This window comes from Solanum stenotomum, chromosome 5 (assembly GCF_019186545.1).
Source record: "Solanum stenotomum isolate F172 chromosome 5, ASM1918654v1, whole genome shotgun sequence".
NCBI lineage: Eukaryota > Viridiplantae > Streptophyta > Magnoliopsida > Solanales > Solanaceae > Solanum > Solanum stenotomum.
In genome coordinates, this window is record NC_064286.1 from 49,711,878 (window position 1) to 49,782,144 (window position 70,267).

The 70,267-nt window shown below is 32.7% G+C and overlaps 10 protein-coding genes and 1 pseudogene across 12 annotated transcripts in view; 3 read left to right on the top strand and 8 right to left on the bottom strand.

Annotated features, from left to right (window-relative positions):
- The first annotated feature begins 513 nt into the window (after positions 1–513).
- Positions 514–7,768, top strand: LOC125865598 (oxysterol-binding protein-related protein 3A-like). The gene is made up of 10 exons (XM_049545800.1): positions 514–841; positions 2,007–2,100; positions 2,854–2,970; positions 3,068–3,140; positions 3,234–3,352; positions 3,475–3,596; positions 4,439–4,615; positions 5,669–5,813; positions 6,339–6,517; positions 7,329–7,768. The coding sequence occupies exons 1-10, from the start codon at positions 738–740 to the stop codon at positions 7,576–7,578; spliced, it is 1,380 nt and encodes a 459-aa protein (XP_049401757.1). The 5' UTR covers positions 514–737; the 3' UTR covers positions 7,579–7,768.
- A 442-nt stretch (positions 7,769–8,210) lies between these two features.
- Positions 8,211–10,842, bottom strand: LOC125865603 (UPF0161 protein At3g09310). Its single transcript, XM_049545805.1, has 6 exons — positions 10,659–10,842; positions 10,500–10,569; positions 9,465–9,524; positions 9,194–9,334; positions 8,933–9,021; positions 8,211–8,791 (listed from the first exon to the last, which is right to left on the bottom strand). The coding sequence occupies exons 1-5, from the start codon at positions 10,800–10,802 to the stop codon at positions 8,963–8,965; spliced, it is 474 nt and encodes a 157-aa protein (XP_049401762.1). The 5' UTR covers positions 10,803–10,842; the 3' UTR covers positions 8,211–8,791; positions 8,933–8,962.
- A 1,228-nt stretch (positions 10,843–12,070) lies between these two features.
- LOC125865601 (probable protein S-acyltransferase 16) lies at positions 12,071–16,250 on the bottom strand. 2 transcript variants are annotated; one of them, XR_007446365.1, is made up of 8 exons: positions 15,826–16,199; positions 13,709–13,801; positions 13,526–13,627; positions 13,204–13,281; positions 13,028–13,126; positions 12,844–12,939; positions 12,400–12,621; positions 12,071–12,369 (listed from the first exon to the last, which is right to left on the bottom strand). XR_007446365.1 is itself a non-coding variant. In XM_049545802.1 (7 exons), the coding sequence occupies exons 1-7, from the start codon at positions 16,096–16,098 to the stop codon at positions 12,508–12,510; spliced, it is 855 nt and encodes a 284-aa protein (XP_049401759.1). In that variant the 5' UTR covers positions 16,099–16,250; the 3' UTR covers positions 12,071–12,507. The 2 variants fall into 2 exon arrangements, 1 of the variants encoding a protein (XP_049401759.1); XM_049545802.1 differs by having other exon boundaries at positions 12,071–12,621; positions 15,826–16,250.
- Positions 16,251–17,788: 1,538 nt separating this feature from the next.
- LOC125865597 (laccase-4-like) lies at positions 17,789–21,680 on the bottom strand (annotated as a pseudogene).
- Positions 21,681–25,161: 3,481 nt separating this feature from the next.
- LOC125865596 (amino acid transporter AVT1D-like) lies at positions 25,162–29,507 on the bottom strand. Its single transcript, XM_049545799.1, has 11 exons — positions 29,175–29,507; positions 27,657–27,925; positions 26,994–27,208; positions 26,868–26,891; positions 26,608–26,788; positions 26,297–26,516; positions 26,060–26,195; positions 25,772–25,937; positions 25,607–25,650; positions 25,442–25,504; positions 25,162–25,348 (listed from the first exon to the last, which is right to left on the bottom strand). The coding sequence occupies exons 1-11, from the start codon at positions 29,360–29,362 to the stop codon at positions 25,265–25,267; spliced, it is 1,590 nt and encodes a 529-aa protein (XP_049401756.1). The 5' UTR covers positions 29,363–29,507; the 3' UTR covers positions 25,162–25,264.
- A 6,945-nt stretch (positions 29,508–36,452) lies between these two features.
- LOC125865108 (thaumatin-like protein) lies at positions 36,453–37,766 on the bottom strand. The gene is made up of 2 exons (XM_049545277.1): positions 37,635–37,766; positions 36,453–37,430 (listed from the first exon to the last, which is right to left on the bottom strand). The coding sequence occupies exons 1-2, from the start codon at positions 37,696–37,698 to the stop codon at positions 36,757–36,759; spliced, it is 738 nt and encodes a 245-aa protein (XP_049401234.1). The 5' UTR covers positions 37,699–37,766; the 3' UTR covers positions 36,453–36,756.
- Positions 37,767–39,115: 1,349 nt separating this feature from the next.
- LOC125866019 (uncharacterized) lies at positions 39,116–45,267 on the bottom strand. Its single transcript, XM_049546302.1, has 8 exons — positions 45,123–45,267; positions 44,051–44,106; positions 43,221–43,364; positions 40,871–40,944; positions 40,711–40,765; positions 39,850–39,912; positions 39,634–39,761; positions 39,116–39,490 (listed from the first exon to the last, which is right to left on the bottom strand). Exons 1-8 carry the CDS (start codon positions 45,169–45,171, stop codon positions 39,412–39,414), a joined length of 648 nt encoding a protein of 215 aa, XP_049402259.1. The 5' UTR covers positions 45,172–45,267; the 3' UTR covers positions 39,116–39,411.
- A 3,796-nt stretch (positions 45,268–49,063) lies between these two features.
- LOC125865974 (L-type lectin-domain containing receptor kinase S.4-like) lies at positions 49,064–51,339 on the bottom strand. The gene has a single exon (XM_049546250.1). It carries the CDS (start codon positions 51,195–51,197, stop codon positions 49,140–49,142), a length of 2,058 nt encoding a protein of 685 aa, XP_049402207.1. The 5' UTR covers positions 51,198–51,339; the 3' UTR covers positions 49,064–49,139.
- A 4,414-nt stretch (positions 51,340–55,753) lies between these two features.
- On the top strand, positions 55,754–56,461 carry LOC125864112 (probable E3 ubiquitin-protein ligase ZFP1). The gene has a single exon (XM_049544042.1). The coding sequence runs from the start codon at positions 55,754–55,756 to the stop codon at positions 56,459–56,461; it is 708 nt and encodes a 235-aa protein (XP_049399999.1).
- An 8,390-nt stretch (positions 56,462–64,851) lies between these two features.
- LOC125864113 (probable E3 ubiquitin-protein ligase ZFP1) lies at positions 64,852–65,295 on the top strand. Its single transcript, XM_049544043.1, has one exon. The coding sequence runs from the start codon at positions 64,852–64,854 to the stop codon at positions 65,293–65,295; it is 444 nt and encodes a 147-aa protein (XP_049400000.1).
- Positions 65,296–66,062: 767 nt separating this feature from the next.
- The window catches only part of LOC125864692 (ribulose bisphosphate carboxylase/oxygenase activase 1, chloroplastic-like), a 4,315-nt gene continuing 110 nt past the window's right edge, over positions 66,063–70,267 (bottom strand). The window contains exons 1-6 of one of the 2 annotated variants that reach the window (XM_049544723.1): positions 70,238–70,267; positions 67,545–67,870; positions 67,332–67,437; positions 67,166–67,251; positions 66,609–67,081; positions 66,063–66,526 (exon numbers count right to left, since the gene is read on the bottom strand). The exon at positions 70,238–70,267 is cut by the window's right edge and continues 110 nt beyond it. In XM_049544723.1, coding sequence (XP_049400680.1) covers positions 66,246–66,526; positions 66,609–67,081; positions 67,166–67,251; positions 67,332–67,437; positions 67,545–67,870; positions 70,238–70,267 — 1,302 coding nt within the window. In that variant the 3' untranslated portion in view covers positions 66,063–66,245. Of the gene's footprint in view, positions 66,527–66,608; positions 67,082–67,165; positions 67,252–67,331; positions 67,438–67,544; positions 67,871–70,231 lie in introns of both variants that reach the window. The other variant, XM_049544722.1, reaches the window with a different exon arrangement.

Genomic DNA, 70,267 nt, shown 5'->3' on the forward strand with positions numbered 1-70,267 from the left:
TTAATTTTTTTTTTTTACCATATCTTCAAAATTATTTAATAAAATAAAGAAAAAAGTATTGAAAACACTTACGAATTTAGTGTATATTATTAGTTTAGTCTCTAAATTATTGACAATCTTAAAAACACATATCTATTTGATTAACTAAACTTAAATATATACCCCCGATCAGTCATATAACATAGCAACTGGTCTCAAACTCCTGTAGGAACATGAAACTCTTAATAAAAAGCCAAAGAGAAATGTTGACAACACCCTTAAACTTAATGAGACTTTATGAGTCTATTCCACTCATATTGCTAGTTTGAGGATGTATGTAAATTCAATTAATTAAGTAAACTGATATTTTTAAGATTCTCAACGATTCAAAAATAAAATTAATAATTCGCACTAAGTTTAAAATAATTTTAAAAAATAAATGATAGTTATGATTGCTTAGAGGCGTAAATGTCTCTAGAGGCGGAGGAAACAAATTCAATTAATCGCTAAAAATATCATTTTTTTGAGTTGAAAAATAAAAGAAAAAGAGGACCCGCCACTGACCTTCCTTCTTCCTTTCTTCTCTCTATAGTCTGCAAATCTTCATACAAATACCCCTAAAATTCCACTTTAATTCTCTCTATTTTCTTTTTTCTAAATTCTGGGTTCATCAGATCTTGCTTCAAATTCTTATTAATCCCTAAAAAAAACCAAAAGAAAAAAGTTTTTTTTTTTTTTTTATATATATTTTCTTATCGATGGCATCCAACAAAGATGGGAACCAAAGCGGTAGTGGTGGTGGCGGCGGATTTTTCTCCTTTTTAGGTTCGAGTTTGACTAATATTGCCAAATCGGTTAATGGGTAAACCCTAGTTTCATCCCTTTTTCTTTCTAATTTCAAAGAATTGAAGAAAACCCAGATGGGATTTTTAATTTTTGCTTAGAAGTTGACTGTTAATTGAAATTTGCTTGCAGATCAGGGACTTTGATTTAGCTTTTTTGCTACTTTTTACCCATAATGTTTTCAAGTTTTGGTATTTGCTATTGTGTTTACCTTAAATTTGGTGTCTTTTACTGATTAGGTGCTTTGCTGATGTGGGAAGTTGTAAATTGTTATTCTTTGTTTTAGGATTTTTTCCCCTAATGTTCCCAAGTTTGATGTTTGCTATTGTGTTTACCTTAAGTTTGTTGTCTTTTACTGATTAGGTGCTTTGCTGATGTGGGAAGTTGTAAATTGTCATTCTTTGTTTTAAGATCTTTTCTCCCTAATGTTCCCAAGTTTGATGTTTGCTATTGTGTTTACATCTCAAATATGGTGTCTTTTACTGATTAGGTGCTTTGCTGATGTGGGAAGTTGTAAATTGTCATTCTTTGTGTTAGGATTTTTTGCCCTTAATGTTCCCAAGTTTGATTTTTGCTATTGTGTTTACCTCAAATTTGGTGTTTTGCTGGTGTGAGAAGCTGTAAATTGTCATTCTTTGTTTTAGGATCTTTTCTCCCTAATGTTCCCAAGTTTGCTATTTGCTATTGTGTTTACAACTCAAATATGGTGTCTTTTACTGATTAGGTGCTTTGCTGATGTGGGGAGTTCTACAATGTAATTCTTTGTAATAGGATCTTTTCATCCTAATGTTCCCAAGTTTGATATTTGCTATTGTGTTTACATTATATGTGGTGTCTTTTACTGTTAGGTTCTTTGCTGATGTGGGAAGTTGTAAATTGTCATTCTTTGTTTTAGGATGTGTGGTTGCTCCATTATCTTGTCACTCATATTTTTGCTTGCCGATAATAAAAGTGTGAAGTTTTATTGATGTGTGGTTTTCGTTTTTTCTCTTTGCTCTTCTTGGGATTTAGTGAATGAATATATCATCAGTTTCCGTTGTCATGCTTGATCAATCTCCATCAAATCTGCAACGCTATGTTATTCAGACAACTTGAGACTTTATGATATACCATATCTTTTCCTTTGTTTAAGTAACTTTTGATTTTTATGGGCTTTTTTAGTCACAAAGCTGTTATTGTTCCAGCATGCTTGGTTATGAAGGGCTGGAAGTCGTAAATCCTGAAGGAGGCAATGAGGATGCTGGTGCTGAAGCCCAGCGAGGAAGATGGAAGCAGGAGGTATGAACCCTCTTCTCATCTAATCCTGAAGGATTGTATGTGTTCTAGGTGTTTAGTAGTGCTCTCATTATTTGTCTGGTTTTCTATAATCTGTAAAGAGAATGGGGTTTTGCAGTTCCCCTACTCCTCTTTTGGCTCAATAAATTGTTTATACCTCCAGTATATTTGGGGAAGAATGTTGCCTTGGCTAATTCCCATGAACAAGACAAAAGCTCAATATCTGCACTCTTCCTTTGTTCCTTGTACTTATCCAAAACTCTAGGAGACACACCACGCTTTGCTTAATCTCCTTTTTGCAGTCACTTCCAAATAAAACTTTCTGCTCAGCAGATACAGATGTATGCTGTTGGCTTTGGGATTGATAATTACCACAAATTCCTTCGAAAGCTATTTACTCGTGTAAATGCTAATTTCTGGGTGGTTAGTAGAGAGATGGAGCTTCTATCAAGGATAAGAAAATTTTATGCTAGACCTTCCTTCACGGGAGAACCAAGTGATTGGATGAGTGCTAGCGCTAAAGCCGGTTTCTCCCTCCTTTGCCTCATTTGACTCCTATGGCGATTATATTGAACTTAGTTATAAATTCAAAATGAATAGTTTCTGATTCATAATGATTAACCAACTTTTGTCAATGGACAACTAAGTAGGAGCAGAAAAGTTGGACAACTAAATAGGAGTAGCAGCACCAATTATTTTTTTGGGGCAAGTGTAGATTTTTTGTTGAGTGCATTCACACTTCTGAGGTTTTTGCAGGATCGTGATAATTATTGGAAAATGATGCAAAAGTACATAGGCGCTGATATTACCTCGCTGGTGACGTTGCCAGTTATTATTTGTGAGCCTATGACCAACCTTCAAAAAATGGCAGAGGTGTGTTTTCAATTAATGGCAGGGTTGCAGCGTCCTGCTGTATTTTTTTTTTAATTTTTAGGTGAGGATTATACTGATGTAGCAATTCTATTGACAGTTGATGGAATACTCCTATCTACTGGAATTGGCAGATGAGTGCGAGGACCCACACATGAGATTAGTATATGCCGGTAAGCAATCTACTACCATAGTGCTTAGCATCACTCCTATTTTGAATTCACTATCTCATTAAGTATGATACAACGAACAATTTGATTTTCCAGCAACATGGTTCATATCTGTATACCATGCCTTACAACGCACATGGAAGCCCTTCAACCCCATTCTTGGTGAAACTTATGAATTTGTTAACCATGCTGGAATCACATTTATTGCTGAGCAGGTGAGTTGTAGAGTGAATTCTTTCCCCGGATCACATTTCAGCTTGTCCATGGTTTCCTTTTCAGACTTCAATGATTATTATTTCTTTTTGTGCTCATGATATTAAGTCTTGTACTGTATCAGGTTTGTCATCACCCCCCAATTGGTGCAGCACATGCAGAAAACGAACATTTCAAATATGATATCACCTCAAAGGTGAAATCCAAATTCTTGGGGAACTCAGTAGAAGTCTATCCACTTGGCAGGTAGGACCTATTATATTGAATAATTTCTTATTTATCAGGATGTTGATTTCCTGTTTAAGAGAGCATATGTAGTTTTTTTTTTCTGTCATAAAAAAAGAGAGCATACGTAGTTGTTTTGTTGATAAGACCTTAAGAGAACCTTAAAACACCCAAAATTCTGGAGAGGAAGAAGTTAATAGCTCTTCAATAAATCACACAAGTAGTTCTGCTGTTTCTTTTGGGGGACCTTAAAAGAGAAGCATCTTTATTTAGCCTCTAGGGTCTGTTTGAAACATGTCCATGTTTGTGTAACAGGTATTTTTACTTCTGGCTGGATGATGGTTCCTTCTGTTTTTGCCAAGTCTGAGTGCTGCTTTAGTGTAGAATTAGAACTATTTATTGAACTTCAGGATGTAGCGGAAATGTTGACTAGAGCATGCAGGATAATGTTTCAGATATATTAGTTGACAGCTAACTATCTACAAGGTGATTGACTTTTTAGCGACCTGTTCCTGAAGTATAGCTGAAAAGACAGCATGCACAAACTTTATACATTGGGAGATCATCAGTTTTCTACCACTATTTTTTTATCCACTCTATGATTAATTAGGATCGGAAACAGCCTCTCTACCTCAACGAGGTAGTGGCAAGGTCTGCGTACACTCTACCCTCCCCAGACCCCACCTAGTGGGATTTCACTGGGTATGTTGTTGTTGTTGTTGTTGTATGATTAATTAGGAGATAACTTTAACAGTTGCATGGCCCCTATTTCTGGTTCCAGCTAAAAAAATGCTTACTTATGTCACAAATTGCAGACCAAGTCCTTCTGTATCTTGATTTTTGGTTCATTCTATTGTGTGCAGGTCAAGGCTCACACTGAAGAAGTCTGGTGTTGTCCTAGATTTGGTGCCGCCTCCAACAAAAGTTCACAATCTTATATTTGGGCGAACATGGATCGATTCTCCTGGGGAGATGATATTGATGAACTTGACGACAGGGGATAAAGTCTTGCTGTATTTTCAACCTTGTGGCTGGTTTGGGTATGATTGATGATATTGTTGCTCTTCTCTTCACCTGTTCAATGTTTTATTACAACAAAGTGCCAGAATACTTCCCCTTCCATGGATCTTTGGGAAAATACACCCTTTAGATCAATTAAGAACCAAACAGTACATAGTGTAAAAGAACGATTTTTATTTCCTTCAAATTTCTTTCACATATTCTGGTCTTTTCTTAGCAAAGGAAGTACTGATTGCTCTCGTTCTTCACCGCTAAGAAGTTCTTGGCGGAAGCTGCGGACCTTGCTCAAATTAGCGCATAGTGGAAGAGAGAGTTCAAGGGATAATTGCCCTACATAAAATTTGAAATACCAGAGGATGTGATAAAGATTATAGGTACTCTGTCCACTGCCAATTAGGTCTCGGTTGGAAGCTCATTTTTCCATTAGTATGCTGTTTCATTATAGAATGAAATCCTGTCCTTGTTTCCTTGTGAAGGTTTGATTTAGAGATCCAGGTTCTTGAATCTTGGAGGGTTTGTGATTGATCCCTAGTTGCTTATAGCGATTATGACTTGTTGCCTGCCCTCTGCGCTATCAAAGGAACTGTCAATTTAGTACCCCGGCTTTATTAAATGATGTCAACTAATGTTAACGTTTTCTCTATTTCTTCGAGTAATAATGTTGATGTTCCTAGCTTTCCTTCTATAGGGTTATAGATTAGCTTTGAATGAAAATACTTTTACTTGATAAAACAAAAATGGTTATCAGACTAGCTTTAAGCTTAAGTCTAAAGCATACTATTTCTTTATTGTACTTCAATATTAGCATCTATCAAGCTAACCTGTACAGAGCTCTGTCCCCGGGTGAATGGTTCATTGCCTACCGGAAAAGTGAATGTTACTGTTTTCTATATCTGGGTCTTGAGACAACTTAATTCCATATTCCTTGCCAATAAGAGGTTGTAGAGAAGATGTTCTGACGTAAATTTTCCTTGTTTCTTATTTTTTCTTTTATAAACCTGATTGTCTATCAACTATTTTCCTTCTTTTCCTTTTTGCCTTCTAATTTTTCTTAACTATCATGTTTTTGGCAGTGCTGGTCGCTATGAAGTTGATGGATATGTTTACAACAGTGAGGAAGAACCCAAAATTTTGATGACTGGAAAATGGAACGAATCTATAAGTTATCAACCCTGTGATTTGGAAGGGGAGCCCTTGCCAGGCAGCACTATGAAAGAGGTGAATTTCAGCTTTCTTTCTTCAATAGTAACGCCTTTGGTCCAATGCAACTTCACTTTTTCCTTATTTTTCTAAGCTGAAATTGTGTTTGCTTTGTTTAATTGGAACCCCTGGTCAGATCTTTCTGTTGTTTTGGCTTCTTTTTCGTAAGTCCTCGTCATGACTTGAAGTATGTTGATTCCTGAGCTTGCAATAGTATTTGAATTTTCTCAGACAAACATTAGTTAGGTTAAAATATGCGTCATATGTTTGCATTTTCCAAATTTTTGCTAGGATAGATGACAAATTACTCTAGGCCATGTTCACATGTATGCATATCATTGAAGTTCGGGTAATTTTTAATTTTACATTGAGCTCTTGAGTTTCTTTAATCTGAAACCTGACATGGTGCAATTATTCTGGTTCATAAGATTGCATGAAGCTTGATGGCATCTTTTATCTAAAATGGTGATAATTGTGGTCAAGTGAAAATTGCAGACTATTAATTTAATCAAATTTGCACTTGCAAATTCTTGCTTGTTTCAGATCTGGAAAGCTGCCGAAGCTCCTAAAAATGACAAATTTCAGTATACATATTTTGCACACAAGATTAATAGCTTTGATACTGCACCTAAGAAATTATTAGCATCTGATTCTCGCTTGCGCCCTGATCGTTACGCACTTGAGATAGGTGATGTGTCCAAAGCTAGTTCAGAAAAGAGCCGGTATGCATCTCTCTCTCTCTCTCTAAGTTGTCCTTTTGTCAATCTGCATGTTACTCTCTTTGCTTTTGTGTGCATCGTGAACTTTTAAATATCAAATTTAGAGCATTGGACCTTTCTGTGGCATGAAGTTGTTGTTTTAATAATAGTACTCCACTAGTCCACTTCTCCTCGATTATACCCTTGCTTTGCAGTCAGGGCGAAGCTTAGCTTGAAGGTAGTTCAATTGAATCCTCTTCATCTAAATAGAAAAGTAAAACCTAGTTTTTTCTTATTATTGTGTATATAAGCTATTGAATCCCCTTGACACAAGGAAAGTTCTAATTATGTGCAAAGGGGGGGGGGGGGGGCATAAATTGGTTTAGGTCATAGACTCAAATCCAAGTGTGATATCTTTGAACCCCCCTGGTATAAATTCCTGGGTCTATTGTTTGTAGTGAGCCACAATCGGTGCACATGGTCTTGTTGTTAAAAGATGACGATCCAGTTTGTTACCGTCGGATTTTCAAAAAAATTAAAATTAAAAATAATTTGATCTTTCTAGCTTCATTAATGCACTTGGACAGGAAAGAGAGGACAGAGAAAAGAAAATACCAGGCTGTTATAGTTGTTGCTACACAACTAAACAAATAGTTCAACTTGCATCATGAAGTTCTTTATTTCCATAGGAAAAATAGTTTTTGGTTGAACAATAAAATAACAAGTCCCCTCCTGCCTCACATCTTCCTTAAGTGCATAGTTAAGTTTTTCCTATTCGGCCACAATTGTCTGAATCTCTTACCTTTTGCTGGTGTATTTGGTTTTATTTAAACAGTTTGGAGGAGAGGCAGAGAGCTGACAGGAGAACAAGAGAGGGCAAGGGTGACGAATTCAAACCAAAATGGTTCAACTTATCTAATGAAATTTGTCCTACACCTTGGGGTGAGTTGGAGGTGTATGAGTACAATGGCAAATATCATGAACATCGTGCTGCTATTGATAGTTCTGACCATGTTGAAGAGGCTGACGCTAAAACGACTGAATTCAATCCTTGGCAATATGAAGATTCAGTAGTTTCTGCATAATTAGTTGTTCCTCTTATCTGTATCTTGTGTTTTTTTTTTGCAGAGTACCTTTTTTCTCTTTTACTGTATTAGGCCTATATTAGGTCTGCATTCTTTTTCAGGGAGTTAATTCCTACATTTTATCTATCTTGAGATTGATTAGTGTTTTGTACATATGGTTGCACTTAAAGTATGGTTTTTGAGGTTTTCTTATACTCGCAATACGTAGAGCATTAAACCTATAAATGAAATGTTGTGATGGGTCAAAGTTGTGCTGTTAATTGATCGTTGTGTATCATCCCCCACTCTGTTAATTGAGTTTGTTTAGGTAAATCATTCAGCAAGGCGTTACATAAGGTTTTGTGAGATGAGACAATAATACATTTTCAACACTTTCTCGTGTTAGCTTGTAACTTGGGCAGCAAACAGAAACTTCATGGCAAAGTTCATTCCATTTAGCTATAGAATACTGGTTATACACAAGATCAATCACTGTAGTTTGTGGTCCAATTCAACGTAAAATTAACTGAAAATGACCTCCCTCCAAATTTGAGATTACACGAAAGAAGTAAAAGAATTAGGGAAACAATTCTGGAAGCAACTCAATCAAGTCTTGATATTAGCTTGTGAAGCTTCACAATGACTCTTTAAGTTACCTCATATTGCCTCAAGCTTATATGCAGCCAAAAGAAATGAGTTTTGTACTTCTGGTCCTTGTGAAATAGGATCAAATGTGCCACTTCAAAATACATTGTAGGGCAAAAAGTGCAACGATAGTATCACAGGGTAAGGGGGGACAGATGCAATATCGCGTAGATGATACAGTCTTGAGCATAACTTGAACTCCAATTGAATAAGAGAACAAAAACTTTAAGACATTATGCTGCAAGTAGAAGTATGATGTTTGCTAAACAATACTGAAGTAAATTAGGAATAATTCTGAATATGCAGTTTCACTTCACTTATGGATCTGGAATTCTACTACAATAGTGAATTTAAACTGTGTATGAATATCTAACAAGGTAGATAAGTAACTTCCAAATGTGGTCTACTGCAGGTTTGGTGTAGATTGTTTACTGTCAAATGTGGTCTGCTGTGGGTTTGGTTTAGTTTTGCTGCCCTAATGCTTGCCACTGTGCTCCTCCAAGAACACCGAAGACTCGCATTCTATGCGAATCTTCATCATTAACAGTCTTTTTGCTCACATGATTGTCCAGAACCTATTAGAAGATAACTGCATCGAGAAAACAAGAAATATATCTATTTTATATCAGCTAGAGAAGGACGCTACTTTGACCTGCATTACAGAATACAATAAACAATCCTTATATACTTTTTACAGTAACAAGGTTTTGCATTATCAAAAGCCAGATACCTGTATTTCTGTTTAATGGAGTATTAAGTGTTATTCCTGCGGTGGACTTCCCTCATCGAACCATCTCGGGGGATCAAAACCAGATCCTCCTGGCATGTTTGAAAATATAGTATGAGCGACATACTAAGATCTTACTCCAAGACTTATCAACAAAGGTAGAAGTATCTCGCTCGAAGCTAATAGTAGAACATGCCAAATTTCACTTCACTAAGCTTCAGAGTGACCTCAAGAGTTATGAAGCCAACGATGGAACAACATTACCTAGAGGGTTACAGCGACAAAGACGCCAGGCAGTCAAAACTGTCCCTTTAACAACTCCATATTTCTTGTAAGCGATCATGGAGTATTCACTGCATGTTGGTATATAGCGGCAACTTTTTGGCATTATTGGTGAGATTTCCCCTGCTTAACAGTCAACCGTTACACAGTCCTGCTGGTCTTTGTAGCATAAAAGTGAGAAATTCGAAACAGCTCAACAGAATCAGGAGAGTAAAAGTGTCAAAATTTTAGCTAAAACATATCCACAACTTACTTTTATAGAACTTGAGCATTGATAATGCAGCTTTGACCCCCAAATTATCTACATCATCATCTGAATTCAAAAAGCAAGCATCAAATTTCAGCAAAATGCCATCCCAACATCTTAAAAAACTACTTAAACCCAAAATCTGTTGGAAATTGTGGGTAACTCATAAGGAAGTGTCCCTATTTCTCTCTACTTATCATTCATTATTTTGTCTCCTCTTGAAATAATCTAACTATCCGTTACAAACTAGCCGCTATCAAGTCGTTGGAGCAACACCTATATATAGATGGCACATAGTGCAAAATGACATAGATTTCAAGCTCTGCTTTCTATTTCTTCACCTTCTTCTAAGCTGGGATTTTTTCTTCTCTTGTGGTTTGTAACTGAAAGAGCTTGTTCAATCCTGGGATATGCTTAATTATGCTATTCAGTGTGTGGGCGAGTGGGCGCAAGATCCTTAACGCTAGTGTCATTGACATGCCTGAAGCTAAATTCTATTCTCCAAAGTACTACTCCATCTTTTATAACAGAATCTCCCTTCCAGGCGAATAAATTGAAGATCCAACTCATAGCAGTGTGTGCACTTGTTCAGTTTTACCAAAGAAAAAAACGTACCTGCATCCGATGTTTGTACTGAACCAATAAATACTTAACATGTGCCATTTACATAAACTTTTGATCACTTACAACAACAACATACTCAATATAATCGCACAAGTTCAAGTAAATCATATCCAAAAACAAGAATTGTGTTTTACTTTTAAAATGGGATCTTTACACAAATAGCTGGGCAGATTTACTGTTTATTTTTCGAGTCGATATGTATAGACTATGCACTGTCATACACATATTATACATATATTACACATTGCTAACTATTTTTAGTTTAATCCGTGTTGGATGGCTATTTAGGTTAATTTTTCTTTTTCCTCCTTTTCCTCTTTTTTTAAATTGATAAACAAGTATAAATAATTTATCAATTATTTTCAAAATTCAGAACTTATAAACTCAAAATCTTAGCTCCGCAATGGAGTCACATACCTTGAGAGTTGCTCTCATCGGAACCCGACCCGCTAACGATACATAAGCTCCGACTCTGCTGCCTGAATTTCTACAAGAAAAAAGAAGAGGAAAGTTTATTAATTATGGTTAATTGAGAACTGAAAAGGTAAGAGGTGTAGTTGTGGAAAATGGAAGTACTTTTCTCAGAGGAAAGAGAAGATTTGACTGCTGCTTCGTGTGAGATGACGAACTAAGGAAACTGGAATTTGTTGAAGAAGAGGGTTTACAGGGGGAGTAGCTGTAGAAAGCTAGCGCCATTGATGGATGAGAGGAAGATGACATCTGCTGTGAATTTCTTGATAACTACTTGGGTTCAGGTCTACTACGGAACTTATGGGGAGAATGATTGGTGATCGAGCAATAATTTGTTAAAAGATTGGAAAAATACATTTTTTTTTTTTTGGTTTTTATCCGCGTGGGAGTTCGACTAAATCTGAATCTCAATGCAAGGCCTATTTAGGGGTGACACTTCCAACACGAAATCTGAATGCGGTCTATTTAGGGGTGACGCTCCCAACACAAATGACACACCAATATCCATTCAGGAGTGGATTCATTCATGAGTGACGCTCAACATAATTTTTTCCATAACCAAGAAAATATACATAAGTTGCCTATAAGCTCGTTATAAAAAAAATTAGAAATAAAATTGAAGAAGAGAAGACTATATTGTGACACTACAATTCCTGATCACAGATTTTGAAATTGAAATTTGAAAATTTGTGCATCCACAAAACTATGATAAATAATACTCCCTCCGTCCCATTTTATGTAACACTTTTCGAATTTCAAGATTCAACCAAGTCTATTTTTGACCATAAATTTTTCATAGATCTTTCAAACATTTTGAGTTTTCAATTATTGTGACTTAATACTTACAGTACTTTTTACATATTTACAAATATATAAATTTCATTTCAAAAAATTTGACAATTTCATTCATAAATTACCAGTCAAACTTAAACCGCTTGACTTTCAAAAAATGAAAAGTGCCACATAAATTGAAACAAAAAGAGTACAACATTATAGGACAGATTTTGAAGTTGAAATATGAAAATTTGTGTATCCACAAAACTTGTGGGGTCGTTTGGTAGAGTATATTGGAGAAAATAATGCTTGCATTAGCTTGATGTATTATTAGTACCTTGTTTGGTACACCTTTCTAACTATGCATAACTAATGCTTGTATTAGTAAAAATACACTCTATTGTGTATTTTGTGTATTGAAGAGTGTATTACTAATACCATCTATTTCTATGCATTAGTAATGCAATGAGTTCTAATTTAAATCGCTTGACTCTCAAAAAATGAAAAGTGTTACATAAATTGAAACAGAAGGAATACAACATTATAGGACAGATTTTGAAGTTGAAATATGAAAATTTGTGCATCGACAAAACTTATGATAAATAGTAGTATAACAAGATAGCTAGAATGAATATACTACATTTAGTCCGTGTAGCAGAACTTGTGAACAAGTACACCATTCAAGAATTTTAACAAGGTAGAATAAAGATAATACGAAATTGTATCTGTCTGACAAAACTTGTAAAAAATTAAACATTACAAGTAACATTAACTCATTTTGTAGTTGCAATTTGCATGTATTACAATTTACAACCATTTGAGCTACAGCAGAATGCTCTAAGTTAGCTTGGAAAGGCATCTTTTTGTACATCACGTAAATAACCCACAACTATGAACAATGCTAGTATCCTATGTCCAACTGCTTCAATTCTCTCGTTACCTTCGACTACAGTGCGACCGCCGATGGAGGACTGAACATCTCTTACAACTGTTAGAATACAAAAAAGTTGATGACTGCCTCCGTGTTGTATCGTTTGGCAGTCTGAAACAGGGTTCTTGTTAGCTCCTTTACACGAAGAGTGGAGCTGCTAATTTATAAGGTAAAAGCTAGACTTACACAGCTGCACCAAACTGCTTTGGTGATCAAACACCTTACATCTCTGCTGTAAGAAGAAACATTTCATTTTGATACGGGCGTCCTCGGTACGTTATCAAATGATGTCCGAAAACGAAGGCCAGAGTCTATATGTTTTGTGGAGGGCAACAGCCAGCAAAGGACATTTGGACCTAGAACCTGCATTGCAAAGGAAAACTAATTCAAACGTTGATATAAACAGGTAACAAGTGTGATAAAGCACATGCGTCTCAACAGATATCCTATAGTTAAACAAGAAAGTTACATACAGTAAAAGAAAAATAACAATGATTTTTTTTAAAAAAAGAGAAAGCTGAAGGTTATCGTTAAAGCAAGGAGAAGAAACACTGGGAGGAGTAAGCAAGAGGAATAATGTCTTACTGCTATCAAATTCTCGTATGCACCAAGATCATATGGATGTGAATAGACATAACCTCCCTTTTCAGCAACACACATCGCTCTCACACCTTCTTGGTACTGGAGAGAATGAATAACCTTCTTAGTGCTTGTACACATTATATGTCACGAAAAGAATTGAAAAAATACGATATTACAGTTAACAAACCTCAATTGTTGTTTTGTTTTGCATAATCAGGTAAAAATGCCAACACAGGAAAAAGCCCAGTGCCAAACTTAGAGGGACTAGTATAAGCCCTGAGATAATCTATCAACAGGAATAAATCTTGAGCAAATTGACAAATGAAAGTTAGTAAAGAACAAAAAATATTCATGGGAAATTACATATACAACTCTGTAAGAGCCTTCACTTTGCTGGTCATCCTTTGGAGAGTCTATGGTTATGCTACCAGCAAGCAAAACCTGAATATATGAAAATAAAACTTGTTAAAGGTTGAGGGTAGAAAACAAATTTCAATTTATGCTTGATCAGACATATATATACATAATAACAAGAATTGAATTAATAGATCTCAGCAATAAGAAGATGGAGCATACTTGAGAAAGAAAAGACAGTCATAGCATCTGAAGATTTTTTTTTTTTTTTTTTGAGAATGAGCATCCAAAGATATTATACAGTACAAAGAGTGCCAAAAGGCAAACTTACCAGGGAATATATGCAAGCAACAACAGCATACATAACAAAGATGAAGAAGATCTTGTAGTTCGCATGGCCCACACAATTATTCATCCACACGCAATGATGATCCTTATATCCAAAATGAAACACTTTTAATTTAATATACAGTACATCAAGGTAAAACAAAAATGAAATATAGACTAGACATACCATTCGTAGTATACATCTGTTACATATACGACAATGATGAGCACGTGGAGGCTTATAAAGGGAACACTTTTGGCAGTATCTCAAATCCCCACCCTGTAGAATAATTCATAGAACAAAATTACATCCACCAAGTTCGAACACAAACTTGATACTATCAAGTAAAGAATATTACTACTTTACAGCCATTAATGAGAGCTTCATTGCAACCTTTTGTTTCAAAAATGAAATTCAAGCAGAATATCAATTTCAGTTAATAGAATATGTAATTTAGTTTCATGTTATCTGGTCAATAAAATAATAATATGTAATTAGCAATACTAAATATTGCTCAAAAAAAATATTGGTTATGCATATACGTTTATATTCTGATAACATTATTGTAGGGATTCTGTAAAATATATGAGATTACTAGATGTAAGAAATGTTGATGAACTATCAGGATTCAGGTCCTTAAACTTCATTGAGAATAGTCATCAAAACTGTTATATTTAGAGCATCAATAAACTACTTTTCTTCTATTCATGATTAAAACATGATTAATTATTAGAATACAAAATATCAGTGTTAGTTTAAACTTTAAGTACTCACAGCCACATGTGCAGAATCAACTACTTTTCTAGCTATTCTCAAACAAAGCATGTGCAAAATCTAGAATCCCGTTGCTACTGTATACGGTGGACAGTTTGGAAGGAGAGAAATATGAGATGTTTTGAAGCCAAAACTAACTCAATTCCGAAGATAAAATGAAACTGTATAGTTCTGCTTGCCTTTTGGTGTAACAAGAACTTCTAATAAGGCAGAATCTATCTTAGACGTTACAGAATTCCTCCAAAAATAGATAGGGAGGTTTTAACTCTATATGTTCATGCTTGGACATTGTAAGCTCCAGAATAATACCTTAACTTCTAAAGAAAAGAGAAGTTTAAAGTCATAAGAAAAGTAACTTTTTGGTTCTGCGGATAAACAACACGATAGGTGAAATTAACACATTAAAGAAGCAATCATGCAATGAGAAATAACATTTACTGGAAATTTCACAATCCTAACATAGAGCTAAAGCAGTACTCTATAGATGGTACAACTGCTAGCTGAAGCATCAAGAAAGGACGTGCATGTGATTTTTGGACCAGCCACAATTTTCATTCAAATGTCATCCGAAAAAAGGAATTCAGTTCCATGATTTAAGAAAGATGGGAAAAGCACCAATAAATGGACTGAAAAGTATTGAGAGGACCACCAAAAGTAAGGGATGTTTAGCAGAGCAGAAACATCCTTTCTTCAGATTCATAAATAGTACTAATATTGAATTTTCATATACAGTAGGCATGTTTTGACTTTTGACACACTTCTAGAGTATGCTGCTTCTTGTAATTACCTCTAACTCCGTATCTTTTCAAGTTGAGTATCCATTCCTGACTCAATAATGAATCTCCTAATACTTGGGGATTTTCTCTCCGCAACATTAAAATTTAGCAACAAGCACAGTAAAGAGACAAACTAGTACACCAAAGCCATGTCTTTCCTTCTTTTAGCATATGCTACAGGAACGCACATGTTCAGCAAGATTTTTCGACAACATGCTTATGTTTCCCCATGTTTTCCAATTACTGAATGTAGAAGTAATTAGGTTCTTACATGTCATAACTCCATTGATATGGTGTTTCCTTAGCTCGCAACAGTTAAAAATGTTTCCTTTAAGGGCGTGCTTCGTAGGGAGGAAAACATTTTCCAATTTCAAGAAGAGGTAGTCACTAAATTCAAAATAAGTCTCTATTCAGGCAGTACCGCAGTAGTCTGGACTCTGGTATGTAAATTATCATCCTACAGTCATTTTCGTCTCCAAAAATCACAAAATATGATCTACAACACTAAAAAGATTTTCTTTAATACATGAAATTATCACTAAACAAAATCTTATACGCTATATTAGTACCATATTTATCCTACTTGTTTTCCCTAATCCAAAAAAAAAATGGAAAATAATTTCCACAGAACAGAAATACAAATTGAAGATACACACTTATATATATAGAAATAAAGCTAAAAATGGCAGAAATGGAAAACACAAGCTAATAATTCAAAATAAAAAAATAAAAAAATGAAAGAAATGCAAAAACCTTGCGTTTGATCTCATGAACAATATTATCAGGGTCTTCAACGTCGGGTACAAATGAGCTAGGAACCTGACCCGGATCGGTGTAGATGGCAAGGGCATAATTGGAAATGCACATAACAGCAACGACGGTGAAGAAGACGGCGTTAAGCATTCCAGGGGACGACCAAAGCCCAAACCACTGATCAATGAAGACGAACACCGTTGAGAAGTATATGAATGCAATGGCGGCTATGACGACGGTGACGTGGAACGAGAATCCGCTGCCACGTTTCATTTCCCGACGTCGGAAGGATCACCGCCGGCGAGAATTAACGGTGGGGTTTGGATCTAAAGGAATACAAGGGCTTGTTTGGTTTTTGGGTTCATGAAGTTTCTTTTATTATCAGAAAACGTCCGGTTGGTCTTAACTTTTTAACACTTTTGTCCACCTAAAACAATGCGAATTTGTGAAGTATTTTATTACTACCAACTAATTCCATAATTTTTAAAAATATAATTTCTTCAAACCAAAGTTTCATAAACTATATTTTTAATATATTTCAATTTTATGTATCTTATTTTATTTAATTTGATTGAAAGATGTCTGGTGAGTAATAAGAGTTAATGGTCAAAAACACATTTAAATCATCACTATTTTGTGAGTTTCATATTAATTTATCAGTTGTTTCTTTCTCCTAATCGAACAATCACTATCTATGTATTAAAAACATATAAAAACACATTTAGTTGAATAGATAATGATAGTTCAGGTTGAAAAAAGAAACAATTCATAATTGACTTAATCGACTTCGAGGTGTGTTTTAATAAATAAATAATGATAGTTCATAGAAAAAAAAATAGATAAGGATAATTTAATTTGAAAAAGAGAACAACTGATTGCTGAAACTCGTAAAATAATGATAGTTCAAATTATTTATTTATTTATTTATCATTAACTCTAATAATAACGACATATGTTACATCACAAAATTCAAAAAATACTTTAATATATTGGTACATTTTAGTTTATAAAGACCATGAAATTCAATAATTTCTCTTAATTCCATAAACTTCATATTCGGTTAACTAAAATAAACACCTAAAATCAAAGGAAATAATGAGACCATCTTGTGTCTAATTATATAATTTATATTATATTAAATTGGTAAGCTTTGGATCAAATCTACAATTTAAAGACATATATATTGGATTAATAATATTTATTGAACTTTACTTATTTTATTATATGCTTCGAATTGAGTCTAACTGATCCCAACACTTTTCTCCCACCAAAAATCATGTCACGTACTCTACTACGACCAACCAACCAACCAATTTTGCTGCCATTTTCATAAATTCTTCGAAAGTCGAAACAATATTATCATTAGCAAATAACAAATATCTTTTTTTTTGTTTATATATCTTTCATTTGGCTAACGATAAAATTTTCGTGGCAAAACAAAAGACATGTTTACAATATTTTCAATATTTCAGGCCATTTTTGCCGGCCCTTTCCATATTTATATATATTAATTAATAATAACATATGGTTACTAAAGTGTCACTTTTTATGTCGGTCTCAGTTCATGTGACACACTTTTCTTTTTAGTCTGTCCTAAAAAAGAATGCCACATTTTTTAAATTAGAAACAATGTTCACGATTTGTTCTAGATCACAAATTTCAATAATCTTTCTTTTTCTAATTTTTTTTTTATGTCAAGTCAATAATACCACATAAATTGAGACGGAGAAAGTATTAAAGGGACAAAAAAAACCATTTATTCTCACTTGCATAGAATATATCAGTCCTTAAATTACAAAAGGCAGTCAATTCTTCCCTCTCTTGTTAGACTATGACATGAAAAGGCCAGTCAGTTGCAAACAAAAATAAATGTTAAATTAAACAAACACACACCGAAAATACATAAATGAACAAAAAAAAAGATGACAAGAAATAAATAATTAAAAGTGCAAAAAAGTTTGAAAATATCAAGAAATCAACACTGAGGAAGATCAGATGGAGGAGGAATGAGTTTTTGATTGGGAAGTTTTCCATCTAAAACAAGCCATGCCATCTTCAATCCCCAACTTGTATGCACTTCTAAGTGACAATGCATGAACCAAACACCTACAATTAATTTCAAAACATTCATTAAATATATTAATCCCTTTTAAATTTCCCTCAAATTACTAATTCTTGAAGTTTTAACGACTCATATTCCCTATGTCGTATTTTATGTGACACTATTTGACTGAAAATGATGTTTAATGAAGAAAGAAAAACTTTTGTATGTTATGATCTTTAACGTGTCACGACATTTATATAAATATAAAATCATGTCATTAAAAGTAAAACGAGATATTTACTGATCGATTAAGAGAATGGATGGGTTAAAAGTGAAGTGGATGGGTCGGGTTATAACATTAAGGCGCGTCAAATTTAATTGGGATGAGTTAAAATAAGTGGAACAAATTAGGAGACGTGAATCATTTAAATGGACGACATGCGTAGATTCTGTTTTTTTTTTTTGAAATCGGTTGTTTGAGCCGTTAGTGAAGAGTGACATAAATGTGCACATTTGGTCATGGCAAGTGCACAAATACGCTCAAGTGTTAACAAATGGCACGACTGAGCCATTTCTGATAGTTCGATAATATATTTTAGTTTTTTTTTCTTATTTAATTTTCATCAAACATAGAAAGGTATTATTTTTGTTAAACAAGCTAAAAAAGTAATAGTGTCATGTAAAATGGAACAAAAAGTGTTTTAGTCAACTAACCTGGATTATCTGCTAAAAATCGAATAGCAACCCATCCGCCAGATGGCACACCTATAGTGTTCCTCTCAACAGGATCAATGAGATTGAATTTAGCAGGATCCTTATTCGAGTCAAAATTACCAAAACCTTGTTCAACAACAAAGAAATTGAAGCCATGAAGATGAAGTGGATGACTTTCAACACCAAGAATACTTCTATCTTGCATAATTAACTCAACACTTGTATTAAAAGGAAGTACCAAAACTTTAGTACCCTTATTAACCATAGTGTTACTTGGAGGATTCCCTGTATAATACCAACTCAAAGAATTAACAGGAAAATTAGGGCTATAAACACCCTTTGATTGTCCAAAAATATGAGATTGAAGCAGAGCATTTGTAAGTTGTACAAATGACACATTATTAATCGAAGCTGCGAATTTGGTCCCGTTAGGACCTTGACAAGTTTGATTTAGTCGAATGAGGTGTTGGTGATTCGTATTCGAGTATTCCAGCAACAGTAGAGTTGTCAAATGTGCCTTGGCCAATGACATAAGGTCTAGCAAACATGAGAAAAGTGGCATTTGGGTATTTTGATTTGGTTTTCAATAGTACATTTGTTGTTTGTCCTGGTGTTATAAGTACTGTTTTAGTGTCAAATGGTTTGACATATAATGCATCAGCTTCAACTACTGTGAGTGTATGATTTGCTATGCTGAAGAAAAGTTCATCATTGAGTGCAGCATTGATCATTCTTAGAAGGTATGTTTTTCCTGGCTTGACCTTTAGCTTGAATGTATCTGTTAAAAAAAACATTTATAGAGCACAAGTTAGTGTTATAGAATATAATCTTGAAAATACGATACGGTACCTATTATAACAAGTAAAAATGACATGATGGTGTAAGAAGTTCCTTATGCTAACGGTTTAAGTTATATATATAATTTTTTTTACAATATTAGGTCATTCAAAGGATATCTACATATAAGTGAGGTTTCCTCAAGTGGTTGAGCACCTCCACCATCAACCGGTAGATTTTGGGTTGAGTCATGCTGGAGTGTAAGTGAGAACACTATTGATCCAACTAGGGTGGGGTGGTAAAAGTGGAAACACTATTGATCCAACTAGGGTGGGTGGAAAAAAGAGGATATTTACAAGAAAGCTCATTAAAATGTGAGATTAGTAATCTTGAAAATGAGCCATCTGCTACAACTGATAATATAATATAATCTAGAAAATAAGATACATGACCTATTACAATTAACAGTTAAAATGACATGATGGTGTAAAAAGTTCCTTGCACTAACAGTTTAAGTTATATTTACACCGCTAGTGTATAAAAAATAATTACACTATCAACCATCTGGTCATTCAAAGGATATTTACAGTCAAGTGAGGTTTACTCAAGTGGTTGAACACCTCCACCAACATCAACCAGTAGATTGAGGATTCGAGTCATGCTGGAGGATAAGTGGAAACTCTATTGATCCTTCTGGGTGAGTGGGGTGAAAAACAAAGGATATTTACAAGAAAACCCCCAAAAATGTGAGATTATAGTCTTGAAACTAAAATATGTTATTTGCTACAACTGATAAAGATGTAAAAAATATTTATGTTTTGTAGAGCAATTGTACAAGATCCCTGGAAGACCATTGATGGTGTAGGCATCAGAGACATTGGGGCCTCCACCACTTTGTAAAGCTTGGCTAATAATATCCTCAGGATCAGTATTAAACCATTCTCCTAATTAAACATCAACAAAATTTCACAATAATTAACATAATCATAATAATTATAAATGTTGATTTTATGTATAGATTGAGTATATACCAAAAATGATAGGGACTTCTTTGTATGGTTTAACAAAAGGGTAAGATACATTTTTCTTAGGAAGAATAATTAAAGGACCATAAAGAGTAGATCTTAGCCATGAAATATGTGCATGCCACCATAAAGTCCCTCTTTGGCCAATAATTGTGTAATTGTATAAATAAGTTTGGCCACTTTGAATGGGACATTGTGTTATATAAGCTGGTCCATCTGCCCATCCATTTCGTAGTTGTCTAACTCCATGCGTGTTAAGAGGGAAAAAAGGATCACTTAAAAAAGAGTTTAACTTCTATACATTAATAACGCGTGTCTGATTACCTAATAGCTAAAGGTAATTGTTGATAACAAGTGTGATTAGTTAAATGGAAAATAAGGGAATTAACCTGTTACAATATGTTAAAATACACTAATATTGTACAAGTGTTAATATATTTAAGTTAAAAATCATATAGAAAGGATGCAAGTAAATGGATTATGAAATTTGTCCCTTTTTGAGACAGCTGATTAGTAAATGGTCTTCTTTTTATTCACTATCTTTTAACTTTATGGACCTTTTAGATAATGGTTTAAAAATTCTTTTTGATTAAATTGCAGATCTTATGAGAAAACGTCAGGTCACTTTTTTGTGTGTCCTAAGGACTATATTTACACAAATTTTAAAAATGTTTGACAAAATATGAATGACTACCCAAAAAAGGGCATAAAATAGCCTATTTAATGTAATATGGTCCAAAGAATTGTACCAATGAAGGGTAATATTGTCAGGAACATGATTGGTGACTTTTATAAGTAGACGATCACCCTCCCTTGTCACAATTGGAGGCCCTGGGAATTTTCCATTGACTGTTACTATGCTCTTTGTACGACACAATCTTGTCACATTTTGCATTGTAATCTACATAAATAAATATTCAAAAAATTGGAAAAAAATGTTAGCATTTGTAAGAAATTAAATTAAACTACAACAATAACAACAACAAACTCAGTGCAGCTCCACAAAGTGGGGTTTGGAGAGGGCAGAGTGCACACAGACCTTACCACTACCTCTTCGAGGTAGCGATGTTATTTTGAAAGACCCTCGGCTCAAGCAAAACAAAACAGTAATTAAAAGAAAAATGTGACAACTAATAGCAAATTAGTGCAGAGCATACTAAATAAACATATTTGCTAAAAGATTTTGGATATCATGGTGCATACATTGAACTCATAGTGTCTAGTGATTGCTTGTGTAGGCTGAGAGATGAGACATAATGCAAGAAAAACAATAATGAATATTGTCATGGGAGCTAATGGGGGGAAAGTAGTAGAAGAACTCATCAATTTAATTTGATGTCTTCTTAATTGTTTGGATTACATTTTATATTGTAGTTGGATGAAAGATAAGTAGTAAAGTTGATGTATATATATGGGTGCTAGCTAGGTTGGTTAGGTGATGAAAGTAGTAGTATAGTTTAAAGAAGAACAATGAGGAAGAAGTTCAAAATTTGTGTACATAAAATTGACTGACTACTATAGTTGGAAAACAACTTTAGAGTGTTGTCAAAGACAATCTAGTTCTATATGTTTTAATTTTGGACAAATTACTTAACTACACTCTTTTACTTACCTTAATATCCATTTATCCTTACTTATTTCAAAAATTTCAAAAATCTCTTATTTACCTATGTATCCCGCATGTATCCCGTGCACAATGCTATGTATCCCGCTATGTGGAATGTATCAAATGCTATGTATCCCGTGCACAACGCTATGTATCCTGCTATGTGGAATATATCAAACCTAATGTATCCCGTGCACAACGCTATGTATCCCGCAAACATCATTTTTAAGGGATTTTTGGTAAATAGAAAACTAGATGGGATAGGATGTTATTTATTACTTATAATATGTGGTTCCTATAATTTATAATTTATACTTTAATTTTTCTATTTTACTGAGGTTCTAAAACTTTCCTCAATATTCAAATTTAACTTCTATATTTCTTGGCATAATATATAAACAAATACTCAAATTTAGCCTTAGCTGAAAAGTAATCATTCCAACTTTAATAGTGCACATTTACAACTAGAAGCATCACTAGGCAACTAAGAGCATGTTTGGATTGACTTAAAAAAAATAACCTTTAAGTCAGAAATAAAGAGTCAAATAAAATGACTTTTAAGTTAAAAAATAAAAAGTAGGGGGATACCTACTTTTAGTTTCTGACTTATTTTAAGTTATATTTAGCTTATTATAAGTCATTTTTGACTTTTCCAAACGCTTCCAAACTTATTTTAAGTTATTCTTTTATATTTGCCAAACACTTTTAGAAGTCAAAAACTGACTTAAAAGTAGGTTTGACCAATTTTTAAGTCAATCCAAATGGGCTCGTAATTTCACCAGTAAAGGTTCTTGTTAAAGATATTCTTTTGACTCATTATACCAAATATTCCTTAATGGATATCCGACTAAGAAAGTATAATACAAGAATAAATATTTTTAATTTGATTTTAACGGACAATACAATAGAGGTGAATTGAGGTGTTCAAATATGCATTTTCAGAATTGGAGTGTTTGATTATCCGTTCACATATAAACTATATGTCTATCTATATTATGCCAAAAAAGAACATCAAATAGAATTAAAAGAAGATAAATACGGAATATAATATACACATTTAACGTTTTAATTTAATTAAAAAAAATTACACTGCAAATCATGCAAACGTGTCAATTGTTTATAGAAAAAACCTTGTAAAAGTTTCTCGTTAGCGTTTTCATCCAAGAAGCTGTTAAATGATCGTATTCAGTAACGTAACTTGATTATAGTATTTATTTATATTTTTAAATAATAAAATAATAATAATATTCACAATTTTTATTATTAATAATATAATATTGTGTAAAGTGTTTACATTTGTACACACCACACACCCTCTTATCAGATCTTAACACTTATCAATTGATAGGTCTAATGATAGTTACATATGCTTTTTTATCAAGTTAAATCATGAGCTTGAAATCTTTTTTTGACTTTCAACATACTTGTTCATTGATAATTAAGCAAATGTTCAATAAGATTTTCTATTCGTATTCGATATATGTTTTGGAGTCTTATTTAATTTGGATTCGCATGCGCCGCGTAAGACCCAGGCGCAATCCTTCTTATAACAAAGATTTTTTTTCATATCTAGAGCTCAAAATTAAAACTTCTAATTAAAGGTGAAAAAACTAACCATAGATATCTCGTCTATTGAATTGAAGTGAAGGAGCTAAAATTGGTGAGAAATGGGTTTTCATCCTTTTGGTATCTCACAATTCTAAGTAGTTAACTGGACACAACAACACTTGGAAAATTTGTGTATTAAGCTATTTTTATGGCAAGCAATGGACATGCCTTGCTTCATTCTACATCCCTTCATGTCAATCCAAACTGTTTGACTAATGGAGACTATTCAAACTACACCAACATTCTGCCTATATCGTATGGATTCAACAGAACTCAATAATTTTGATTTGAATCCTGTATTTATTATGAATTTCACTTGTTTATGTATATGAGTAAATTAAACTATCCAAAACCTAGTAAACACAAAGAGTTGTGATTATAAACTTAAAAATTCTTGATCCAACTTTACCCGACATTCACACGGAAGAACAAAATCTAAAAAGAGAGAGAAGGAAAGTAGCTACATTACATAAAATTATTGGTAGGATCGAGCACTTACCATCATATGCCAAAAGTCTTAGTTAATAGCAAAGATGTAACTTTATTTCTTAACTAAGTCTATCACACAAGTGTTATGTTTGATCATGACTCCGACCTGGACAACCCCAGCCCTCTCATAGACCTTGTCATAAATAGGATATTACATTACCCAACAATTACACTATTTACATCCAGGGAAAGTGAAACTAGAAAAAGGGAAAAAGATCTAAAATATAGTCAAACTTTGACTGAAATTGCTGTAACGATATCGAACTTTGGAATAACCTTTTACCTCTGCACTATTTAATAGTGTATTTTAAAGGTATATATATTCCCACGTGGACATCATAAATATTGCATCATTATAAATAGTAATGTATCCATGTGGACACATATATATCTTTAAAATACACTATTAAATAGTGCAGGGGTAATAGATCCTCCATAAAGTTTGGTATCGTAACAACAATTTCGGCCAAAGTTAGAGTATTTTTCAAACCTTTTTCCCCAAGAAAAAAGAAACTAAAAGAACACAATCACATCATGTGAACCCATGATTTTTTGTCAAATCAAGTGTTTTTGTACATATTTCCTAAATTTGATTTAATATTATGTGTTGGCTCCCATACTCCAAAAGAGTTTAATGATATACTTTATTGAATATTGAGTTATTTACTCAAAGGGTGCATCCATATTTTAAAAATATACGTATCGTTATTTCAAGAAATACCGGTTACACATACGTAAGGAGTCCAATTACCTATCAAAATTCACTTTGTTTACCCATAAGTTCGACCAAATTAGTGATTATACCATCAGTATATCAGAAACACTAGATACAAATAGATATAGATAAATCCCCAGAGTGATAACAAATTGCTGGTCTAATTAATTGCTAAATCATGAGGTATCAATGTAATTAACTACTGTTACAATAGAAAAGGTTTTAAAAAACCAACATTAAGAGTTAAAAAAATGAATCAAGATCTAATTTCTTGCTAATTACAACTTCGATTTCATAATCACTCAAGCAATTCTACAAAATTGGTGGTACTCTGGTTTTTTTCTGTATCCTTTTGACATGCATAGTGTACAAGAACCCAACTCCCGGAACTACGATTTTGAATCAGAAGAGAGATATCTATTCACTCTATCAATAACGAGACTGAACCTTCCATCTTCAAACTAGACCATGTTTGTGAGTGCAGAATATGTGCCAACTACAGCTGAAATCAGTCCCACCACTATAATGGAACTGCAAGCTGCAAGCTGAATAATACAAGAGGGAAATAAAATTATTTTTAGCATAATTAGGGGGTGAAAATATATTTTTTTTCAACTAAAAAATGGAGAGAAAAATACCTGAAATCGCGTGATTAGATCCTTGCGTAGTTGGATGTAGCATACACAAGGAAGGATTAAAGACTGAAAAAAACAAGCAAAAGAAAAAAATCATGTTATGTATGTACCTTAAGCTAATTAGCTTTTCATATTAAGAGTAAAATGAAACAATTTTGCTAAACTTACCACAAGCATTACTAGTGAAGATCCAATCAATGACATTACAGAACCTGCAGTTAAGTTTCATAAAGAAATATCTTAGTTTGTAAACTGATTACTAATTTGTAACGGTTTCCTCCTTTTGTACTCGTGTATATCAGTACAATGCAAATGTTATACGAAAATACGTACCAAAATATGGAACTGCCAATGCAATGACCAGAGTTGAAAACACCAAAAGTGTTCTGATGAGTAAGGATACAGCATAAGTTCTAAGCTGAGGCGAAGGTAAGAATTCTTCTATGCCAAAAGCTACTGGTGTAAGTGTTATCGCGTATTTTGTGAGAGGGGCTATGACCTGCAAAAAAAAAAACATTATTTATATTTAGATTTTCAATAATCATCCAATGTAAAACAGGGGAAACAAATTCAGTCTTTTATGAGAAAAGCATAGGCTAAAGCGGCTAATATTATTCTTACCACTGTCCAAGCTGCAACTTTTGAAGTAACAAGTTTTGTTGGCAAATTCAAAGTGAACTGTGGATTGGTGTTTTCACCAAACATTAAAAAGCCACAAATTGCTACTCCAAGGTACGAAAAGAAGGCAGTACTGAAGCTGCATCAGTATGAACCAATACAAGTTAAATCTTAAACCTTCAACTTCCAGATGTACATTTTGATTGATCACATCATTGTATACGTAAATGCGTAATTTACCTTATAAGAAGAACAGAAGGGAATCTTGAAGGTTCTTTCATTGATGAGTAGATATTTGGGAAAACTGAATGGCTTCCATAGCAGAAACTATAAAGACCAATCGTGACAGGTATCTTTGCAATGTTAATAGCTGTTCCACTTGGGTGAAATCCAACATCATCAACCACCCCGACCCATAGCAAGCAGATCACCACGACAATCAGTGCAATCACTCCACCGGCTGAGCGAAGAGAATCACAATTCAACACACATTAGCACAAATAGAACAATTATGAACTAATTCGAGACATTTTGAGGTAAGTATCCAATACCTGAAACGATAGAAAGCAAACTGAGATTTCTAAGCCAAACGGTTGGAAGTATGACAAGGGTAGAAATAATAGCACATATTTGATAAGAATTCAGATGAAGTCCAGCAAACTCCATGTGACTATTCGGGAATAGGGCGCCGAGGTTATCACTCATCATAATCAAATACTCTATGCAAGAGGACTGTAAAGAGGAAAAAGTAGTTCCAAGTTAAGGGCTACATACAGCAGTATGAAGCAGAGAGTGAGAATTAGACACTTACATATAGTTCCGCATACAAGGCTATCTGCATTTAATGAAAATCCAACGTTAGCAACAAAACGAAAATCTTGTTCTACAAATTGAAAAATCATTAGTATATATGTCGTCAATAATTTGTCATACTCACAGCTATGAATATTCGACCAGACAATCCAAAGGCAGCTTGTCCGATATCTGGATAGGTTTCAATACCAGGAGAACTTTCTAAACATTTTTTCAAAAGAATTCCAGTATAATAAGTAATGATTCCAAAAAGAAACAGAAGGAAAAGGCTACACCATCCCCCTTCTTTGAGTGCATAGGGAATTGAAAGGATCCCTATTCCACACAGAGCATTTATTGCTGCATTGAAAAATCAATCCACGTTAAAACAAACAAACAGGAGAATAGAGATGAGAGGTTTAAGTACTCGAAACAGATATGACAAGGAAAAACAAGCAGAACATTAATCGGGTACCAATCTACTGATATTTTAACCAAATACTGAACTTTCAGGAGAAACATAGATGTAATTTCAGAAATAAGTACCTATAGAACAACAGTACATGAACAATATAGCTCCAGGTTATATAAATACATGTCTAAAGTCTAAACCTTTTTCTGTATGCGATCAAAGACGTTCTAGCATGATTTTCAAATAGTGCACATGGTCAAAAAGTGCAACAGAAAATGGACAGTCTTTAGACATAAATGTTACGATGACAAAACTGGAGGACCAAAGTTCGGCTACCCTAGCAGTAGAACAATAAGCCATCACTATACAAACAACAAGATAACATCCGTGTCTTACCATTAAGAACTGATTGGGTATATGAACATTGTTGTGATGGTGGCAATTCTGGTGCTGAAAATATTGCGGAAGAAACAATCGATAGCTTTGAAGGATTTGAAGTTGGAATTTCTTCCCTGTCAAGGCTTGGAGAAGAAATGAAAGGTTTACTGAGGGAATATTCAGGTGTCAGAGTCTGAGACCTCATGTATGCTGAACTCAACATGGAGCTTCCCTTTAAAAAACTCAATGATGGAGGGGTCACCCCTGTAAACACGTCCATTGACCTCCTATATATTCAATAAAAGATTCAGTACTCTTCATTTGGATGAAAAATTGTACAAATTTCAAGTCAATTCACAAGAAGTAACAAAATGCAGTTATATTTGATCATGATGGTAGTATTTCCTTGAGCTGAGGGTCTATTAGAAACAACCTCTCTACCTTCCTAGGTAGGGGTAAGGCCTGCAGACACACTATCCTGGAGAAGTTTATATGATACAAGATTATAGCACACCCTTGGATCAGGGGATACCATAAGTTAGCAGCTTCCTTGGAAAAAATTATGATAAAAACAAAATATCAATTGTTTAGTGCCACGGTTTAAGGATTACACTCATTGGCAAGGAAAAGAAGCTTTAGAGCCTTGATGACAACACTGAAGCGCCCATAAAGCAAGGCAAAGCGCTCAACATGTTATGTGCATTATTCCAAGGCTTAAGCGCACCTTTGACAACACTAGTAATAATAATAATAATAATAATAACAACAACAATAATAATATCCCTGGAACCAAATCCCAACTAACATTAATAAGATGTAGTCAGAACGGAATATCTATACATAATAACAACACAAATTTAAATACTCAAATTTAACATCTTCTTAGTTATACATTTTTGTTTTTTCTTAATAATCTTATTGTTTAAACCAACTTATGTGCATCTCAACTATTCTTTCAAAATCACCACGAAAGGGATACCTATCTTTTGGGATAAAAAGTGATAATGTTAAGGCTAGCTTGCATGCACTTCGACTAAATCACCTAAATTTTTTGTCTCTACTTGAATTTGAACCTGAGATCTCATGGTTCTCAACCCACTTCATTAACCACTAAACCATACTCATACTTAAACACATGAAAACATTATTACCACAAATCGTACATTCTCTCCCACTTTATTAACCACTAGGCCAAGCGATATTACTATTCATTTATTCTTTTATTTAATAACCTTACTGTTTGAACTTTGAACCAACTTTCGTGCATCTCGACTATTCTTTCAAAATCACCACAAGAGGGATACCTATTTTTTGGGATAAAAAGTGGTAGTGTCCGGCAAGCTGAGCTTGCATGCACTTCGACTAAATCACCTGTAATTTTTGTCTCTACTTAAATTTAAACCAAAAACCTCAGGCTTCTCAATCCACTTCATTACCCACTAAGTCACTTCATTAACCACTAGATCACGCGATATTACTATTCATTTATTTTCCATGCATGAAAAAATTAGCAACCAATAGAAAAAAAAATCATACCGATAACTTTGAGGCCAAGTAGGAGAATCAAGTTGGCTATGAAAAGGGGCATGAACAGAGTGATTAGAGATTTCAGATCCAGTATCGTCGTCTTCATTAACCGTATCATGTGCCTCATTCTCTTCATCGTCCGTTTCGATTTGCAATAATCTATCTGCTCCATATTCTTCATCAAGCTTCATACCCATATCTATATTTTTGTGATTTTATTTGAAAAAACAAAAAAAAAAGTTGTCAATATAAGAAAATCTAGAAAAAAATTGAAAAAGAGATTCAATTTGGGAGGCAATAGAAAGTAGATTGAAATTGAGATTCCAGAGTTGTTTAGAATGATAAGGAAAAAAGAAGAGGAGCTGTTTATACCTTTTTATTATTTGTACTAGGTTAAAAAGATAAACCTATTTTGCGAATAAAAGTAATTAAGATATGATTAGTTCGAATTTTGGAGCCCAATTAAATTTGAATTTCGCACAATAGGATCCATTCAGAAACGAAATCTCTAGTTAAAAATGTAACATGCTACACCAAAATACACGTGGGTAAGATATGATTAGTTAATCAAGTATAATAAAAAATGTTTTTTTTTTAAAAAGAGGGAAAATATATTTTAAATTCGTTATAAATTACTAGTACAAGTGTACAACTATCTTTTATGATATTTAGGTTTGTTCTGTGGTTCATGATGATATTTTAGTCATTCACTACGAACACTCTTAAAAAGTTGAAAATACATTTGATTTGATTTGTCAAATTCATAAATAATTGATGGACAAAATTGTAAACAATCCATCCATCCCTTTTACATGTTAATTTGTCTTAGTAATAATATTAATAATCGGAGAATGCTCAACTAATTAGTAACTTTTTATGTAATATATCCGATTTTCAGATTTTTTATTTAAAATGATATCCTTGATAAGCTGCATATGTGTAACGTTTTTACCCTATTTTTACTCAAACAGCCAAACTCCGTAATTAATCTTTCATATCTCCTTATTGAAATAGTCACGCATCTCTTCTTCTCTTGCCTCGATTTTTGTGCTGAAATCACTGACAACAAGTTTCGTAGATTGTGATTTGCCTATTTTAATGGATAACCAAGAGAACTAGCTAGCCAGTGTTTTTTTTCCATTTAAAAATTATTTAAATCATATATAAGTTTACAATTAAAAATTACTTATTTAACTAATTAATTACTATTTTTTATATTATCATTATATAAAAGTTAAAACCTTTTCAAATGATATAAATAATGTTCTTTTACCTTTTTAGGGAACATAACTCACGTGACTTCACTGGAAATTTGGAAGCTTGCATTTAGCGGTGCTTATATTTATACTAGATACAGGACCCGTGTCAGTACGAGGCCCAATATATATTATTAATTTTTTTGTCTCAATTTATGTGATAGCATGAAATTTGAGAATTTATCAAAATTTTTCTATGATTTTAAAAATATTTTAAGGCCTATTTTAAGTTGTTAATTATTGTAATTTATAGTACTTTTTTTACATAATTTTAAAATAATAGTATATATTATTCTCTTTGTTTTAATTTATGTGGCATATATAGGATTTCAAAAATTAATTTTTTTTTGTCTTTTAAATATATTAAATTATTAATTATTGTAATTTATAATACCTTTTTAACGTAATTTTCAAATAATATATGTTACTTTTCATGTCCAAAGTTATGTGACATTGATAGATTTTTTGGAGTCAAGTGATTTTTTTAATATATTTTTTAATTTTTTAAAAATTATTAATTATTGTGATCTATAATCTTTTTTACGTCAATTTCAAATAATAAATGTTTGTCATCTAACCAATTTTATGTGGTACCAATAAAATGTCAAGAGTCAATCAAATTTTTTGTATATAACTTTTAAATATTTATGTTGTTAATTATTGTGATTTATAATATTATTTATATTATTCTTAAATCTATAACCAACAAAAAGAATAAGAGAAATAAATTTAATACAAATAAAATACTAAATAGTAATGAAAATATATTATATATACAAATGTTTAAATGAAATAATGAATAAAGAGCAGACATTGTAAAGTGAACCAATGGTTGGGCCCACACAATTCAAGAGAAGAATAATCTTTTGATAGGACATATAAGCCATTAAATAAATATTGATTGGTTTTTGATGTGATATCATGAAACTTGAGAAGTTATTAAAAAATTTATACTCCTATGATTTTTAAAAATATTATAAGTTGCTAATTATTGTAAGTTATAATATTTTGTTTGTTCAATTTATGTGGCATATATAGGATTTAAAAAATTAATCATTTTTTATGTCCTTTAAATATATTAAATTGTTAATTATTGTATTTTATAGCACCTTTTTAATTTTTAAATAGTATATGTTACTTTCATGTCCCAATTTATGTGGCATTGATATATTTTTTTGGAGTCAAGTGATTTTCTTATATGTATTTTAATTTTTTCAAAATTTGTTAATTATTGTGATTTATTGTACTTTTTACGTCAATTTTAAATAATATATATTTATCATCTAACCCATTTTATGTAGTACCAATAGAATGTCAAGAGTCCGTCGAATGTTTTTAATATAACTTTTAAATATTTATGTCAATTTCAAATAATATATGTTTATCATCTAACCCATTTGATGTGGTACCAATAGAATGTCAATAGTCAATCAAATTTTTTATATAATTTTTAGACTCTTCTACTAAGTAGTAAAATAAGTAGTAAAGTAATGCTTATTTGAGTGAGTTTATGTGAAACCGATCAAAAATTTAAATTTTATGAATTTTATATTTAATATTTTTTATTATAATTCATTATGTTTTAAGCTTTATGTTAGAACAGAGTCATATAAGATGGCTAGTAGTAATTAGATGAAATTATAGCTATGATAAATAATTTATTAGTATATATTTGTTTCGTTACATAATTATTTTTTGAGAAAATTTCATAATTAACATATAAACCTATTTATCACTAGTTATGACATGATTGTTTATGTTTCAAGTTTTGATAGTAAAAAACTTACAGGATATAACATTTGTTATACAATAAATAAATAGAAAAGAAAATAACAAATATACTAATATATTAATGATATCAAATAGTTGAACTAAAATTACTCCTAACCAATTAATTAACTATATTCTTTTCTTAAATGTAGTGTTTGGTAATGAGTAGGATATAGTAATCTTGATTTTCTCCTTATTAGTTGGTCACTATTAGTTATTATCAATCTCCTAATTAATAGTATTAATCTCCTAATTTGATTCTTTCTTCCTTTTCTTTTTAGTTGCCAAACCTTTTTTAAAATTTCACCGTAGAATATTTAAAATCTCCTATTTTTAGTTGCTTTAACAATTAATATCGTTTTTTTATTTTTATAAAAAAACAAGCATTCTAACTTATGGAATTTTGTTTTCGAAATGTGTATTGGGATATCAATTTTCATACAAATTTCACACAGTAAAAAATGCTTATACATAATATACTAAACTTACTAATTGATACAAATTTTTATACACTTTTTAAACACAGATTTTATTGCAAACTGATACATAGAGTTGACTAATGAATATTCTGTACGCATAAATATAACCAATATATAGAACTAAAATTATTACATACAAACTGAATCAAAATTGATGCATACACACTGTAACGTACATAATATGAAAAAAATGACTTGAAACTATTGAGACTGCTCTACATTTAGAAATTTCTTCAGATCGTCAAAGATCTTCATATTGGTATATGAAGATCAACGGGTATATGTCTTTCTTCTCTGAAATATAATTGTTATTTGGTATAAGTTAAAAAGAATGAGAAAAAACACAAAAAGTATATCATATTTACTCCAACTTCATGCCAATGCATCTACATATTATAGCAAATACATACCAATTTCATACCAAAAGTCCCATTTTACCAAATTTAGTCAGAAAACAATTTCATACAACCGTGACAAATCTCATATCAAATTTATACCAATTTCATACCAATGCATATACATAATACGAGTCCGGAGCCTAAAGGGCAAAAAAAATTGTCAAAAATTCCAAAAGGGCACATCACTTTTTATTCTAGCCAAAAGGGCAAAATCGCTGCGTCAGCAGCGATTTTCCTCTGACAAAATGACGAAATAGCAGCGATTTCGTCTAAAAAAATTTTTTTAATTAAAAATCGCTGCCACAACAGCGATTTTGTAAAATTTTTTTTTTTTTAAATTAAAAATCGCTGCGATTTTGTAATTTTTTTTAATTAAAGATCGCTGCTTTTTCTTTAAAAAAACTAAAACGGCACATCAAAAAAAAAATTAACCAAAAGGGCTTCTGACAAAACAAAAATAAAAATCGCTGCATATTTTCTCAGCGAATTTGGTTAAGAATTTTAAAAAAAAGTTTTTTTGTTTAATTTAATATTCTTTTATTATTATTATTTATGATATATAATTCAATTTTTCTCATGCTTCAACAATTTTATTGAGTATACTGTCGTCTTGTTTATCATTTTTATATTATTAATAAGTAATAATAGACATGAAAATAATAGCACTCGGCATGAAAAACACTGCCCCTGCAGCGATGTGTAAGGAAAAAAAAAATTTTGACTTAAAATCGTTGCCACAGCAAATTTTTTTTTTCTTTACAATGGCAGCGATTTTTAATAATAATAATAAAAACAAAATTTAACAAAATCGCTGCTGTGGCAGCGATTTTTAATAAAAAATATATATATATATTTTTTTTTACAAAATCGCTGCTGTGGCAGCGATTTTTAATTAAAAAAATAAAAAAATAATTTTAGACGAAATCGCTGCTATTTCGTCATTTTGTCAGAGGAAAATCGCTGCTGACGCAGCGATTTTGCCCTTTTGGCTAGAATAAAAAGTGATGTGCCCTTTTGGAATTTTTGACAATTTTTTTTGCCCTTTAGGCTCCGGACTCTACATAATACAATAAATTCATACAAATTTCATACTAAAAATTTAGAGTATACCATTTTATCAATTTCAATCAAAAAATAATTTTATATAACTGTGACAAAGTTCACATTAAATTTAAACCAATTTCATGTCAATGTATATACATATTATAACAAACTCATACCAGTTTCATAATATACTATTTTCATATAAAAAATATACTCTTCTAATAATTGGATACCAATATAATTTCGCCATTAAAATAAATATTACTAAATTCCGATGAACCCGTCTGCAACCACCCCCAATTTGGAGGACCTACTAAGCATCTAGTAACATGTGATGTGGGATTTTATTAATTTTGAACTTACAAATATTCCGTGGGTCAGTTTTGTCGTATTATAAAGTGGTGCGATTTGATTTATTGACGAAGACTAATTTAAAATGTTGGAGTAGACACTTAATTTTTTTAGATTTAATATGTGTTTGTTCCTTTAATTCAGGTAAATAAATTTCATTTCTCGTTTTTTTTTAAAATAAAAAAAAAACGTATTTTCGGAATAAAATTAAATTGTTATGTTTAAGGCTATAATTTTAAAATTTTAATAATATATTAGGATGAAATTGACCCCAAATAATCTATTGTTACGAACCAACTTCGGCACAAAATACAATTGAGAAATGAAAACAACAAGCAAGTAGCTATAAATTGTTAATACGAAATTGAGAATGTTAATCGAAGGAGAAGAAGATCAGAAAATACAGAGATAGATAGAAGAGGATGAAAAACTTATATTAAGAACGGAGATGAGAGGAATCATACTCTTTTACTCAAAATACCATTCTAATAGCCCTCTTTTATCAATGAAATAAACAAGCATAATGTATAACCAAACATTCATATTTGATTTTAGTTGACAAGTAAATACTCCAATTTTAATATATTACTAAATATTCATATTTGATCTTAGTTGACAAGTAAATACTCCAACTTTGAGTATGCACATCTAGACACCTTAACTTGTCTGCATTGTGTTACTTGAATACTCCAACAGTCTAACTTACAAAATGATTGTCTAGACATCTCCAAAATTTATGTCACATTAACGTAGGGTGTCCACGACACTTTTTATTTGTTTGTTTGGCTCTTGTGTATGTTGCTAGATTAATCTGATTTCTATTACTTTTTATTTATATAGTGTGCATTATCCGGGCTTCATCATGACCTCACAAATGTTGGATGAGCTACATGAACAAGTTGATTCAATTGACATCACCAATGGTAATATGTTCTTTACCGTCATTTTAATCTTCACCAGAATATAAGAAACCATCTTGATTCGGTACTAGTCACTATTACAAGTCACTATTACATGTTGAACATGTTGGATTCGTGATCTCACGAATGGTGGATGAATTACAGAAAATAGTTGGTCTTGATTAATTTGGGATTGAGACATACTTGATTGAGTAAGATGTTTTTATGATTTGGTACTAGTCTTTATTACATGTTGAAAATGTTGAATTCGTGATCTCAATGGATGAGCTACATATATACCTGGACCTGACTAATTTGGGATTGAGACATATTTGGTTGATTAAAATGTTATGATTTGGTACTAGTCTTTATTACATGTTGAATTCGTGATCTCGCGGATGATGGATGAGCTAAATAATATAGATGGTCCTGACTGATTTGGGATTGAGATATACTTGATTGCTTACTGTGTTGTTATGATTTGGCACTAGTCTTTATTACATGTTGAACATGTTGAATCCGTGATCTCATAGATGATGGATGAGCTACATAATATAGTTGGTTCTGATTAATTTGGAATTCAAACATACTTAATTGATTAAGATGTTGTTATGATTTGGTACTAGTCTTTATTACATGTTGAACATGTTGAATTCGTAATGACATAATATACCTGGTCCTAAGTAATTTGGGATTGAGACATACTTGATTGCTTAAAGTGTTGTTATGATTTGGTACTAGTCTTTATAACATGTTAAATTCATTGTCTCGTGGATGATGAGTGAGCTACATAATATAGCTGGTCCTGACTAATTTGGGATTGAGACACACTTGATTGCTTACGGTGTTGTTGTGATTTGGTACTAGTCTTTATTACATGTTGAACATGTTGAATTCGTAATCTCATGGATGATGGATGAGCTACATAATATAGTTGGTCCTGACTATTTGAGATTGAGACATACTTGATTGATTAAGGTGTAGTTATGATTTGGAACTAGTCACTATTACATGTTGAACATGTTGAATTCATGTTCTCACGAATGGTGGATGAGCTACAGAAAATAACTTCTCCCCACTAATTTGGGATTGAAACATACTTGATTGATTGAAGACGATTGTTTCAAACTACTTTTTCCAATAAAACTAAATAACAACAACAACAACAAAAAATAGACAAGAAAGTAGCCCTTAATAAGAGGGAAGTGACTCTTCAATCACATCCTAAATATATGTTGCTCGCGACTTCTCAAAAATACTATCGAATGTGTACCAAATCCTCCAAAAGTTACGTATTTTTGGATAATCCGACACAGGTGCAACAACATTTCTGAAGAGTCACATCAACATAGTCCTAAATTACAGGGGAATTACATAACAACATAAATAACCTCTCACTTTGGAGGACAGAATGTTACAAGATATCGCGGAGCCCTACATGTATAAAGGCTTGAAGAATCATCAAATGCGTAACTATAAGCCTTTGGACAAATAGCTTTAAATAGATTAGCAAAAACAGTTGGCTTGCAAGTTTTGGGATTTGCATATTGTCCTGTACAACAATACTTTGGTGATTGTATAGCCAAACAAGCACTTTTACAACCAACAACTCTGTCACCAGATTTCACTTCAAGTGCTGATGGACAACATATGTTTAAATCAGCTTCACACTCCGCTACGCCACATCCAACCCCTCCTCCCACAGGTTTCATCGACACTGGCAAGTTGAACCCATCGACTAAACTTACATCGTAGAAATGTAAGGGTGAAGTCAATGAGCCTAGTGTCATTTCCACTACAGTTGCCGGGGGCTCACCTCCTAGCCCCCGGCATTGTAACTGGCCACCACAGTTGCCAGTATCACATTTTCCTTTTCCATTTTCATCAAAATGACAGTTCTGTCTCCCCCATATTCTCCCTGACCACTTGTCTGGCATGTCGAGGACCATTTGCTCACCGGTGCTGAGGTGAAAACCGCCTTCTTTTAGAGTAGTCTGCCCTGCACCACCGAGAATCCCGGGCCATATGCTTTCCTTGCAGTTGTTTACTAGAATGACTTGTGTTCCATCTGCAGTCACATGAAAAAACAATGTGTGGTAATATTAGAGCCAAATGCAAAACCGGAATTTTGAGTTTATAGTTTCTGAATAAATTATATATACATATTAAGTAAATTTCATGACATAAACATAGGATTTTGAGTTTTGACCAAAGCTATTGAGTTCTGTCGAACCTGACAATTAGAGAAAATGAGTTGAAGTTAGAGACTTACCAATGCTAAAAAGGAAGAGAAATATGCAGAGCAAAATATGGATAAGATAAGATGAGATAGGCATTTTGGCTCTAGTAAGTGAGAATAAGAGTTGAATGATCAAATTATGGACAAGGACTCTTAAGGTTTTTAAAGTACAAATTTTCTTAGTGGAAAACATTCCCCTTTAATAGATAAGTGCTTTGCGTGCTTTCCTTTTGTCTCTTTTTCTTTACAAGGTTATATACATCATCAATATAACGTATTTTTTACGCTATCAGATCATTCAAAGGATATTTAAAAATAAGTCTTTTTAAAATGTGAGATTTGTAATCTTGAAAATAAGACAAGTTATCTGCTACAATATGTAACTGTTATTTTGATGTAGTAAAAATTTCTTCTACCGAAGGACGTGTAAATAATTGGAATATATGCATTGCTTCAAGTGGAGGACTTCTACTACTAGTACTGTTTTAATTAAATGGCTGTGGCAGATAAAAGTTCACATGGCTAAACTTTTGAAAGAAATGGTGAATGGCTTTACAGTTCAAGATGATTCATGATATGTTTGAATGTCATTAATTTATTAAAATGTAGTTGATTAGTAACAGTTTCAACATAGTTTGTGTCCAGGTAACTTTTTACCATATATTATTAAAGATCGTCGATATTTGTTGAAAGTGATACAATCACACACATCTGGAGAGAGACAAACACATATATAGATTTTTCGGCAAACGGAGGCTTTAATCTAGGATGACAGTACACTCAAAGATATCGAGTTTCTTTTCCTAACAGACTTAAGTTAGGTAGCTTATGAACGATATTAAGAAATTTATTTTAAAAAGAAATAAACAAGATTATTTTTACTAATAAAGAAAAGGTCGTTTTAAATGTTGTGTAGTAGAAGCAATCTTCTGAGCTTTGTATAAAGAAAAGGGGGGCCTCTAAATATTTATATTCTGACATGATAAAGAATTGTCTTCTAATATCCTTAGGGGGTTCAAAAAGAAATTAATTTAATACTAAAGAATATTATTCTTGACAAGGAAGATTTTATTTTAGTTGCTTAAAGTGTTAACCTATACATAACTTTCATAGTAGCTAGAGGTTAGATTGGACATAATATCTCTTTTCTTACAATCTTGCATCGATTACTTCTAGTTTATCAGAAATAGTCTCTAGTTAACAAAGATAGAGGTAAGATAACTTTAATCACCTTTCATACAAACAAAAAAAACGTATGTTCAAGGTTTTTTTTTTTCTCTCAAAAGTGTCATCATCTATGCTAGATAGCTTAACACTTGTTATTAGCAATTCAATCGATCGTTCATGATCAAAGTTGCATGTTGTCTTGGTTTCAAGTCCTTTGCATCACAAGCACACTTCTCCCAGCGTTTCAATTTTCAATTTGTCTGTCTGATTTTGACTTGACACGAAATTTAAGAAAGTAAAAAAGATTTTTGAATCTTGTGATCTTCCAGCGAATCAAGACACAAGATAAAAGTTGATAATGGGAATATACTTCACTGAAACAAATCTCAAATAGAAATGACTACTCAGTCAGTAGGACTCAACTCATTAATAGATCTTCATCAACTCGAAAAATGACAACTAAATCAGGATCTTTGTTCCATGTAGGAACCTCTATCTATTGCCAAGGCTCTAACGTGTTTACTGGAAACTTAGCGTCCATTTGACAATAAGCAAATCAGATGGACGACACAGAAATAACATATCGAAACCAGTGAATGCCTGATATTTTACTGACAACCCATACACCGATCTTGTTGATGATTCACTGCAACTCATATGAGGAAAAACTGAAACCCAATCTTCCCTCATTTGTGGATTTCAGTTCCAACTTCTGAAAAGGACTGCCAAAATAAATCCAATCATTTCCTTATCTACTTTAGACGTACGAAGTTTATAATATATGGGCAAGGTTCATGAGCACAAAATAGGTACTCCATATAAATGGGAAAACCTTAAAGAGAAAGAGCTTGGTAAAAGATGGTACCTGCTATTAGGATCGTAATAGAAGCCATTGATGGAGCCATCACTACTGGAGAAGCAAACATAGTAAAAACCAGCAATTGTCAACCCACAGTCTGTTCCAACATTCACGAAGTATTGTTCTTTCCATCTCTGCACAGTCAAAGACAGAATGGTAACACATCATGACCGCTGCAATCAAGCTCCCTTCCGTATAAATCAGTATTAGAAGACATGTTACCATGAATATGTATGGGTAGTTATTCAGGTCCAGTGATTTACCGCCATCAACGTCCACTTGGCTCTGAAAAGGGCAGAAAAGATCCAGAAGGCTGAATATCTGCACTAAGGCTGGCCACCGGAACGGGTTGTACCGGTACCATTCCGGTCTGGTAGTATTCGGGACGGGATGGGATACATTGAACCGGTACACGGAACGGAACGGTATCATGATTTGGTACCGGTATACCAATACTGGTTCATCCCGGTTCCGTTCCGGTCCGGTCCCGGTAAATCATTTTTAATTAAAATAAAAAATAATATTTTTGTCATTATTTACTTTTATTAGCATTTCTTTTTTGTTTATTTAATTTTTTAAAATTACAAACTTAAGTTATTTAACTTACAAGTTATAAGTATAACTTAATAACTTATAAACTTCAAAAGATTCAAATCTTTAAAACTTATAGCATAACTACATAAGCTCAAAAATTTTAAAAAAAACTTTATTAAACTTACAAACTTATATACGTAAAAATTAAAAAAAATATCTTTAAAATAAACTTCAAGTAAAATTATTATAAATTTTAAAACTTAAATACTATAAACTAATATAACTTAGAAAAATAAAAAAAACATTCGTATTTTCGTAATTCAAAATAACTCAAAAAAAATAATTATTTTTTGTAATAGCTATATGTGCCGTCCCGTTTATCCCATCCCGTTCCGTTCCGGTCCGTCCTGGTTCTATCCCCGTATATAGTGGGATGGGACGGAACTGAGCCTCCATCCCGGTACCGGTCAACAACCCGGTCAAACCGTCCCATTCCGGTCCGGTGCCCAGCCTTAATCTGCATTTAAAAAAGAAGCTTTGACTGCTTACCAGAAGGGGTGAAAATGACGGAAACTTGGTCCAGTGCTTTATGTCATCTTCTGATCTGATCATAAAACCAAACCAGTTAGATAAACTTTAATCTTGTAAATTAGTCTAACCATTTGGAATAAATATTGGTCAATGTAGAAAGAGGACGAAAAGAGCATACGTGGCACCCCATTTGCCAGTGAAGAAAGTATAGTTCTTGGTATCAACAATTTCTCCTTCCCAGAAAGTAACTACCTGGCAATACCATGAAGAACTGGTGTTAACCTGCTATACTATATTTTCGAGGTTGGCCCATGATAGATATATATAAGAGCATTCAGAACATATTGGATAACCGTCTTTTTACCAAAAAAAACAAATCACAGAATAGAGTTTCAATTACATGCTGAAGACTGATCACGACTTAACGAATCTCTTCCACAGTAAGTTAATTCTCTATGGAAACGAAGCTACTAAAGAGATAAGAGGGTGTGCACCTCTGTGTACTTTGTGTGTTGCCAGCCTTTTACAGCAGCTTTACTATAATAATATTGAGAATTAGGTAACTACTTGATTGTTTAAGGCTAATAGCAGAAGTAAGAAGTTCTAAAAGACAGACAAGGAGACCCAGCTTCAAGTGGTTACCAAACTAACAGATTCCGTGTTGCCAGTTTACAGCTCAAGTGTATGGAGAATTAGGTCACTTCTATTTTATTTTTTTTGAGACAAAGGCCACTTCTTTTTTACTTCTTTTTTATTTTTTATAAGTGGGAATTAGGTAATTACTTGATTGTTAAAGGTTTAAAATAGAAGAATGAGTTCAACAAACATGTATTGAAGAAAAGATTAAAAGGTTTAACAAGAAAATAGCATTAAAAATATAAAGAAATATTAAATCGTGTGAAGCAGAACTTTGATTTCTCTTATAAGAGATATAACTGCAGAATCTTTGACAGTGGTTATTCATTCCTGCAAATTCCTTTCTTACTTTTTAGTGTGAGTTATTTCGAAAAGAAACTTCCAGTTATACACATACTTTTTTTTCTTGAAATAGAGTTATACACATACGATCTGTCGAGACACATGCACTATGCATTGTCCATAATAATGTTTGATTTGTCATATGAGCAAAAATTCCAAGGTAGAAACAAAATATAATTATTGTTTATTTGACTTCCTTCTCTTTTGCCCCACTCTCCATTTACAGGGTTCTAGAAAACAGGTCATTGCACTAGTGATTGTTTCCAAGGATCCAGTATTAAACATTGTTCCTAGTGTTTTACACCTTGTGGGAATATGATGCCAGAGGAGTTAGGTACAATTGCAAAAGCATCTCAAGCGTCCCCCAAGCCCAAAATATATTCCTTCATTATTGAGGATGAAGTATTTCTGTTCATTAGGTTTCAAAGCCTATGGTTTCTGGTACTGCCTTACTCTATTCAACACAACCTCTCAAAACTCACTTGTTTTCGCGCATACAAGGGAATGATAAGCAAATTCCCAACTTTTTTTACCTTTGGGGGCGCTAAGGACTCATTTGTAGGGTCAGATCAGCGAAAACTTTAGGAAAAGGCAGCAATTACAGCTAATTGTAAAAAACTGTTCTTGGAACTAGAGAACATCTTGTCTGTGAACTTGGAGGACAGTAAAAATGTACGTGAGTACTGCTCTGCTAGACCAAAGAGATTAATGAGATAAAAATAGCTGCAGAGAGAGAGACTACTGATATGCCCAAAACAAATAAAGAACTAAACTGCTCTTTCTTCATGAAGAGTAGTTTATAGCTTTTCCCCCCTTTCTTTCCTGGGTGGCCAGGTTGAGAAGCCTTTCTTTTATGTATTATGTATCACAAGTAAGAAACAATGGCATGTAAAGTCCAAAACAAAAAACTAAAGATATACTAGAATAGGAAGGAAACAAAATCATCAACGGCCATTTTCTAAACAGGAATCAGAAGTTTATTACTCCTTATTTTCCTATGTCGTTCGAACTCTTCAAAAATGTCGGGTGCGCGTAAGATATTCCAAAAGTAGTGCATTTTTGGAGAATCCGACACGGGTGTGGCAACATTTTGGAGAGTCCGAGCAGCAGATATTTTCACTGCGCAAGAGCATCTACAGCAGAAAACTATATATAGGACGTTTGCTTCAACCAGAAACTCTCAGATATATTATTTAGATTGTTGGCATAAAGCATGGATAACGATTTTTGAAGTATCCTGGATGAAGCAGCAAAAAGTATAGGAACTGTCGAATAAAACATGTTACCTCGACACCACTTGGAATCATAGAAGAAAAATTAGACCAGTTAGATTAAGACCCTCTTTGTTCACCTATCAATGACATTTCAAGTAACATCTTACCACCGGTGTAGCTTCATACGAGTATAGCCAAAAGGTTAAGCCTTCAAGAGATGCCTATTCTTTATTCTTTAATGAAGCTACGTATTCATGTAACAAAGAAATTTAATGAGGAAGAAAAAGGAAAAGAGATCTAATGCTCATTTTTTAAGTAAAAATAAAGGCTTCTTACTGGTGTATCTGCCATAGGGACATTAAGAGCTTCCATTGTACCACATAGATATCCATGATCAAGGTCACAACCCTGAATTCGCACATTTACTCTCCAAGCTTCATCTTTTTGCTGACTTGAAACGTTTTGAGTCCCAGAAAATGCCTGGAACAAAGCAATGCAGTGAGAAAAGATAAAATTTCTCACTTGTGTGACAAGCTGAACAACCATACACTGTAAGTTGTAATGCTTCACGGCTAAATTAATAGCCAAAAGGTACAATCAAAAGGAAGGATTAAACCACCATAATGCCCTTTTCACAATTGGCCAAAACATGACAGTGAGAAGTATGCCCCCTTGCAGCAGCTGATCAATGAGTCTATCAGATGGGCGCCCATAGGCCACAACACTTTGGTGGAGGGTGACTTTTTTAAAATGGCCTACATGGCCTCACCTCAGGTTTTTGCAGCTAGGGAAAGAACAAGGTGTGTAGGGTACTAAATCACTTTTCTAGGGTCTAAAACAAGCTTAAAAAAAAAAAAGAAATTTGAAACTCGCTGATGCTTACTGAAGTTAGATTTCAATCAAAGCAAACACGACTACTCTCAGTCTACCAAGAGGTTAGGCAGCAACATTCAGATCATTCTCATCTTATACAATTTGGATATGATACAAGCAGCAAAGAACAAAATTTTCAAAATCAGGTATAGGGAAGCTCAGATTCTTCTCTGGTATAAAGTCCACAAGAACATGGAAACAATCATACTTCCATTGTTGAAGGAGAAAACAAAAAAAGAAGAAGATAGAAACAACAAGAGCAGACGGAGAAAATCAAAAAAGCAGAAGCTCACCTGTCCAACACTTAGAAGTGTACAGACTGAAGGCAAAGTATTTCCTGAAGTCCCGCCTTTGCAGTTGAAAGAAAACAAGCATTTCAGTCGTGCTACAACTACGTACTACTCAGAAATACAAATTACATCATTTGACATCAAAAAGTACAAAACTTTAGCAACACTACTTACAAACACCACAAATATTAATAACAACAACAACATACCCAGTGTAATTTCCTGAAGTTCAACCTTTGCAGTTGAAAGAAAACGAGCATTTCAGTCATGCAACAACTACTTACTACTCAGAAATACAAATCACATAATTTGACACCAAAAAGTACAAAACTTTAGCAACACTACATACTAACACCACCACGACCAACAACAACAACAACATACACAGTGTAATCCCACGAGTGGGTCTAGGGAGGTAGTGTGTACCAGAACTTTATTTTCAATAGACATTCAGCTCAAGAAAACTACATACTAATACCAACAACAACAAAAACAGCAACAAACCCAGTGTAATCCCACGAGTGGGTCTGGGTAGGGTAGCATGTACCAGCCCTTTATTTTACATTCCCACGAGTGAGTCTGGGGAGGGTAGTGTCTACCAGACCTTTATTTCCGATAGACACTCATCTCATAAAAACTACATACTAACACCACCACCACCACAAACAACAACATCATACCGAGTGTAATCCCACGAGTGAGTCTGGGGAGAGTAGTGTGTACCCGACCTTTATTTCCGCTAGACACTCAGCTCAAGAAAACTACATACTAACACAATGATAAACATACTGAAATCATAAATTGAAGAAACCCAAGTCAAATTTCACTTAAACCACCAAATTGAGCAAAGTGAGCACCCCAGATCTTTTCAAATGAATCTTCAAATTGAAAATAAACAAAAAAAAATGCCAACTTTATCTGATTCTCAATGTAAAAACAAGAAACAAATAAACCCACATTCCGCTGATTAAACTAAACCCAGTTTCTACATCCATAATCAAACTTGCAACTTCGATTAAAAAATTAAACATTAAATTCAATAAAAATAATGATAAATTAATTGCAAATTCATTACCTGAAGGCTGCGAAAGTGCAGAAGAAGTCTCCACAACTCTCACAGGCATTTTGCTTTCGCCTCTATTGAGAATTGAGAACTGGGCCTATTTTTCATAGAAATTTATTTTTTGGGAAATAATTATAAAATAAATGTTTGTGTTGATTTTATTTGATTTTTTGATCAAGTAATAAGTATTTTGTTTGTGCTATTTTTTAATTCCGTTAAAAAAAAATATATATATTTTTTCTTATAATTTAAAACTTAATCTGACATGTTTAGGTCGCATATTTTTAATTTAAGATAAAAACAAACGAACTGAACAAACAAAGTAGTTGATGCGTTTTTGATAAAAGAAATTGATAGATAATAATATAATAATAGATCTCCTTAGTGATGGTTACATTACACTAAAAGGAAGTTGATTATTGAAAGATTTGTAATACCAAATTGATTAAAAAAAAATATGAGAAAATCATTTATTTTTCAGTTTACTTTGAAGTCCAAGTTGATTTCATAACTATTTTTATTTATTAAATATCATTTTATGATAATTTAACATATAGTACCTAATGGAGTAATAATAATTTGGCAGAAACTTAATATTTATTTATAGTAGAAAAAAGAAGAACGAATAATGAAAGGGAAGACGAGGGAGTTACGATTATACTTAGAGAAATTTGATTTTGTAGTCCACTATAAATTTATATTTTTACATATTTATAATATTTCAAAATTCATAATCTTCTTCTTTCTTAATTTTGTTTTGTATTAATTTTACCGCATAAATTAAGACGAATGAAGTAAGTTGTTAAATTGTATGTAAAGGATATCGTACATTGGATAAAGTTGTTCTTTCTTCAATCGAATATTCGGATTCGAGCCTAAATATGAAGAAATCCTTGATATCATTCTGGCTCTAATGTAAATATCAAACATCAAAAACCAAAAAAAATAAAAATCAGAGGTTCGAATTCGAGCACTCAATATGAAAAAATTATTGATATTAATCCAACGCTAATGTGAATACCAAATATCGAAAACTTAAAAGAAATATATACATGATGTGTCCACCATTTCAACAGTGGTATGGAATATCAAATTTGGTTGACGAAATTTTCTTTTTACAAGTCTTAAAAGCAGGTAGACCCAATTCTACCAAATTATTGCTTTGATATTAGCTTTTAGCATTTAAACGTTAAATTAATAATCAATTAGTGTGATGAGATGAATAAGATCTTTTTTATTTTTTTTATTTAAAAGTTAAGTTGATTACCAAATGATGTGATGAGATATATAAAATTCTTTCACTCTTAATTAAAAATCTCGAATTCAAATTTAAAATAGAAAAACATATGATAATTAAAGAGACATTCCATTTAATGAACCCCACATAACATACATTCAACTTAACCAGCCTAGGAAAATTCAAAATATCAAACAAAAAAAATGAATTAAAGGTTTTAAGTCTTCATAAGTCATGCCACTTGACGAATCCATTGGGATTAAAAAGAAGGCTCAGATGGTAAGTCACGGGGGCGGCTCTAATAAATTGGTGGCCTAAAGTCAAATCCGAGTGGAGGCCTTAAATTTGAATATATATTTTTTATGAAGTTTATTATAGTCAATTATTTGATCTTTCTTGAGACATAGTATTCATAATTTGTCAAATTTCTATTACTTCTTTGCTCTTTTATAAAAAGTTCTTATTTTCTACAAATAATACTCGATATTTTTTTAAAAAAATACTTATAACTTTTTTTTTTATTTTTTTAAATGAGGCCCCTTAAATTTTGGGGCCTAAGGCAATTGCTTTTTTTGCAATGTTGTAGAGCCGCCCCTGGTAAGTCAACGTCAGAGGCGAACCCAAGATTTGAAAATTTTGGATGCATCAATATTACCTTAGCTCAAATATGAGTCCTAAGATAAACTTAAAAAATAAAAATAACATTGTAGCTAGATTTGAACCCAGGTCTTATGAGTGGTTTATCTAGCTTGTACCAACAACACAATGACAAACATATACTTTTCAAGGGTGCACAGTTAATTATATCATAATTTGTGTCAGTTTCTCAAAATAGATATACATATATACACATGATTTTTTTGAAGTTAACGGGTGCACGTGCCCCCACCCTATAGGGTGGTCCGCCTCTAGGCAACGTAAAGTTATTAGATGTACTAATTCTTTCGAATTCAATAATTTTGGTTAGAATGTTATATGTATTTTAATAACTCACTACGTAACCAAATATAAATAATTAATTTGAACCAATAAATTAAATAAATTATGATAAAATTTCAAACTCAAATTTATAAAATTCAAATCCCGAATCTGTTTCTCATCCAATTATCATCCTTTGAGGATGAAATCCACTGAGTTGCCTTATCTTTTAATTTAGTTGGAAATAAATTAAGTGGGCCAAACAAAAAGACAAGAAACAAAAGTAGCAGCGTGAAGAACACTGGGCCCCATTTTATAAGTCATCAAAGACTGCTTCTGCTAGACTTTGTCAACTCTAAAATAAAAATAAAAATACATAATACATAATCGTACCGTATTTGTATAATTTGATTTCAGTTGATATTTATGCTTTCAAACTTTGAAGGTGTATAAATAAATATTTAAATTATTATAAAATTTAATAAGTAGACATACATGACAAATCACATAATTTTCTAGGTATTCAAAAATTTGATCATATTATAATCATTGAATAATATTTAAATCCTAAATCTGACTCTCTGACTCTATGATCGTTTATATTGGGTCAGAAACACGCGTTATATCAAAATCTATTCTCAATCCCATGTTCTTATTTGGAAGATTTTATATTCCCTTAAAAGACTTTAGTCAACAACTTCACCACTGAACTATTAGTGGCTGTTAATATTCTTTTTTTTAAAAAGAGTTTGGAAGTGTTAAATCCAAAATCCAAAAGAGGGCTAAGTTGAAATTATTTGCCTAGGCAATATAATCTAAATTACATTTCAATAAACTATGTATTATTTAACTCTATGTCCATTCAATTGTGGTGGCATCAGAAAAGGCACTATGCTTTATAATGATATAAAAAACCAGAGGTCTTGGTTTCGAGAAAATTCAGTTGGGAGCATTATCTCTGAATGGGTCCTATATTGCATAGTTCGGATTTACTCAGGCTCTAATGTCGACTCCGGACACCAGGGGCGGGAAAACCAAAAAAAAAAAAATGATAACACAACTACTATATCACTTCTCTTTGTTGATCATTTTGCCTTTAACATTACTTTATTAGACTAATGTCAAATACAGTTTTGGTGATGACTGATGACGGACTTTAGAAACCATATTTTTTCAATGTTTGTTCACCACAAAATTTGGTTAATTTTCCTTTAATTTTCAATGTTTGTTGACCATAAAGTTTTGTTAATTTTCCTATAATTTTCAATGTTTGTTGACCACAAAGTTTGGTTAATTTTCCTATAATATCAAGTGTGTGTTAACCACAAAGTTTGGTTAATTTCATATACATGGCGGAGTTAGGGGCACAAGGGTTCATTTGAGCTTGCTTCGTTGGAAAATTACACAATATATCTTATTGATATATATAGATGTCGAATTCCATTGACTTCTCAGTGTGTTTACTTCTTTATATTTTATTTCCTCTTAGTGAAAATTCAGATTGCGTCATTGACAACAAACACAGAAGAACTTTGGAATAGCCACATTTGTTCATAGTTCCATCAATGTTTATCTATTGTTCAACTGAAGAAACCTTCAGATTCACTACTAGAAACAAAGACTTTTTCCATCGTGAATCAATGAAAAAATTGTATTATAAAACATGATTTTTCCACCCATTTCCAATCGAACCAGGTCACTGGGAAAACACATGGTGGAAACAGGTTCTCACTGAAATACCGGGAAGCTTCCTAAGTTTTCTGTGGGAAAAAAACTACTACAAAGAGGTAACACAAAGAAAAGGAAAAAACAATGTACATTAGTGTTCTTCAGGAAAATATAGAAAAGTTTGCAATGCTAGTTCACATTAATATCTAGGTACATTCACCACTATATAGAAGTGGAAGTGGTAAAGTAGAAGAGGAAACATAATTAGTACTATTTTCATCTCCATTAGACAAACATGTAAATGAACTTGACTTGATCATAATACTAGTCGATGCTAAGGAATTCCAACGTTCACTTTCATCGAATCCAAATCCTTCAAGATCATCAGAACCTTGTGTTGTTGGAGCCTCAGGCATCCCAATTTCACCTTCAAAGTATCTTACAACTTGCCTAATACTTGGTCGCGCCAATGGCTTGTTATTTGAGCACATTAGTCCCAATTTTAACACCATCAAAACTTCACTCTCATTGTATTCGCCTTTCAATCTATAGTCCACAATGTCAAGTATTTTACCTTCTCTCCATTTATCCCACGCCAAGTCCACGAGAACAAACTCCTCGGGTCCTGCTTTGTGTTCAATTGGCCTACGTCCACAAACCACCTCGAGTAACAAAGCACCAAAGGCAAACACATCAGTCTTTGTAGTGGCTCGTCCTGTTCTTGGTAATTCTGGTGCAAGGTACCCTAATGTACCTACAACTTTAGTCGTGGACGGATTAGACCCATGCTCATACAATCTAGCAAGTCCAAAATCCCCTAACTTACCATTTAATTCACCATCTAGTAACACATTACTAGCCTTAATGTCTCGATGTACCACGACTTGTTCATAGCCTTCATGTAAGTAAAGTAAACCAGAAGCAACCCCTTTGATAATCTTGAACCTTTGTTCCCATGTCAACACCATTTTTGGCTCATCAAACAAGAAGTTATCCAAACTTCCATTAGGCATAAACTCATACACAAGCAACAAATCACCACGACGTCTACACCATCCTAACAATTGAACCAAATTCCTATGACGGAGTCTTCCAATGCTCGCAATCTCAGACACAAATTCCCTCAACCCTTGTTTAGATTCATGAGAAATTCGTTTCACAGCAATTTCTGCTTTTGAATTTCTCAAAACACCTTTGTAAACTTTCCCAAATCCACCTCGCCCGAGTAGTTCACTCTCCTTAAAACCTCTAGTACCTTTCTTGAGTTCATCATACGAATATCTATGAGGACCAATCTCAAGCTCCCACTGCTCAATCACGTCAGCATTCTTGAATCTCCGTATTGTATAAAAAGCAATCAAGATTGAAATTAACGCAAACACAAACACTATAATCGAGATGACAATAATTAGTCTTCTGTGCTTCTTCTTAGGTCCAGGAAGTGATGGTAGAGAATCCAAGTCAAGTGACTTTGCTTCTCCATTTAACTTAAAACTCCAACCCAAAATGTAATGTGAACTAGCAAGCAAACCAGTAGAAGCAGAGAAGCCAACATACATATTTTCTTTAAAAATTGTAGAGACATCAAAATTATAAGATAAAAGAGGAATTTTTGGTTTTAAAGAATTTGGTGAAAGAGTTACATTAACTAATTTTGTAACAGAATCATATTCAACCCAAACAAGAATGACTTTCCCACTTTTAAGATTCAAATCTTGTTTCACATTTTGATCGTTAATAAAATAGCCAGCTGCAGCTGATTTATTTGATTCTAAGCTGTTAATATTAACACCAACATGGTTATCATCAATATCACCAAACTCAAAATCACGTACAGTGTCGAATTCAACAGCAAAAATATGGTTAGAGAAGTTACCAATATCACTAGCATTGAGCAGACCTAAGTACTGGCTCGGAAGAGCTGTACTAAAGTCTTTTGACGGAGAAATTGTGAACGCTAGGCCATGGCCCCCGAGTTTTGGATACTCGGGGACTATGGCCAACGCGAAACACGTTGAGAAAGAGAAGGTAGAGGCATTAGTAGTTTTGAAGTGGAAAGGTGAAGAGTAAAAAGCATGTCCTATTAGTCTACTTGTGTCATTGGTTAATTGAATAAACCCATTTTGGCTTATTTTTGCTACTCCACTTAAGGTTATGTTGTTGTTTGGTTGATTGAATTTTGTGAAAATGAATTCATCAAGTTGAGATGAAGCAAGAACTGAGAAGGAAATGACAAAGCAGAGGAATGTGAGAAAATTGAACATTTTAAAGTAAGATATATAGAAGCATAAGTGATGTGAATTATTCAAGAATCGAAATCGATTTGCCTTATAAAAAGACAATACACAAGAAATTTTTTTTCAAGATTTGGTGATGGATGGTGAGATTTTTTTTTTTTTGGTGAAATGAGCACATGTATTTGAGAGGAAAGAGAGAAAAAAAGAAGGTGACATTTGTTGTTACAGAAGCATTATGCTCTTTTTATTTATAGAAAGTATATAGTAGTAGTTTGTTATGACATCTGACGCAATGATCCACTAGTTCATTTATTACTCTAGTTGACTGAAGGAAGAGACTTTTCTCGGATTGTTTCGTTGATGGGATAAGAATTAATGATTTCAAAGTAAAATTCATTGTTTATGAATAATAATTTCGAGATTAAATATGAGATTGTTTTATTTTATATTTGGTTGGTAGGCAAAAATATGGGGCATGTAAATTCGTGGTCTATTCTCATATTTATGCTATTAAAAGGTTAAATCATGTACTTGATTGATTGTGGAGTACTTATTTTTCTTCTCTTTTTAGTGATGAACTTTAATTCTAGAAATCAACATTGTTCAAGTACCACAGAACAATTTTTTGTAATAAAAAAAATATTTAATTTTGCTTCTTTTTTATATATTTTATTTATTTATTTAATTTTACTTTAATATCATATAAAATGTCTCTATCATTTGAATTCATAATTTTGGTAACCCAAGTTGGATGAGTGATATTTTAGATGAACAAAATGTGCGCATCAACTCATTGTATTTTTGAGTTTAATCTTAAAATTCTTAATATTAAATCATTGTATTTTTAAAATTATAAATTCATATCTAAGTTATAAATTCAATTGAACCTGTAATTAACTACGTGTCCGAGTAAGTGTGGGTAAAACTGGATATGCCACATACTAGTTTATAATTTCCAAAATTTTGACACTAAAATGTACATAATTTAACTACCACAACTAGTTCATTATTTGTAGAACTCTCGTACACGTTTTCTTTGTCAAGCATAGAATAAGTTAGATTAGATATTCTATAGTTCACAAATATATGATGGATTTTATTATGAGAAAGTTATTAATTTATGTTCACCTTTGGATTTTTCTTTGTAGAAAACAGGAATATATTCTTTATCTTTCTTGTCTCTGTGTGCGTGCAAATGCAATGTATCTTTAAGGGGAAAAAAATTTGGACTAACTGTTATAGACATGACTTATGGATCTTATCCTCAAATTTTGGATTTCCTATGTTTCATTGTCAATGGTAAATAGAAATTTGTCCCTTTTCATAATATGACATTCAAAAATACTTTTTCGAAAACATTTATCAAACACAATCCATGTATATAAAAAAAACACTTTGCAAATGAATTAGTCAAACACAAACTACTTTTTACAAAAAATAATTTTTTGAAAAATTCATTTAAAAAGCTTATCAAAATAAGTCTGTAATCATTTAAAATTTATTAAATATAAATTTATAAAATGATTCGGATTATATTAAATTCATTAATATATTAGTCCAAATAAATATTATGGATTGATATAATTGAGTTAATTATTTAAATTCAAAATATGAATTTAATTAAAGCCCATATGTCATGTCACTTAAATCTGATTGGCCGAAGGAAATCCTATTCCAATCACAACTCCCCTATTTTAACACTATAAATAGGGGTCTTCATAATTCAGAAAGAAGACAGAAAATTCTAAACAAGGAGCTAGAGAAAATCCGTGGTACAAACGCCATAAAATTCTCTATAAAGCTACAAGTTTAAGTGTTATGCCGTAATTTTCCTAACCTTTAGAAAAATCACTTTTGAAATGTTCCAAGTATAAAACAATTTGAGAAAAATACTTAGAAAAGAGTCGCCACTTAATTTTTTAAAGAAATTAAGAAAACTTATAATTTTCAAAGATTTAAACAGAAAAAATCATTTGAAAATACCAAAGAGGGTTCGGGGTTCAATTTACACTTCGAGAAGGGTTTAAGCATTCGAAGTGTCCGCTAACATGCGGTTGACCTGCGNTTTCCGTTCTTGATTATTGTTTTCTCGACGCGAATTTTATTGTCTACAATATAACCAGCAAAAGAAATTATACACTCTTTTCTTCATTGCGCCTTTTTGTTTTACCTAAAGTCCACACTTCAATTGCGCTTAAATTCCCTACCAACAAAGTTCACTACAAATACACACATTGAAGTAAATAAGATAACAAGAACAAATAGACACACATTTTTTCATTTAGACACCTATATTTGGGAATGTACTTGTTGAGCATCTAAACTTGTTCACATTACTTTCCTTTGTTCTATCTGTTGTAATATATGAAATTTTTTAGATCATGATATATCATAAGCTCTTTTCAACAAATTGAATAAAGGATATTTTTTAAAGACAAATTATAATTGTCATTAAAAATTATTTGAGCCCAAACCAAATCAAACTAAAAATCTATTTAGTAAAACATATTAATGGAAATTAACGTTTCTTTTTGAGTTAAACTCAATCCAAATTAAACTCTATCTCCAATCCAAACTATAGTTGTATCCTTGTTACATTATTTTCTGCTCAAACTCAAAAGAACTAATTTGTTGATCAAAAAGAAATAATGAGTAATCATAGAAAACTCATTGTTCTTCCCGTAATCACAAATTAAACATATTCACTCTTCACCCAACTATCGCAATCATCAACAACGTCAACAACAACGCAATCATCAACAACAACGAGGCAATAATCCGTGTTACACGCTCCAAGGCGCCTAGATTATCAGCCTACGACCTCTTAATAACAATTCGGAATCTGAATAAGGAATCAAGCCGTTCGTGCGAAATCTTACTAAAGAGAAGCATAAGGGAGACACCCTACTAACACAGGCACCTCTAGAGCCCATATTCAAATTCTCCTTCGAGAAATCGACGACCCAAGCTAGACAACATGATCACAATGTTCGTAATGATCCACACGCAAATTATAGATCGTTTGCTGAACCTGATGACTCTGATCGACAATTTAGGGATCAATATCAAACTCATGCTTTTCAATTGTTAGTATTTTTAGTTAATTTAGTCTATAGCGAGTAAGTAGTTGGTTGAATAAAAGTAGCAGAATCGTTCAAGAATGAGAATTCGAGCCTGATGAATAGAGTCCAAGTATTTTTTTCTCTCTTAATTTTTAGTTTATGTTTTTTTTTTCTTCTATCCGTTTTAGTTCCTATATTTCTCTCTTTTTTGTGAAGAACAAAGAATACTACTATTATTTTTCAAGTTTTTATATTCAAAGCTTCATGAATTTTTTTCAATTATTATTCTTGTTTTTCTTTAATCTTCAAACATGAGAGTAGCTAAATCCTCTACTGAGGTTATGAAACTCAGGAATAATGTTCGTGTGTTGCATGATTATCGAAAATTAAGATATCGACCTTCTTTTAGTTCTTAATAATTGATTCGTGGTTGCAAACATTAACATGTGTCTTAATATCTAGTTTTTCTTGGGAAAACAAATAAACTTAAGGTTCTAACCCTTGAATTTGATATTCGGTCACTCTTATCTAAATCTCATAGAGTTGAAAATATTATATCGAGATAAATCGTTCAGCTGGGAAAGATTGAGATGATCTAGGGATTGAGTTAATATTTAGTGGTTTAAAGCCAAATTATAATAAGAGGCCTTAAATATATACACATGCATAATTTAGGATTGTTTTTTTTTGTTCTCGCATATTAAGTTCACGTAGTAATTAATATTATTATTTATAAAAGTAAAGATTAGCAACATTGTTTTTTTTTTCTCTTTTCTGTTTTTCTTTGGCCAATTACATATGCGGCCTCTTAAACTTGTTCACAATTTTTATTTAGACACCTATATTTGGGTATGCACTTGTTGAACATTTATACTTGTTCACATGTTACTAAATAATTAATCCTATTTTGTTATATCTTTTGTAATATATGGTTTTTTTAAGATCATGATCTATAAGCTCTTTTCAACAAATTGATAAATTGAGAGAGGATAATTCAATGTTGCAACTGTTATGACCTAACATATTGTGAATGATTGCAACAGTTAATAGACAAGCTAATATGATTTTCTGTGTAAATCATCCTTGGTGAATTAAACAAAGGAAATTCTCTATAGACCAATAATTATTTGCATCGAATGTTTACACCAAAATATATAAATTTGACTATACTTAAAAGTGATTTAATTGAGTTAAGAAGGCATATAAACTAATCAATATACATGTTAAAATTAATGTATGCAAATATATATCAAACATTTATGGACTAAATCTACAATCTATAAAATATTCTATTGTTTCCTTTTCCTAATTTAAATCCAAACCAAATCAAACTACAAAACCAACTAAGAAGGGAAATTAACGCTTCTTTTGAGTTATAAACCCAATTCAAATTACACTGGGAATAAAATAATCTCTATAAATGCTTTGCTCCAATGTAAACTATAGTTGTATTCTCATTACTCTATTTTCTGTTCAAACTCAAAAAAAGTTGTTAATTTCTTGATAAAAAAAAAATAAACAATGAGTGCTCATAGACAAACTCATCGTTCTTTCCGTAATCACACACATATTCATTCTTCACTCAATTATCGCAATCATCAACAACGAGGCTATAATCAGCGTAACGCTCCAAGGCGCCCTGATTATCAGCCTTCTAGACGACATGATCACAATGTTCATAATAATCCACACGCCAATTATTGGTCCTCTGCTGAATCTGAATACTCTCCAGTTATACCATTAATTAGTCCATACTCTCTTTTCCCATATTATGATGAACAAATTGATGATGTATATGTTGCAGCTCTACCAATTGAGTTCAATCGGATTAGTGGAGAAACGTTTGATTATATCAATTACTGGACTCGTCGTTTGATTGATCATGAGAGAAATTTAAGAATTGAGTTTCGTGCTCTGTATGATCGTGATCCTGAGGAGGAAGAGGACGATGATGGCGATGTGTTGAAGTATTTGAAAATAAGAACTCATCATGTTGTTGCTAAAGATGAAATCGATACCGAAGTAGTAGAAGTAGCTGAGGTAGAATCAGATATTTGTTCTATATGCCTATCTGTATACGAACACGAGGAGAATATTGGAGAGTTGCAATGTGGACACGAGTATCATATAGATTGCATCAAACAATGGCTGTTGAAGAAGAATGATTGTCCCATGTGTAGAGCTTCAATTTTGCCTTCACAAGAACAGAGATGTGCGTGCTTGATGTGAAAGATTATTTTATTTTGATTTTAGGCAATTTGAGTTGTTTTTTTCCCTTTTTTTTCGTAAAAAAAGAAACAAGTAGTAAGTATAGTACATACAAATTTAGTAGTAAAGATATTTTTTCCTGTTATTCCGAAACATTGTATGATAAGCAACAAATTACAAAAATAAATATGGTTGAAATTTAGCTTAATTGGATTGTCCTGTTTCGTCATATTGTCCCTAGAATAATTGTTTAGTAAATGATTTTTTAAATATTTTATTTATAATATATGAACTTTAGACGTCTATAATCATAGCTCATAATCATGAATAGGTCCCATAATCAGGTAAGCATTAGAGTGTTTATTTTTCCATGCTTTGGGTAATCTTTTTATCAAAAATTGCCAAATTCCTTTCTCTTTGCTTTATTTTGAATTGATTGTATGAATTTGTGTATGACTACTCTTAGCAGTAGCCTCAATTGTTAGAAATCTCATTGTTTCGCATCAGCTCATTTGTTTTGAATTAAATTGTCATGGTTGCATTTGTTTGAAGTTAGGCTAATCATCCTTCAAACTAGAAGGGACAAGGTTGTTTTAGTTTGGTAATATGACTATTTAACACTAGTTTATAATTAATTTGTTCTTGTATTGGAGATGTAACAATCTTGTTTGGAAAATTGTTTTAAAAGCAATCAAACTTGAGGAAAAGTTCCCAACACTTCATGTTATTTTTCTCCATTGCCTCTAATTTATGTTGAAAGAATGATATCAAGTCGGTGTTCATAGGCTTTCACCGGTTGGACTCTATTTACTTATGAGGATATATGTTCTATTTCTCTTTTGTGTATGCTAACAATTGCTTTAGTCATGTCTTGTTGTGTCTCATACTAAAGATGTTATTCTTGTGAAATAGTTTAAGTGTGAATGCTAATCTTATTACTCTTCATTTGCATGTGACATTGGCCGAGTCTATTTTGGACTTCATTCTTTCCTAGACCCTTAGTCAGTACATCAACCTCTTGTTATGTTGTATGTAACTACTCAGTTTTAACTAAACCATTCTGAATTTTCTCCCTTATAAAATGACAGTCCAACTCTATGTGCTTTGTTCTTTCATGTAGTACTGGATTTGCTGCAATCTGTATAGCATATTTACTATCATTATAGATAGTAGCTGGAGTTACAACCTCTGCATGTAGCTCCTTAAACAACTTCGTTATCCATACAACTTCAACTACTGCACTTGCCATGCTCCTGTACTCAGCTTCAGCTGAACTCCTAGAAATAGTACCTTGTTTTTGGATTTCCATGATATTAGAGAGTCTCCCAGTTTAACCATGAATCCTGTAACAGACCTTCTGGTGTGTAAGCAAGCTCCCCAATCTGAATCACAATAGACCTTCAATTGTTTGTTATTCTTGCTGGAAAATAGTACACCAAGCCCTGCTTGGCCTTTGACATACTTCACCACCTTAAGAGCAGCATTGAGGTGTGACTGTTTTGGTTGATGTAGAAATTGTCTCAGAGTTTGTGTAGCAAAGGCAATGTCTTGCCTGGTGACATTGAGATGTAATAACTTTCCTATTAGTCTTCTGTACACCGCTGGATCCTTCAGTAACTTGTCTTCTTTTCCTGTACCATTTATTTCATCATACTCTTTTGTAGTTAATTGAACATAAGGATTAATAGGTGTGGAAGCTGGCTTAGCAGCTCCAAGTCCAGCCTCAGAGATGATTTCAAGAGAGTATTTCCTTTGATGCATCACAATACCTTCATGTGATCTAGCAAACTCAATACCTATAAAATATCTGAGATCTCCTAGATCTTTCATCTTGAATATGGCTTGTAGAAATCTTTTAGTCTGTTGAATAAGACTAAGATCATTGCCAGTAATTATCATATCATCAACATATACTAACAATATCACCAAAGATGTTCCAGTTTTCTTGATGAACAAAGAGTAATCTGTATGGCTTTGTACAAATCCCAATTTGATAAGAGCATTTGTTAGTTTTACATTCCATTGTCGAGGGGCTTGTTTCAATCCATATAGGGATTTAGTGAGCCTGCACACTGGTTTCTCCCCTGCGCAGTAAATCCCTGAGGTAGTTGAAACCCCTGTGGAAGATTCATATATACTTCATCAAAGAGGTCACCTTGAAGAAAAACATTTGACACATCTATTTGGTGGATATGACAGCTCTCAACAGCAGCCAAAGCTAACACACCTCTGATAGTAACCATCTTGACCACTGGTGAGAAAGTTTCTTGATAATCTAAACCCTTTCTTTGGTTGAACCCCTTAGCAACCAGTCTAGCTTTGAACCTGTCCACCTCACCTGATGCATGATACTTGATTTTGAAGATCTATTTACAGCCAATGGCTTTCTTATGAGAAGGTAAAGGTACTACAGTCTAAGTCTGATGTGTTTCCAAAGCTGAAATTTCTGCTTTCATAGCCTCGACCCACCTAGGATCCTTGCAAGCCTCCTCAAATGTAGCAGGTTCTACCTCAGTACCAAAAGAAGATAGAAAGGCCTGATAAGAGTGAGATAGGTGACCATACCCCAAAACCTTGTCAATAGAATATAGGGGCTGGATAGGCTTGAGATGAGCTGAAGCAACATAATCCTGCAACCATGAAGGGGCTTTGGAACTCCTTTGAGATCTCCTAACATCAGAACCTCTGGGAACTGCCTCAGGAACCACTGCAGGTAAATCAGTGGCCTCATCTAATTGAATAATATCAGAGGAAGATACACCATATAGTGGAGTAATATCTGAGGGAATGATGACAGGTGGGAATAAGTGTCAGGCAGTGGAAGGAGAAACTGCAAAGGGAAATGTGGATTCCCTAAACTCCACATCTCTGCTAAGAAAGAATTTCTTGTCCTTGAGATTGTAGAGAATATAACCTTTAGTAGTAGGACTGTAGCCCATGTGAACAGCCACCACACTTCTAGATTGAAACTTATCATGAATGTACATGTTCTTCGCAAAACATAAGCAACATAAGACTCTCAAATGTTGTAGAGTAGGTTTGGAGTTGTGAAATACTTCATGAGGAGATTTCCCATGTAAGACGGGTTGGCAACAAGTTAATGATTTAGGCTGCTGTGAGGACACAATTACCCCAAAACCTGATAGGAATATGACTTTGAAATCTTATTGCCCTGGCGACCTTAAGAATGTGCTTATGTTTTCTCTCAGCAATACCATGTTGCTGAGGTGTATGAATACATGTCCTCTGATGAGTAATGCCTAAGCTGATAAATAAGTTGTGACATTCAGCATTCACAAATTCAGATTCATTATCAGTCCTAATAGTTTTCACCATAGCATTGAATTGAGTTTTGGCAAAAATGAGAAAGTTTTTCAAAACTACACAAACGTCACTCTTTAGTTTTATAAGAAAAATCTACAACAGATTGATACAATCATCTACAATAGTAACAAAAAATCTATTGCCATCATAGGTGGGGGTGTTAAAAGGCCCCCAAACATCAATATGTAGTAATTGAAAAGAACTTGTGGACACAGTAATACTATTGGGAAAATGAAGTCTATGTTGCTTTGCTAAAGGACAAATGCTGCAGTTGTGGATATCTTTATAGCATTGAGTAGGCGAAATAGCAAGAAGATGAGACAGAACACTGGAAGAAGTGTGGCCTAGCCTTTGATGCCACAACAGTGCATGTATTCTGTTGAAGAAGAAATGCCACCATGAGCTAAATGAGAAGAGTAGTGTGGAGTTGTTTCTACAGGTGAGGTGTGATTCGACAGAAGATAGAGTCCATCATGCTCTCTACCAATCTCCTTCACCTGCCCATTTGAGAGGTCCTGGATGACAACAAAGTCAGGAAAGAAACATACTGCACACTTAAGATCTTTAGTAATTTGTGAAACTGATAGTAAATTGAATTTAAAATCAGGAACTAGGAGAACATTGTTGATTATGTCCTTAGGAGTTACTTGACAGGAGCCTGTATGTGTAATTAGAGTTGTTTCACCATTAGGTAATTGAACATTTCTAGGCTTATTATCAGGAAGTTGTTGTTTATGCGTAAGCATTTCTGAGAATGGAGTCATGTGATTTGTTGCACCCGAATCTACAATCCATCCAGTATAAGTTGAACCTACTGTGAGAGTAGTTGTATTACCTGCTGATGGTAGTTTTCCTGAGCTAAGTTAGCAATGAAATGTCCTGATGAGGATGTAGTTGCTTCTATGTCTCCCTGAACATTAGACTGACCAAGCATATGTAGGATTTGATTATACTGCTCATGTGCACACAGTATTACCTTTTTGATAGTCTGTATGGTTATTGTGTCTACCACCTCTTTCATAATCAGACTGTTCAGTGTATCTAGAGCCTGTTCCATGTCCTTGAGTTCTTGGAACCATAGGATTTACCCCTCTGTTATTGTCGAGATCACCATCACTAATTGCATTATGAGCAGCTGGATATGACCTCTTATCGTTAGAGGCTCTACCTCTCCCCTGGAAAACATTGTTAGGACTTTTCTTTCTCCTTTCAAATCCAGGTGGATACCCATGCAGCTGATAACAAATTGCTTGAGTATGACCTGCCCATTTGCAGTAGTCACAGAATGCATTTGGATCATAGCTAGACTTTGGCCTAGGCACTGGGGCTAACATGTTACCAGTAGTGAACATAACACTTAATTCAGAACAATTAGAACTACTGGCAGTTTGAGTTATGGTACGCTGGATTTCTCTCTCAATCAAAAGTGAATAAGTTTTGTTCAGGGAAGGGAGAGGTACCATCATTAGAATTTGTCCCCTAGCTTGTTCATATGAATCATTCAACCCCATAAGAAACTGAAGCAGCTTCTAATTATGCACAAATTTCACAAACTTACTTGAATTCAAACCTTCACAACTAGGCACAGGTGTTATGCTATCATATTCTACCCATATTTCACGCAATTTAGAGAAATATGTTGAGATCGAACTTGTACCTTGACTGATAGTTGCAATATCCTTGTGCAATTGAAAGATGCGAGATCCATCAACTTTATCATAGTGTTCAGCCAGATCTTTCCATACATCAGAAGCATTTGTAGAGTAGACGATCCCTCCAAGTAATTCCTTCGAAACGCAATTCATGATCCATGATAATACAATTGTATTACATCGTTCCCACTGGTTCACCAAATTAGGGCCATATAACTCATTTTTGCAAGAACCATCAAGAAATTTAAGTTTATTTCGACCTATAAACTCCATACAGAAAAATTATCTGCTCCAGTCAATTGAATTGAATTGAGCAAAACACCAAAATTATCAATGGTGTGTAAGAAAAGAGGATGATTGTGACTCAACTTTTCTGGTAGCTCATTGTCAATGGTTGCCATGTTCTTGCTACTTCGAGTAGTTGAAGCAGAGATTTGATCAAAACCATCACTACGAAGATCAATTACGCTCTGATACCATATGAATTATCAAGAAGACGATAGGTTGAAGAACAATTATGTTAGTCCAGAATGTTCTTAGAGAAGAGAAGTCGTGATTTCATGTGAACTCCATTACCCTTACTATAGAGGATCTGTATATATATATATATATATATATATATATAATAAAGAAGGAATCTAATGTAACTACTTCTAACTAACTCTTTTTCATCTAATCCACTAACTTCTAGTATTTACATAATGACCCCTAGTGTACTAAGTAATACCATCTTTAATACATTGTTGTCGGGAGGTCAGATTAAGTGTTTGGCGAATTCTTAAAACTATTTTTAAATGGACGCATAAAAAGTTTTTCTGTTATTGGGAAGAAGCTAAAAATTTATATATGTTTTTTTAAATATATACATATGCATCACTATATCCCTTATTAATTAATTAACATATCTCATAAGCGTGGTTAATTTTCATTCAAGAATTTATTTTTATTTTTATATGATAATTTTTTTATGTTTTTATATTATAATTTATATTTTAAATTGTAATTTGTATATATTATTTTACGTATTATTTTACAGAGTAACAACAATATTTTTGCAGGATTAAAAAAAAGAGAAAAAGTAACAATTAAAGATTTAAACCCTCCACCAAAAGTAACAAATAACAAATTTTTCTTTTCTTAATTTACGTATTACTTTATTTTAATTTTAATTTTTTTAAAACTGTAGAGTATTATAACAAAAAAAAAAGGATAATAGCTAAGATTGAATCCAAAAAAAAAGGTAAATAATAACAAAAAGATTTCTCTTTTCAATATTTTTAAACAATATTTATCTATTTATAATACTGATTGAAAATTTTAATATGTACATTTTAATTAATTAAATTTAAAATGTAATTAAAGTTTTTGTATTAGATGTTTAAAATAGTTTCTCTCTATAAAATTATCTTAATATTAAAAGCACATTGATACTTGTCTTTTTTTCGTAATTTGACTCTCAAATGCACTTTTTTTTTTATAAATTAGTCTAACACAAATTGCTTATCAAAAGCACTTTTCAAATGAATTTACCAAAGGTGGAATGAGCTGAGGGACCCTTGTACTTGACTCCGTTTGTCACCTAGACCCTTTTACTCATGAATTTGTCAACTGAACACTTAAAGTAATTAAAACACACTATTTTAAACCTCTTTGACCGTTGACTAAGCTTATGTGACATTTTTTTGCTGAATCGGATCAAGAGCGTGGTTACACATGCACGTTTAAAAACAAGTGAAGACAATTATTTAAATTTTAAAAAATATTTAAATTAAAAGAAAAATATAACAATTTAAAAAAAAACTCCATTCCCAATATGTTGTACATTTCTTCTTCTTCTTCCTCATAATTTCACCCAACTCCCACCATCACCACACACATCTTCTTCGATTTCTTCCAATGCTCTTACGCACAATTCTTCCTCTTTCTCTTCTCAGATGCTTCCTATCATTTGAGAGTTCTACAATGATTGGGGAAAAATATACTTATTTAGATTTTGGTAAAAGAGGGGGAAATTTTTTTTTCTAAATTGTGAAATAGATGTGGATTTTAGATGGATTTTTGAAAAACATATGTTGATTCTTTTTAAATGTAACACAATTTTATTAAGAGCATCTTGGAAGAGTTTTTCTATAATGATCCATTTTTGGTCTCATTCTCTTCTTTCTCTCATCCTCTATTTTAGTCACTTTATTTCTCACCACCATTAAAACAACAAAATTTATAATAAAAAACATAACAAAGCTTTGCTTATTTCTAATTCCTCTTCAACGTAAAAAATTCACCAGGAAAGAAAAAAAATGAACGATAACATAAAATCTAAGTAGCAAAATAGATGAAAAGTATGGCAAGAAAAGAAAAAATGGAAAGAAATGATTTTGGAGATTAGTTTGAGATTTCTTTTAAAAAAAAATATTATTTGTAATAAAAAAAATGACGTGGCAATATATATATGATGTGGATAGTGGGGTGTTATCCACATCAGTGCGATTGAGAGACACACATGATCAGAGCAATTCATTTCATAAGCAATTTCCTTAGTAGAAATCGTAGCACTCACAATACATATAATTATTATTTTTTAAAATTACATTTATAAGTAATTTCTTAAAAAAATGGGGGGCCCAAAAAATATAGAACCTCATGCGATGACTTTAATGGCCTATGGGTTAGGACGGCCTGCAAGTACGCAGAAACGAATCAACCTATAATAATAGGCCTTCCTTTTCGAATCGTAATAGTTTTTGCTTTTGATAGTAATATGCTGAATAATCCCAACGTTTCAATTCCTTTCTCAACTTTTCCAGGCTTTCCATTGATTATAACTTATAAGGAAGAGAATGGATCATGTAATTGATGTTACGATTTGCCTTTAGACCACTAATTCTAATATTTCGTATGTTTTTTTTTTTGGTCAATTATATATGAGACCCTTTAAACTTGTTTACATTTTTTTCATTTAGACACCTGTATTTGGGAATGTACTTGTTGAGCAACTAAACTAGTTCACATTACTTTCTTTTGTTATATCTGCGGTAATATATGAAAATTTTTAGATCATGATATCATAAGCTCTTTTTAACAAATTGTATAAAGTTCTAAATACAAAATCATAATTGTCATTAAAAATTATTTGAGCCCAAATCGATTAAAAATAGGAATCCAACTAAAAGCTCTTTTTAACAAATTGAATAAAGTATATTTTCGAAACCCAAATCGATTCAAAATAGGAATCCAACTAAAATTAGTAAAACATATTAATGGAAATTAACATGTTAAACTCATTCAAATTAAACTCTATTAATACTTTGCTCGATTAATATGTTAAACTCTTCAAATTAAACACTATTAATACTTTGCTCGAATCCAAACTATATTTGTATCCTTGTTACATTCTCAAACTCAAAAAGAACTAATTTCGTGATAAACAAAGAAATAATGAATAATCATCGACAAACTCATCGTTCTTCACGTAATCGCACCCATATTGATTCTTCACCCAATTATCGCAATCATCAACAACGTCAACAACAACGAAGCTATAATCCGCGTACTTCAAGGGCCCCCAATTTTGGTGCTCTCTATAATCATGATAATGAGGATGATAATCATGATCATGACGTGAATGAGGTGAAAGAGGACTATCTGTTGAAGTATTTGAAAATAAGAACTTACTATGGTGAAGATGAAATCGATTTCGAAGTAGAATCAGATATTTGTGCTATATGCCAATGTGAATATGAAGACGAAGAGAGCATTGGAGAACTGCATTGTGGACACAAATATCATACAGATTGCATCAAACAGTCGCTGTTGAACAGGAAAGTTTGCCCCATATGCAGAGCAAGAGTTTTGCCTTTCACAGAAACAGTTAACGTTTGATGTGAAAGATTATTTTATTTTGATTTTAGTCAATTTGAGAATTTGTATGTGAGAAACAGGTTTTTAGTATAGAACATTCAAATTAGTAAAGATATTCTCTCTAAAATACACATCATAGCCATAATATTAGTAATTAATTTCATTGAGCCACAAACAATTGCAAACATAATGTGGACCAGTGTTGTGAAAGGCGATTGCCGGCAACCCTTCATTGTAGCTTTGTGGCAAGGCGATCTTCAAAAGGCAACGCTATGGCGAGAAAGGCGCTGACTATTGTATTTTCTAAAAAAATAAAAGCGACCAATTTAGGGTTTTAAAAGTTAAAAAGGTAATTTTAGGGTTTTCTTTCTAAATTTGCATAGTTGCGCTCTTAGACTGCGATTAAACAAGTCGGTGACCGACTCCAAAGTCCAACCAATACATATTTCTTCTTCAGATTTCGTCTTCCTCTGTTTCTTTTTCCTTCTTCTTATTCTTCAAACTTGAGTGTCTGTTTCTTTTTCCTTCTTCTTATTCTTCAAACTTGAGTGCTACTTCTACCTCTGTTTTTATTTTTCGGTGTTTTGACTTTTCTTCTATGTTTTTCTCATCATTCAAGTTCTAGACTTTTAGTATTGTACTATCTATTTTTCAGTTTTTGAATTGAAATATTGGCTAATATGTTGTTATTGTTGAAATTCAGATTATTTGTATATGCAATCAAATTCTTCGTGTCTTGTGTGAACATGTGCATAAATGATAAGGCTTAACTTTGGGGAAAATAGAAGTATCATTGGGACACACAGCATTCTCTTATATTGAATAGAACTGAATAGATTACACAATTTGTGTCCTATTTCTACTTTCACAAAAGTTTCTCCGAAAACTTTGAAGAAACAGGTTCCTTCATCACTTGTAAAATCCTATCGTTGAAACGAAGATCAAACCTCTTCTTTATGTTTTGGTAAACATTAGAAGTTCCCTGTGTTGATGGCATCCGCATTTGCATCTCCAAGTGCTGCCTCTTTAAGGTACTTGTCAGCCAATTGAACTCTCTTCACATTCTCTTGCTCTTGGACAAGCAAGTATCCGTACTCGAGGAGCTTGTCAATTGTCATCTTTGGTTGCTCAAATTTTGGAGGTCCTTCGATAGAGTTCAATAGTTTTTCCCCAACTTGTTCGATTCCAGTTTTTTCAATCCACTTTCTGACTTCATCGTCGTATACTCTTGCCCTCAGAGCACCAAAGAAGTCTGTTTTAAGAACAAATACAACCATAAGTTATCATCATTTGGTAGTATGTCTTTGTATAGTCACAAATTTGAGTGTTCTTACCAATAGATTGTCCAGGGAAGGCATCGACAAGCCTTACAACGTGCTCATCAGGTACGCTGTCAGTTCTGAAAATTCCCTTACATACACCAATTCTGTCTTCTCTGGTTGGTGCCCAGTAGAACTTTTCCATACGACCATCACGGATAAGAGGGGCATACAATGTGGAGAAATCGTTACCTGTTACTATAATAGGGACTCTGGCATTCTCTTGCTTGTTGTACATACCGGGGAGCTGGACATTTGTCGGGTTATCTGCAATGTTCATGAGGGTAGCATTCACCATCTGGTTGTTAACTGTGTATTGTGTAGTTCCACCCATTCTACCAGCTCCTGCATCGAGATCGTTGATGAACAGGACACACATGTTTCCTTTTCTGATGATTTCTGCTGCCTCGCGGTATCTTTGCCTAATCAATTTTGCTGGCTCCCCTGCATTTCCGCTTTCCAATTCTCCAGCACTCATCATGATGGGGCTGCAAATAATCCAGACTCAAACATAGTTGAAAATTTGTCGACTACAACAAAATGATCTTATGTGTCAAGTCATTAATACTCACTTGATTCCCATTTTCCGAAAGACAAGTTCACACTGGAATGACTTCCCTTGACCTTTCCCTCCCCAGATACCTAAAATTAGTGGTACCTGTAAGAAAAATTGTTAAAGATTAAAACCATTCAATTTATGACACGAAAAAAGTTGTAAGCTAAATTTTAATAAGAGACCTTAATATTGGGCAATGCCAAGAAGTTCTTTGTAATGTGGACAACTAGCTTGTCCATGAATGCCGGAGCAATATAGAATCCATCCAGCGTGTTGTCCAGGTTGTATCTGGAAATAACAATCAAGCAAACATTTTCATTTTAGTTTTATATATTCAGAAGGATTATATTTACACAATTATACCTCAACTTTCAAGAATTAGTTGAGAGACTTACTGACGAAGACCCTGGCTGATGTATTCGTATGATGACAAGACAGGATGGTGAGTACCAGTACCCACAGGAGCTTGGAAAAGAGGGTCTACCATACCCTTTCCCCTGGTGATGTCCTGTTGATCATCAGACATGTCCGTCACAAGGCCCTTCCATCTGTCTTGATCCGTTTGTTTCTTCTCGTCTATTTCTTGTGCTCCTACAATCCTGAAGCTCCTTTTCGAAACCTTGGGGCTAGAAGTACTTTTCGCGTTCACCATCTTCAAGGTTTTGCCAAAGAAGGCAGTGCTTGGAACTGAAGTTCCAGCAACAGAGTTGTTCAAACTCAACTGCACCAAAGATGTTCTGTTTTAGTATGAGAGGCACTCATACATAGTACTACTTTAGTTTGATAGAAATTACAGGCTATGTATATGTATCAATCTTAAAACATGAACATTCTCAAAATCAATCCATTAAGTTAATTTCTTGCTAGTTTTCCACACAAATAAGCATTCCCATCAAAGAAATGACAAATATTATCCAACTTCTAGCCTTTATCTAAGACAAATTAACAGCGCCCCAATTTACGTGACACTCTTTCCTTTTTAGTCAGTTTCAAAAATGACATTTTTTTCTTTATACTTAGTAACAATTTAACTTCAAACTTATCATTTTACCCTTAATGAAACAATCTATAACCACAAAAACTTCTATAGTTTATTTAGACCACAAATTTCACAAATCTATGCACAATCAAACACATCACATAAAATGAGACGCAAGGAGAGATCTTTTTTTCTTTTTTGTGATCAGGAAATTTGTCCTGGTCCATCCCTTAGGACCAACGCAATCTTTGAAACTCATAATAATGAATCTGTCCTCTATCCTTCTCCACTTAAATATCAGACTAGTTAACATGACTCGAGCCTCGAGCCTCTTACCTAAGTCACAAGTCCCTAAACCTTTGCCATTTAAACTAGACCCCTAGGGCAATAAACAACTCCTATTTTCACTGAATTTCTTTTATACCATCCCATTTGACAGTGTATGACCAACATTAATGTACATAAGATACAATTGCTACTTTTGTTTCTAGTAGAAAATTGACTAGAAACAAAAGTCCCAACCTTACTAAACAAACAAGAATCATTATTGTTTCCTAGCTAAAACAAAGAAAAAGGCATAATTTAACTAATATTAAACAAGTTGGCATGTATTAAATTACTAGTTTTTGGACACGTGCCTCGCACGTGTGTTCCATACAAGTAGTTCATACAAAATAAATCATATCAAAAATACATTGTAATGAAAAATAGAATAAAGTGAAAAAGTACAAGCTAAAATAGATGAATAGTTAGCTTATATTCAAATGACTTCTTCGCTGAACAATATTAGATGATTAAATATTATTTTAAACTACAAAATTAAACAACTAAATTTATCTAGATAGGTAAAATGTATAATGAATTATATTTGAGCAATATTTAATGTATTGATATATTACATGATACTCTTTCATAAGTAATGTTCTTGATGTGTATTCCACTTGTTGTTTTGATTATCGGTTTCACCGGTTAGAGTAATTTCATTCATCCACTTTAATTATATAATTAGGAAAACATTAATAAACATATATCACCAAAATATTATGTATGAATACCTATTCTTTTTCATTTATCCAAAAAAAAAATTTACCAACTTCAACAAATTTAAGGTATCTAAAATTAAAGTTTCAAACAACTTCAAGCTAAGCAAAGACTCAAAGTTAATGGTAAAAGTATGACATGTAAGAGGACTAAAAGTCAATCTCAAACACTTCTATGGTAATACATCAGTTTAATTTTAACTCATAAACATGAATATAAGAAACATTGATAATTTATAAAACTTAAAACTCATAAAATATTATATAAACAAGAATAATATATTTTTACGAACACATTCACAGAAAATAACAAAGTTGAAAAATGAACTTACTCTTTAAAATCTTTCCTCTAATGCTTCCCCTAATGGAGAGAGTTGTACATATTCTTGGTTTATGAATTCATTTATATAAGTTGAGCATTGAGCATAATTTAATGGAATAGATAAGATCATTCATTATCAATTAAGTTAGGTAACTAAAGAAAATCAAAAGTTTTATTGTTGGAGACGAAAAGACTTGAACTATGATACAATGTTCTTTCCAACTTCCAAACAACAGCTACGTACAACCATTGTTATGCGATTCATACATTGCAAGTACAAAAAAACTAAGAAAAAGAATGAACAAAAATTACACAAGAAAATGTTTTGTTGAGAAAACATTGTATTCTAAATTACTACATATTAAGATAATATGCTATAATAAGTATTTGATAGATGAACAAATATAACATGTAGAAGCTTCAATCAAACTAATAAATGTTGGAATGTGAAAAGGTTGTATTCTAATTAATATTGAGGAAATTTGCTACTATAATAATTACTGGCAGATGAACCATCTATTGCTTATCCGGTTCAATGCATATGATTATTAATAAGTTTTATATTTTACAGTTATAGTTGCTGGACTTTTAATGTTAATCTTTATATAATTAAAATATTGTTATTTATTAAGATATTTGATTAAATTTATATTTAGTGTAGGGATAAAATGGTAATTCAACTTTTCATTTTGGAGGTTCCCACTTATAATAATATATGATAAAGAAATTAAAATAAAATACCAGTACTTTGTTGGCAGCAGCAACAGTTGACACAGA

Bases quoted from the DNA above. Each gene is read 5' to 3' on its own strand.
- LOC125865598 (XM_049545800.1), top strand. From the start codon at position 738: ATGGCATCCAACAAAGATGGGAACCAAAGCGGTAGTGGTGGTGGCGGC. The intron at 842-2,006 runs GTAAACCCTAGT...TTATTGTTCCAG, and splicing joins ATTGCCAAATCGGTTAATGG to CATGCTTGGTTATGAAGGGC. The intron at 3,353-3,474 runs GTGAGTTGTAGA...GTACTGTATCAG, and splicing joins TCACATTTATTGCTGAGCAG to GTTTGTCATCACCCCCCAAT.
- LOC125865603 (XM_049545805.1), bottom strand. From the start codon at position 10,802: ATGTCATCTTCCTCTCATCCATCAATGGCGCTAGCTTTCTACAGCTAC. The intron at 9,525-10,499 runs GTATGTGACTCC...TTTTGAATTCAG, and splicing joins CGATGAGAGCAACTCTCAAG to ATGATGATGTAGATAATTTG. The intron at 9,335-9,464 runs GTAAGTTGTGGA...ACTGTTAAGCAG, and splicing joins AATGCTCAAGTTCTATAAAA to GGGAAATCTCACCAATAATG.
- LOC125865601 (XM_049545802.1), bottom strand. From the start codon at position 16,098: ATGAAACGTGGCAGCGGATTCTCGTTCCACGTCACCGTCGTCATAGCC. The intron at 13,802-15,825 runs GTTTTTGCATTT...ATTATTCTACAG, and splicing joins TTCATGAGATCAAACGCAAG to GGTGGGGATTTGAGATACTG. The intron at 12,622-12,843 runs GTAAGACATTAT...TTTGCAATGCAG, and splicing joins CATACGAGAATTTGATAGCA to GTTCTAGGTCCAAATGTCCT.
- LOC125865596 (XM_049545799.1), bottom strand. From the start codon at position 29,362: ATGGGTATGAAGCTTGATGAAGAATATGGAGCAGATAGATTATTGCAA. The intron at 25,938-26,059 runs GTAAGAATAATA...TTTTTTTTGCAG, and splicing joins AAGTTGCAGCTTGGACAGTG to GTCATAGCCCCTCTCACAAA. The intron at 25,505-25,606 runs GTAAGTTTAGCA...TGTTTTTTTCAG, and splicing joins CTTCACTAGTAATGCTTGTG to TCTTTAATCCTTCCTTGTGT.
- LOC125865108 (XM_049545277.1), bottom strand. From the start codon at position 37,698: ATGCCTATCTCATCTTATCTTATCCATATTTTGCTCTGCATATTTCTC. The intron at 37,431-37,634 runs GTAAGTCTCTAA...ATGTGACTGCAG, and splicing joins TCTCTTCCTTTTTAGCATTG to ATGGAACACAAGTCATTCTA.
- LOC125866019 (XM_049546302.1), bottom strand. From the start codon at position 45,171: ATGCCTGTGAGAGTTGTGGAGACTTCTTCTGCACTTTCGCAGCCTTCA. The intron at 40,766-40,870 runs GTATGCTCTTTT...TTTTATGATCAG, and splicing joins ACTGGCAAATGGGGTGCCAC to ATCAGAAGATGACATAAAGC. The intron at 39,762-39,849 runs GTAACATGTCTT...TTGACTGTGCAG, and splicing joins ACTACCCATACATATTCATG to AGATGGAAAGAACAATACTT.
- LOC125865974 (XM_049546250.1), bottom strand. From the start codon at position 51,197: ATGTTCAATTTTCTCACATTCCTCTGCTTTGTCATTTCCTTCTCAGTT.
- LOC125864112 (XM_049544042.1), top strand. From the start codon at position 55,754: ATGAGTGCTCATAGACAAACTCATCGTTCTTTCCGTAATCACACACAT.
- LOC125864113 (XM_049544043.1), top strand. From the start codon at position 64,852: ATGAATAATCATCGACAAACTCATCGTTCTTCACGTAATCGCACCCAT.